Below are 64,968 nucleotides of genomic sequence, written 5' to 3'. Positions count from 1 at the left end.
AGGTTTAATGACAGACATAGCAAGAATCATTCATGTCGATGTTATATATATATATATATATATATAGGCTAGTTAATTGTAATTCTGGACACAGCCTTTGACCAAGTCAGGAATCGTGTGATAAAATATCAGGAAAAGAAAATTATGTTATTTGTGAGTTATAATTGAGGAACTTCAGAGAATCTTTCACAGTTTTTTTCTCTGCTGAGACGTATAGAAGCAAAGATCATGAGTTTCTTAACACGAATATACGTGATTAATGTAAGAAATAACTCAAATTAATTTTACATGTTTGGAAGAGAGAAGAAAAAACATCAAATCTGTGGATGGATGGATGGATCTGCTCACCAACACCCTGAGTTTGCTGCAACCATCAAAACTAAAGAGAAGCTATATATAAATAATATTGTTACTGTTTATATCCTTAATTTAGAATATTTAGTAGATTATTATTAAATAAATTACACACACTTGGTAATTTCTTAGACGTCTTCATCATCGTACGTGGTTTGATATGATATATCTCTTGTCAATGATCTGTTCTTGCCGCTACAATAACCAAACCCTAATCCTGAAGACCCGAATTTCAAATCTATACGTAAGGCTAGCTAAAGCAGCTTGTAATTACTGATTCTATGCGATGCTTTAATTATTAATTCCCAACTATAAAATATATATCTACCAGTTCTGTGGGATTTCTTTTTGCAGTTCTTGACAGGTACACCTTACAACCTATCGATCCTTTTTTCTCAACAAACAAACAAGGAACAAAAAGAAACTCTCTAATCTGGTTAAGGGCGAAATCAAATTTGTTTTTAAAAACGGGCCAAATCTAATAAATAAAAAATAATAATAATAATATCACTTCTCCTTGCAAGAACCTGCATCATATTTTGCAGTTCGGTTGTTTAGAGCTCTTTAGAAACAACTAATAATAATAATGCAGATAATATCAAGGAAATATTTTTCATTAGAACTCAAAACCAGACTCGAAAATAATCGAATGATTGTTAGTTGAAGCCTCCCACCACTTCAAAAGTTGTTTATTATGAACCTTTTTTTTTGTTTGTTTAAGAAATAAACAGAAATAGTTAGCATTTTTATGATTTAACTGGCACTGATTTTTTTTGGCCCAAAGATTTTTAATTAATAGGTGATGGTGTGAAAAAGAGAGAGAGAGAGAGAGAGAGAGTTTAACTGAATTTTCAATTCAAAGATGAGTAGATTGCCCTTATTACAACAAAAGCGTGAATTTCTTTTCTGTATTTTGGCTGTTTATTGATTTTTATTTTATTTTTAACTTAGTTCTTATGTTTTGTGTTTATTAGTATTTAAAATTGATAATTCATTTTACTTTTCTTTTTATATAATTATCGCAATATTAAAAAAATATCTTGACACTAAGTTAATATTAATTAAAAAAATATTTTAGCATTGCAATATCATTTATTTTATTTCATGTTTATTGAAAGTTTATTGAAATAGATAATGGTTTTTTAAAACCAAGTTATTAAACTTTGTGAAGTTAATGCCTCATATTGCAACTTTGGCAGGGTAATCCAAGTTGCACTGGTTCATCGATCGTAATACTTCATCCATATATTTAATTTGGGTGAATGACCTTTCAAATCAAAGAACCCACAATACATTATAACTAGATAACAAATTATGACCATAACACTCATCGAAAGACCAGATTCAGGTGGTCTAGAGTTATCAATTCATTATTTTTTTTCAATTTCTAAATTTTGCTTGTACTTTAAATTAAATCTATGAAAAATATATAAACTCACTTTCAATGGCTTCATATCATTTTAAGACTTCATTAGTAAAGGACTCACTCTTTAAAAGTGATTGAAAATAAAAAACAAATCATAAAAATCCTAATATCTAAATCTTTCTCAATAACCCTAACAAGCATACAAAAACTCAATTAAAAGGTAAAGATAGAAAACACACACTTAAATTGATAAAAGAAGAAAAAGATTTTGATCCTAGATCAAATCTCCTCCTCGTCTTCCTCTTCATCTCTTTGTTGATTTAGGTTTTGATTGTCTACAAAATAGAACATAACTTACTATAGAATTTTATTTTCATTTTATTCTTTAAATTATTATACAAGTGCTAATATACTCACTATTACTTATCATACCCTTAATTAATAAAACCAATATAATTAATAATATACCTACTATTACTTATAATACATTTAATTAATAAAAAGATATAATAAAAGAACTAATTAATTATATTATTCTATTTATAATTACTATTTGTTTCTTTCACACATGCAATAATGTTAACTTGATTATCAAAGTTTAATAGTAATTTTACTTTTTCTTAAAATTATAGTTCCACCATAAAAATAAACACTGTATTAATCCCATCGGAACTATGGTGGGACCGGCTAGGTATTTTATTTTATTTTTATGTTGATGTTATTTTGACCTTTAAGGGTTTTCGTGTAAAAAAGGTAAGGGATGGTTTTTGTTTTTTTTTTTTAATGAAAGAAAGCAAGCATTCCATCTATTGCTATCGGGTGATTTAACAACAAGGGCCATATTGAAATGTACGGGAATGTATGAGGTGAGCATTTGTAGATTTTAATTTATGGGGCCCATCGCAAAATGCCCAAAAGAAAAATATACAATCTCCTCTTATTCGGCATATCTCTCACATTGATCCACATAAATTACAATATTATAATGGCAGCTTCAAACTTTCAGGGTTGTTGCAATTTCAGCCATAATCTGAGAATTTATTTTTTACCAAATTACGACAAATGAAGTGCCTAACTAACAATATTTCAGTAAAGTAAAAGGCTATCAGGACAAGAATTTGACACTCGACATTTCATATTTGCAAAAAAATAAAAATAAATTAGAAGATAGATTTGATACGCAACAAGTTGAAAAATCTAGGTAATATTGGGGCATTTTCACAAATATATAAAACCACGTTGCAAATATCACTCTCAAATCACTTACCTAATTATGTCTAATATATGTAACTTGCACTTACAAGACACATATAAGCTTTACTCAGTTTTAACTGTCTGATCTTAGCCAACTATGAAAAAAATAAAAAAGTTACGTTATTTATCAAAATGTGGATGATAGGACGGACCCATCATTTTCATTCCACCTCTGCCTTACACACCATAAGTTTTATGGTGTGATTCACATTATTTTTTGAAAGTATTTAAAAATTATTTTGATGTACCAGTGTTAAAAATAATTTTTATTTAAAAAAATATTATTTTAATATATTTTAAAATAAAAAACATTTTAAAAAACCAAACCAAATAACACTCTTAAATAGACTCGTACTCGGATCTCGACCGCTAATTCGGTAAGGATTTTTTTTGCTTTGATGGCTGATTCGAGTGTCAATAATTTCATGATCATAATTAAATTAAAAGATATCCTTAAAAAAAAAAAAAGCCTAAATAAGAGTAATTGCAAGAGGATCCCTTACAAAACTCTCGATTTTTTTGGGCGTGGTACATCCTGCATCCCATCCATCACATCCTGCCAGTTGTTGGGAATTCGCTAATATTTATTTTATAAATTATTTTGTCTGCGATTTAGGGTATCATCATTAGCGTGCGCTATGCAACGGATGATTAGCTGGAATCATATGAATTTTTTCTTATAATAAGGTGTTGTTTGGTATTTTAACTACAGGTGAGGTTCACTCACAATCATAAATATTATTATTTAGTAATGTTTTTATCACAATTTTGCATTGATAGATCCCACCATTAACTGTAGCACAGCCACAAGTTTATAAGAAGCAGCTCGTTGCTGTTTCTTATGATGAGAAAACTCATGAACTAGTCCGGTTCAATGCTAAAAATGCATTGAACCAGGTCATACCCCATAAAATAAAAAATATATATTTTTTATTTATAATTATGTTTTATTCGAAAAACTAGTGTTAAACATTATTCAATTACTACATAAATTAGACGAAGATCGCTTGATGACGCCGCATTTATAGAATTTGATCGCAATCTCAATTTTGTTCCTGATTATATTTTACTTGATGTTGTTGCGCTCTTAAGAAATTTGTGAAAACTGTAGTCCTTGTCGGATGTATTTCATACGTGATGAAATTGTAGATAGTTTAATGGAACAATAAAAAATATTTTATATAAAATATTATTTATTTCATGATGTAATAGCAATAGTTAAATCTACAATATTTAAATTAAAAATCATCAATATTAATATATATATTTTTAAATTATTTTATAACCTTAATTTCAAAAGCATTCTTAACCAAACACATTAAACTACTTTTTGTTCAACCTCAATTTCAATCATAGTTTTAACCAAATATCTATTTTTTCAAACCAACCTCAACTAAAAGTACTTTTTATAAAATAATTTTTTTCAAACCACAACTACAACAATTACCGCACTACCAAACACACAATGTTCTTTTACTATAAAATTAAAACTTAAGAAAATATAAAGACATTATGAAGTTAAAAATATGATGTATACGGACAAAAACACTTTTAAAATACTAAAAAATTGATATATTAGATAACATATTATTTTTTAAAAAAACTATTAAAATAGCGACACACTGAATCAACTCGGGCAAATCATGGTTAAGTTGTAAGACCTGCAATTTGAGATATGAGAACATGAAACCATATACCAAAATAAATCAAAAAGATCAATTGTGATGAACCAAATATTAAAAGTCAAAAATAAAGAAAAAAAACACTAAATCTAAAAGAAAAGGGGGGGACGACTTGAGTAAATCTAGATTGGTGGTTGGTACCGCACCAAATTTGCAACGCGTGATATTGTATACTGGGTTCAATAAAAAAGCTTAATTTCTAATAAATTCAATACTGAATGATGAAATTGTTAAAAAAATATTCATAAATATTGCCAAAGCAAAAATAAAAACCAACAATAAAAAGAATAAGGATCTAACTTGACAGGGAAAAATTGTAAAGGATGAAATTGCAACAAAAAAATCAATTTAGAAAACCATCTCAAACAAAAAAACAAGAATAAAAAGAATGAGGATCAAATTCAAGAGATGAAAAAATTAAAGGAGGATGAATTTGAAAATAATTTTCAATTTGAAATAATTCATTGAAATAAAAGAATTGCAATTAAAATAAGATGAGCTAAATCTCTAGAAAAAATAAATTAAAGGGCTGTTATGATTTGTTGCAAGTGCGACATATCAATCAACGTGGAGAGAGGAAAAATAAAATCCAAATAGTGTCAAACTAGCTTGAATGAAAATACATGCGTTGCCATATAGATAGTCATTGCCAAGATGAATCGGAAAATACAATGGAAGGCCATTTTTGGCCACTGTAAGCTGGAATGCGGCGAAGTGGCTGACACGCTGGTGTGTGCCACCCTTTTTTTTATAATTCAAAAAAAATACAAATGTGCCTCTAATATCACATGACAGCCATGAAAAACCAAGAGGAAAGTATTAATAAGCCCCTAAGGCCTAAAGATAATGCTAATTTTTTTTAAAATTCCGAGGGCTATATAGTCATTATAGTGTGTTAATAAAAAGTCCAATAAACCCCTAGATTTAAACTGACAAATCTTTTTCTTTTAAGAACATTTAAATAATTTTATCGTGCCATTATATAAAAAAAATCAAGTCACCCCCAATTAAATCAATAATAACCTATGGAACCATGAAAAGAATTACCCATCATAGAAAGCCTTAACATAAAGTGGTTAGAAGGGCAATGTTGTCCCTCAACTATTCCAATGAATAGTAATTTCTCTTTTGTGCTCCAAGACTTTACTCACATCCTTTCATTTTTGTTAAATTAAAATAATAATAATATGAGAGTTGATTTAATGTAACCCGGTTAACTTAATGAGTCTAGAGATAACTCGAATGACTAGTAAAAATATAGTCTGAAATAAATAAATTTTAAGATAATATATTTTTTAAAAATAATATTAAGATGACAACAAATTGGATCAATTCGGGTCAACCCAAAATAACTTGACCAAATTCACAACAAAAACTCATAAGGCTGTCACATTTCTATAGAAAATAAATTAAAATAAATTATGAAATATAATTCTCAGTTAACCCAATATTTAAAGAATAAATTTAAAAAAATCAATAAAAAATAAAAAAATGACTCGAGTAAACAAAAGTTAACCTATCAAACTCACAACCCAAGTTATAAGATCAAGATAACCTTATAGAAAGAAAATCAAAATAAATTATAAAGTCCAATTCTCAATCAACCCGATGTTGAAGGATTAAATGTAAAAAAAACAATTAAAAATTATTAAAAAAATAACCAAAATCAAACTGAGTCATGAAATCGAGATAATCTTATATAAAGAAAATCAAAATAATTTATGAAATTTAATTCCGAATAAACCTAATATTAAATTAAAAATTAAAAAACAAAATCAAGAGAACAACAAAAGAAAATTGAAAGTAAACGTGAATGTGTGGCAATGATCAAATAAGAAATGCTTTTATAAATTTTCAAGAGTAAATAATGATAGTTAACATTATTTCATATAAGAGAGATAGATATAAGAAAAAAACGATAGGGGAGAGAATTAAAAAAAAATGATGAAATTAAAAAAAAAGAAAAGAGAATGAATAATCTTGTGGAATGTGAATGGACATGGATTAAGGAGTATGTGTTAAACTTGTAGAATGATAGAAAATAAGGTACAGGAAGAACTATTATAATTCCAGAGTTGGGGGGTAGATTGAGCTTTATTTGATTATCATTTCATAATAAAAAAGACAAACAATTGCGATACAGAGGTCGAGACAAAATAAAATATAAAAAATATTAGTTTCATCAAGATATATATTATCATCAAACTTGACATAAATTATTAATTCATTAATATTCTTATTTTTAATATAAATTTAAAAGAAATATTATTTATGTAATAAATTGTAATTTAGTTCGGTTAATCCATTTTTTTATTGATATAAATGAAGAAAAAAATTATAATCTTCATTAGTTGGTTAATTTTATTCAATTTTTATTTGAAAGTCTCTTTTATCAAAGAAATGAAAAAAAAGAAAAGAAAAGGGCTAAAATCTTTTACCCATATATAAAAATCTCCTTCTCCTAAAAACAAATATTTGAAAACCTTCTAGAAATGAACAAATATCAAATCCTCCCTGTAAATCCTCTCTTCCGTAGCAGGATAAAAAGAAAAAAAAAGTGTTTTTAGACTCCTTTAAATTATTTTCAAGAGTATTTTTGGAAATTTGTTTTAAAATCCTAACTAGGCAAACAAGTTAAATTGAAGTCTAAACTGATTTGAGTTAAAAAAAAAATAGAAAAGAAAAAAACCTGGCTAACACAACAACCCAATCAACCCGGAGCTAACTTGATCAAAACTCAACCATTAACCTATTTTGTTTTTTCAACATGCAGGAGCAAGCACACTTTTTACAGGTTTCCTTGTATAGATATAGACTAAGGTTTTTTTTTTTTAAGGAATATTAATTAGTTTTTCATGTAAATGCCCGTGACTTGTGATTAGTGTTTTAAAACCCGGACCGGCCTGGCGGGTCGACCCGGGCCTGGAACCGGTCCGGATGGAGGCAAAAACTCGCTTGGAAATTAGCCCGGGAAAACCCGGTCGAGCCGGCGGGTCGACCCGGGACCCGGTCCACCCGGTCAAACCCGGGTGAGACCTGGTCAATTTTTTTCATGCCGCTGCCTCTTCTCTTCCTTCGACCTCCGCGTCCCGGCCTATTGCACATGCTGCCTAAGGAGCAAAACCCGAGTTGGAGGAGTTCCATTGAAATTCACACTCTTTACCTTTTTCTCACTAGCATTCACTATAACCCCAGCTCTCCTATCAGTCTTCTTCGCCATCAATGGCGTCATAATCCCTTGCTCCTGTTTCCACAATCCTTGCCCTTCTTTCCACCCCATCTTCGCCATCATCCTCTGTGCCGCAGTCATTTGTCCACCAGCACCAACTCCCAACCCTACCGTCCCTGACGTCCCAATACTAAACCCATCCCCATTCCTGGGTGGCGAAGAACTCCTCGGAACACCTCCACTCATGGCAGCACGCCTTCTCCACGCTTCCTCCCCATAAATATTCACATCCCTAACCCTATTCTTCTCCCTCTCCCTCTCCTCCTCCTCCTCTTGCCTCCTCCTCTCAATCTCCCTCAACCTCTCCGCTTCCATCGCCTTCCTTTTTTTCTCCCTCCTATAATCTTCATAATCATTCGGCCTGGCCGGATCATACTCCTCAACAACCACTGAATTCACCCCTACCAGTTCCGGTTGCGGAGCCACCTCATCGGGTAGCACAGTCGCCGCTGCCACGAATGGAGAAACTAAAGATTTGGAAGCAGAGATTTGGGGTTTAGGTTTGTTAGGGTTTTTTAAAATAGTTAGTGGTGATGTGAGAAGAAAAAATTAATGTGTTGTAACTAGTTTTTTTTTTTGGGTTGACCCGGGTTAACCCGGGTCAACCCATCTGACCCGTAACCCGATCACTTGACCGGATCGATGACCAGATCGGGTTTCAAAACTATACTTGTGATAAATTGAGCGTTTGTTTGACGTGCTAGTAAGAGATTCTGATTAATATTCACATAAACAAAGTACCAATAAAAATTATTCTGTTTAATGTTTCGCGCGGCGAGCTATTTTGGTCCCCTTCCCTGCAGAGCAGAGGTAGCCTTGTCCTTCAGAGTTTAGAATCTGCTTTTATTTTTATATTTTAAATGTATTTTTAAAAAAAAATAAAATTTTTTATTTTTTTTACTTTAAAATAATATTTTTTTAGTGTTTTAAAATTATTTTAATATGTTAATATTAAAAATAATTTTTTAAAAATAAAAAAATATGATTTTAATATATTTTTAAATAAAAAATATTTTTAAAAATAAGTATAAGAGATTGATATCCATTTTTCTGCGTATGACCACTTCACCTTCGTTGCTGGGGGTGTAGGGGCACATAGTAACATGCTTCCAAACAGTTGAATTCGATGGGGAGCAGAGCGCTTCTTCGGTTTGAGGTTTTGACTGTTTTTGCCGACTAATCATGGTTTTGAAAAATTTTATTTTTTTATTTTAAATTATTTTGATATAATATGAAAAATAACTTTTAAAAAATAAAAAATATATTATTTTAATACATTTCCAAATAAAAAAATATTTAAAAAAATAATCTCTATCACAATCTCAAACACTGCCATTATCGTAGGCTTGTTGGTGAGTAATATACATGTATTTGATTAATTTTATTTATTAATTCACAAAAAAAATTAAAAGATTAGGTGATTTTATTGTACCTCTTCTCATGAAATACTATTCACTATAATAGTATTTTGTTTTCTTCCTTTAGGTTTTTTTTTAATCTGTCTTTTTTTTCTCATTTTTAATTACATCATTTAATATTAGATTTATTAAATATTGAGTTTCATAATTTTTTTCAATTTATTTTTTATGAGGTTATCACAATATCATGACCTGGACCGCGTGTTTAACAAGTTGACTCGAGTTATTTTTCCTTTTTCTTATTGATTTTTTTCTCAAATTCATCCTTCAACATTGGACTAATTGAGGATTATGCTTCATGATTTGTTTCAATTTTATTTTTATGAGATTATTTCAGTCTCATAACTCAAGTCACGTGTTTGACTGGTTAATACAGGTTGACTCGAGTTGTTTTTATATTCTTTTTTATCAATTTTTTATGTCATTAGAATTCGGTATTTATTTCAATTTGTTTTCTATTGGGTATCTTGGTTTCATGAATCAGGCTGCGAGTTTGATAAGTAAACTTGGATTTATTCGAGTCAACTTTTTTCTTTTTATTAATTGATTTTTTTAAAAAAAATTTGTCGTACAAACATTGGGTTTATTGAAAATTGAGTTTCATAATTTGTTTTGATTTACTTTTTATAAGGTTATTATGGTCTTGTGACTTAGCATGCTGATTGAAAGGTTAATCTGGATTGATTCAAATCGATTCAATATATTTGTTTTGTCTCAATATTTATAAAGAATTCCATCTTGAATAATTATTTTGAATTAAATTATATTTTTATCGATCATTCGGGTTATCTTCAAACTCTTCAAATCAAATGAACTATATTAGATGAATTCTCATATAGTCTAAATATTTTTTTTAACTAGAAAAAACATTAACAATGAATGACTGGATACTGTTTTCTTACATTAAGTTTTTTTATCTGATTAATAATATAGCACTGGCCAAAAGCCAAAAATCTAATAGTACTCTAAAATATAGTCATAATATAATTACAAGTATAAAAAAATATAATATCCTGTATTAAATATTTGTGCGGACTCTCTGTACCTTGTAAAAGAAATAATACAGAAGCATTAAATGTTAGCATAGCAGTACACTGGAATGAAGACAGATTTCTGTCTTCATGTCGAAAGATAAATGAGAACCAAGAAAAAACAAGTAGATGAGGCAAGAGGTGTTCTTATTCTTACTAAAAACTAAAAATCAACTAGTGTACGAGTTACTTTCTTCACTGTTCATCAACGAAAACCAAAAACAAGTACAAGGTTGGTCACTGTGTTCATATAACCAGTGAATCTCCTATTTTTTTTCAATTGAATTTTCTTACGTTCTAAAATTAAATTTTAATAGCTCAACTCCTATAATAGTTTTTATTTTGATTAAAAAATTTATTTTATTTATTTTTTAATATTAAAGTTAGAAAGGAAAAATAATTAGTTACCACGATATCAACAATAAAAATAATCAAAATTGATGAATTTCATCCGACAATGAAAGTTTAACGGTGGTAACTTTTTGATAAGGCCTTTATACATTGGGCAACCCAAGCCTCTGCACTTGGGTTGGCATGTTTTTTTATTAAGAAAATCTCCGCATTGGATTTTTTATGAATTTTTTTAATATTAAATTATTTTTTATTTTTTATTATAAAAATAAAATATTATTAAACTAATTGAAATTTATAATTTAGATCTTTGACAAATTAATTTGAATTAATCATAATTGATCATAAAAGTTTCCATGAATATAGTCTGGTCAGAATTGTTTTTTTTTTGAATTTTCATTGAGCTCTGTTTGGACCGCACTCATAAAAAAAAAAAGAAGCTTCGTCTCATAATAAAATTTAATCCTGTTCATCTAAGAAAAAGATATTGTATCTAAAACAAAATACATTAGTACATTAATTATGGTTTTTGTTACAGTGATTTAGCCGAAAACTCTAGTGTTTTGTTAATTAATGTTAATAATGAATTAATGGTAGAATCTCTCTCTCTCTCTCTCTCTCTCTCTCTCTGTTTTTCTTCTTCTTCTTTGAATTTTATATTGCAACACAGCTGTGACGAGCTGTGTATGCAGTTACAGCGATGCATTACATTCTCGTTCTCCAGTTATATTCCCTAAATCAGAATTTGTCCATTACCACTTTACGAATATCTTCTCCTGTCCTTGTTGACTTCTTCTTCTTCTTCTTCTTCTTCTTCTCTCTCTCTCTCTCTCTCTCTCTCTCTCTCTCATTTCCAGGACCAATTTACACCAGCCATCTAGAATACAAATAACCAAAAAGATATATTTTGAATTATACCACTTCAATATTAGCTGTATCTGTAACCCCACAAGAGATAAAAAGGAACTTCTCAAGAAATCTAAACATAAAATATTGTGAACTCAAAACACGCATGGAATCATATTTTCTATTTTCTAGTCGAAATTCTAATACATATGGAATCATATACACAGAGAGAGAGACGCATTTTATTTTGTTCCATAAAAAATATGCTTGTTGGACCCAAGAAAATCAGAAGGGGATGAAAATGACATATTCTTGAGAATACTCTTTCCAGGGAAAAAAATATTTGCAGAGAAGAAGATAATATCATAAAAATCCTGAAATTGCATCTGAATTAATTTCAATATCATACTTTACCTAACCCCAATAAGGCGACTGAGTTTTACATTGCTTACATTACATGTATGATTAGACACCACTTTGATCCCTCTTCTAACTCTCCTTTTTAAATAGTATAATCCTTGCTAGAATATCTGATGATTTCATCATATTTTTTAGAGGTCAACTGCGTAGCAGGTTAACCTGATTTACCATGTCCTTGTTGAACACCACCACCACCAATATATATTGTATATATAAAAGCTGATAGCCTTGTGTGTCTATAATACTGATTTCTGATTGAATTTAGATAAAATAATAAGAAAACTTATTAAACCCAAATTTAATACTCAATAATCGGAGGTATTTTGCCGGTGCTGTCTTCTTACTGACCCTCTCTTCTCTCTAATTAATGAGCCATCATCCTACACATAACCCAGTCAATTTTACTTGTCATGTAATGTTGCTTATTGACAGAAAGTAGCTCCAAGCCTGGGCCCACCCACAGGAAGAAAGGAACCGCACACCAAATTTCTCCCGCACTTCACAGCATAGTTGTGAACCGGACTCGAGTTTGATTTTATAAAACGGTCGGGTCACTGTGTAATCTAGCCAATTCACGGATCACCAAATCAATTCCGTCAATTATGTTTCTTCTTTCTCAAACAAATTTTTTTTGTTTTTTTTTTTAAATATTTGGTTTTCATGTATATATTGCATCAGGTTATCTTAGATTTAACAGAATTAATATTAAAACTTGTTTAAATTAAAATTTAAATCGTTTTCAATTACATGTTTGAAAGATTAGCCCAACAAGAGGAATGGGTTTTGATAAACATGCTTCACACGAGGAAATTCCTAGGGTTTGAACAGTAATACTAAGAGCTCCTCATGACTGGATGCCTGCCGTGTTCTGGACATGAAAATTGATCAATTGATACGATAAATATGAAAGCAATGTTAGAGCTAGATATTCTTCAACCTAACAGTAACAGCAGTCTTGTCAATTTTGAGTAGGAATATAATTGACACCTACCAAAACAAATTGACCATTCCTTTTTGTTTCTCATCATGCAAGTATTAGTCGAAATAATCAGACAGCTCCAAGCCCAACTCCATCTACAACCCAAATTTTTGCTGACAAATTCTAACAATCTAACTTTTTTTTTTTTGTTTTTTTCCCTTTGAGTTGCATCAAATTGCCCACATATATATACTCTTTCCATTCCATATCAGCATAGCTTCCAAATGTAAATTATATATCACGAGTCAGTTTAGTTTTAAAGTAACAATTTAGAGTTTTAGTTGAGTCGTCCATGTTTGAAGATTCAAAATGGAGGAGCGGTGGGTTTGGGTCAAACATCACAAAAGTCCATAAAGATGGTGCTGGTCAAATGGTCCCATTGATGTTCTTTGTTGGAGCTTTGTGTGCCATAAGTTGTGCTTTCGTTCGAGGAGTTGTAACCTTTGACAGTTGAATTGTCTTTCGCCCGCAAGTCTCCAGCACTGGATCCTAGGCACTGACCTCTTGATCTTCTAGCAAATTTGCTGACAAAAATGTGGTCAACGACACAGACATGGGACAACAAAGCCTTGTCATTTGCTGAAGGCACAGGCTTGCAGGCCGCAGCAGCAATCTGTTTCCACCATTACGAGGCTAAAGCCCATACTAGCTAAACACCATAATCGTTGATCCCTAGTCAATGCAGGCCCAAGAGTCTTGACACTCATGACTCAACCCATAGTGTTAACTCTTACGAAACCTTGAAGGTCTAGTCTCCTGTACAAAGCCCGAGAGAAATCCAAAGCTTTCTTTCTCTGATTTTTTAGATATTTTTCAGACTCGAACTAAACTTATCCGTAGCTAATATGAAATCTGCTAATCAGAGGTGTAACCAGAAATTGTAGATTGAAAGGAAAAATAAGAAAGTAATTGATTTTTGAAGATGGAAAACATGTAAAATTGAAAAATATAACTAAAAATTTAATATTACAATTGAAAAATGTGTTTTCAAACAATTTTTTTTTTTATTATTTGTTTCTCTTATGGTTTAAGGACGAAATTGTTGAAATCTTAAACAGTTATTAATTTTCCGGTGAAAAGTCAAACTATCAAAGATCGTTCCGTGGCAAGATAATTAAAAGTATATTTGTTTTTATATTTTAAAAATATTTTTTAAAAAATATAAATTTTATTTTATTTTATTTTAAATTAATATTTTTTTAGTATTTTCAAATCGTTTAGATATATTGATATCAAAAATAATTTTTTAAAAAATAAAAAAAATATTATTTTGATATATTTTCAAACAAAAAATATTTTAAAAAATAATCGTTACCACATTTTCAATCACCTACATTCCCACACGTTTCAAAAAAATACAACCACGTGTCTCTATCTCTAGGTATGAAAAGAAAAAAAAAAACACAAAAACTTCAAGCTAGCAACCTTATTCGATCGGTTGTAATTTATTTGACAGACAGAGAGATGTCGAAGAGCAGCTGCTTACGCAATGGCTACAGCAAGGTAGCCCGTGTGCTCGGCAAGGGAGACCCCAAGAAGCAAGACCTTCCAATGGTAGAAGACCACCCTGCGGGACAACAACATGCACAAGAAACCGTGGAGACGTATGGTACAGTAACAAATAACATAAAAAGGCTAATCAAGGAGTTCAGAATTTCCCTACCAGAAACCCTATCTCCATTCTTACTTCATAGACCTATCCAAATGCGGTGGTACATTTACACACCTTTTCTTCCTTCTAATTTCCTCTTAATCAATTTTGTTGGAAATTCTCGAGTCTCTTCTGGGGTGTATTTTGATAGCACCTGGTTTAGCAGTTGAAAATGATTATCGTTATGTTGGTGTGTATAAGGTGTTGGATGTGTTACAGAAGATAAAAGCAGAGGATGATTCAACTCTGGTCATGCAGGGAAGGGATATGTGGAATTGTGGATCATGTGCCATGAATGTTGATGGCACTAACACTGTGGCCTGCCTTAAGCCCGTTCATGCAGCCACTAGCGAGGCGATCAGAGATCTTGTTGTCGATCTCACCATCTTCTACATGCAGTACAAGTAAGGATAACACCATCTTTTCTGCCTTGACATTCCCCCATTTCTTTATTTTACAAGTCTTTAATTTCTAAGTTCACTAATGCTAGCCTTTCCTCGTATCATCGTCAGCTGTAGTGCTTGTTGCAGTGTATCCTTCCTAGACAACGAAGGCACCTGAGTGTATCCTTTGTGCTTGTTGCAGTGCTTCATGCCTGTCGTATTGGTGGAACCCCGAGGAATTCCTTGGACCTGCTCCTTTGCTCCAAGCTTATCGATGGATCTGTGACAGGTAACTTGTTACTCTTGCATCCCTTCGCATCAAATGCTATCTATATACGCGTTCAAGATCATTAATTTGATTTTCACCTTTTCATTTAAATCATCTGATGCAAATGGGCTCCTTCGATTTTACTAAAACATTATGATATTATAAAAAAAAATAATTCTGCGTAACAGTAGGAATGAATTTGCGGATGAAAGGTTGCAAGCATTAACGGAAGATCACATGAGATTATACAGATGCAGAACTATGAAGAATTGCACTGCTATCTGCCCCCAAAAGCCTAAATCCTGCCGATGCTATTCACAAGATGAAGATTAGGCATTTACTTTCTGTGCGAACGGAGGAAGTGGAAACCGATAACAGTGTCAAAGTAGGCTAAACTCAGACAAGTGAATTCAAATTCACTCGAGATGTCTATTTATGTTTTTCTTTCTAATTTATTTTTTTAATATTAAATTGATAAAAAATTAAATTTCATAAATTATTTTAATTAAATTATTATGATCTTAAGATATGGATCATGAGTTTGACAAGTTAAATTGAGTTGACTAAAAATCAATTTTTTTATATTCTTTAAAAAATTTAAAATAATTAAAACAATTTTATTTTAATAAAAAATAATTTCAAAAAAAGTTAATAAGTCTTTAACCCTTGTTTTATCTCGAGTTGACCCGAGTCAAGCTGAATCAATCCTTTCTCTATTGCTTCTTAAAATCGAACAAGTTCAAACTATAAATTAGCCCGGTTTCGGATCAACTTGTCTAGTTAATCATTGTTTTATAATTAAAAATATTATATTATTATTGATTTCAACACTTAATATAAAATAAAATAAACAAAATAATATCTAATTATTTTTTTAAATATATAAGTTTGATAGATGGCATTAATACATTTTATATATAAAATAAATTTTTTTATATTTTTTTATATTTTATTTTATCTATTATAACCAAATAAGATATAAAAACTATTATTTTATTTATATACCATTATCAAATATAATTTTATCTCTATTTTATTACTATTTGTATTATTGTTTTTAGAATAATAATCAAAAGCTATCAAATTCACTAATTAACCTGAACAAATAAGTTAGAGCGCCAAAATTGCTTTGTATTACTCGCTCATCGACATCTCGTTATTCTCAAGGAAGGAAAAAAAAAGGTAATAAGGCCAGGCAGATAAAGGGCCTTAACCCAAAACTTTAAGTTTGGCTTTGATTAGCAATATTAGAATCTAGAAAAAGAATTACTACAAAACCAAATCACCATGGATGATTTCTGGGCTTAAGGCTTAAGCCTCATTGGCGCAGAATTAGAAAGCTGAGAGGAGGTGAGGTCAACAAGGCTTCTTTTTTTAAGAAAAGAAAAAAAAACAATCGAGCTCGATCTTTTCTTGGTAAGAAATCCACATGTCCTTTTTCAATTTTAAGCTCAACAAGAAAAGAAACCAGAAACCAATTCCTGTAATAAAATAAATAAATAATTATGCCCATTTCTCGCTTTCTTTCCTTTTCCTCCAAATACCGCCCAAGACAGGCTCTCAATCTACTTGAAAGGTCCCTCTCTCTTAAACTCCTTAAACCTTTTTTTTTCCTTCTATTTTTGTTATTTTTCTCTGGATAATCAAGAAGCTTTGTTATGCAGCAATTACCAGTTCCTGGCGTAGTAGAAACTCTTCTTTTTTTTTTTCTTTCTTTTGATGTTTAAGCAAATGGGTTTTCTTGGAAGGGTTTAGGGCTTAGATTACAGGAATGCATTTTAGTTTTTATATATGTACTTATGGAATTGAACTCTGTGTAGTTCTGTTTACTGTTCATTCGTTAAAGATTGTTGGGTTTTTCTTATGATGGTGTCTAGTTTAGCATTATTTAGTAAAAGTCTTTTCTTTACATTTAAAGGATGATTTCAAAGACAATTGTTAGTGAATTTTTTCTCTGAATTTTGTGATGTTATTAGTTTTCCTGTTTATTTTGGGGGCATTTTGATTATATGTGAATCATTGGTGTAGGCTTGGTCCATCTAAGAGGGTTCAATCGAGTAATCTTTCAAAATCAACAAGACAGAATAACGGGAAGCTGGATGTTCGTCTTGTAGAACAAGTACAAGTCGAACCACGGGTTCCTCGCTCCTATGCCATTGTATGCTGCCTAGCCCCTTCATTATCGCTAATTGATATGTGTTGGTTCTCCATTTGATGTGCCATTTTTAGAATATGGTAGATTTTGATTGTTTGTTTATTTATTTATTAAAAGGAGGTGGATTCTGTAGTCGAAACTATAATTGTTTTTTAAATGTGTAATCTTGCAGCCAGCTGCTATACTCGGATTTGCTGGATTGGCAGCTTTTGTGCATTATAATGATGAGAGGCGAGCAGTTCCAAAAGGTACATTCTATGTTTTACTATTATCAACCGACTGTTTGTAATGGATCTGGAATTTTATTTGCAAGAAAATATTTGTCACTTCAACATTTTGTGCTTGTTGGTTCAAACATAGGCTGATTTCTTCTTGGTTTCTTAGATGGAGATAATTAATGTTTTGGTTCTTTGTCATGCATGTCAAAGGGGAAAATTCTGTGATCATTTATGATTAATATGAGCCAATCCTGGATAGTAATTACTTAACATTTCCTTGTTCAGCAGTATCTTATTACAGTGGTTTGAAGGGCTTTTTTTTTTATATATATAATAGTATTTGCATTTATGTAATATTTGCTGAACTTTCTTTGTTATTGAAATTTACCTTGAGCACATTTTGCTGGACTGGAACTGTCTATCAACCTATAAACTCACTTGTGCTCTTTGTTATCAAGATGCCATTAAAATAGGTGCAGCCTTTTAGGGGAACACAGTGCTTTCAATTGGGTCTAGTTCTATTGAATCTTAAGAAAGAAGAGTTGCTGCGCTACACCATCAGGATTAACAAAGAAAAGTCATATCAATCCTCTTGGTGGCCGCATCCTTTTTCTTTTTTTCTTTTTTTGAGGTTCACACATTGTGCTTTGGCATTATATTTATTGATTGCTTAAACCAATTGATCACTTTTGAATTCATATTATTCTTGGTTCCGTTGCTTTCACCGAGTTCTTAAGAAACTTGAACATGAAACAAGTAAAACACTTCACCAAATTGCATTTCACCTCACATTTTTCAAAGAAATAATCTAGCAAAAGAATTATGGGATACATGTTAGGCTGCTGATATGCAAAACAAGTGGTTCCTTATCATGTTTTTTCGCGTCAAAATGAGGTACCCAAACTTCATCACAACAAACATAAATGGGTTGCAAGACCCACTGAGATCATCCATAAGCAAAAAAATATACCTAGTGGTGGCCCAAATAAATGTTTTACACTCTAAAGAGTGTCACTGACATTCTCCTTCTAACTTTCTGAGTAATCGTCACTGTCCAGGCTCTCTGAGTTGTGTGACTCAAAATGTTGCACTATGTAACCTTACACTGTTACACCTATTGTCTGGTTGGCTTCATCTTGGAATGGAATGTATGTAGGATGGAATACTGAACCTGTGCTCTGTCATCTCTATGACTAGTGATTTGTTCACCATATTGTTAACTACTGTATGGTAGTCATCAAAATAAAGGCTATTGTTGGGGTAACAGTCATGTTTACTAAACACTGAGCTTCTGCTTCTGGAAGATCAATTGGTGCTTGATTATCTTCTTTCTGAAAAGAAATGGTGAACATAACCAAAAGTGGTGTGGCCACCACTTAGCTGCCATGTGGTGGTAACACCAGGTGCAAAGCAGCTTGTTTAGGACTTCTTTTAACCTTGTTCTCCCACATTTTTAATTGTATTTTTTTTGTATATTGGTCAGGTCAAGGCAGTGATCGTGGCAATGTCAAGGGTCCGACTATTGGTGGTCCGTTCACCCTAATTAACACAGAGGATAAAGTAGTTACTGGGAAAGACTTTCTAGGAAGTTGGGTCTTGCTGTACTTTGGCTATACATCCTCCCCTGATGTTGGGCCTGAGCAACTGAAAGTGATGGCCAAGGCCATAAACACATTAGGTCTGATGCATTAATCAGCATTTTTTTTCCCTCTTCCTTTTTGTTTATTTTGGGTGGGGGGATTGTATATCTGACATCTGTATCTTATATGGATCTAGAGTCTAAAGCGAATCTCAAGGTTTTGCCAGTGTTTGTCACACTTGATCCTCAGCGTGACAATCCCTCTCATCTTCGTGCTTACCTTAAAGGTCAGTCATATACTTGCTACTGCACATGTTTCATACAATCCATTAGTTGTGTTGTAATAACTGGCTGTGGTTAACGTATACTAATGAACTTTGAATGACTGCAGAGTTTGAACCAAGAATAGTAGGATTAACAGGATCTGTGGGTGCTATAAGGCAGATGGCACAAGAGTACCGTGTTTATTTCAGGAAAATTGAAGAGGAAGGAGAAGATTATCTTGTTGAGTCTTCTCATGACATGTAAGCCCCAAGCTCAACTACTGCTTTCTTTTCTTCTCATTTTTTAGTTTCTTCTTCCTCTTTGGCTTGATCACGAAGTGGATTTTATGAATTTTAAAACATGCAGGTATTTCATCAATCCAAACATGGAGGTGGTAAGATGCTTTGGCGTCGAGTATAATGCAGAGGAGCTATCAGAAGCAATACAAAAGGAATTGAAGAGAACCTCGGCTTGATTGTTTTGAAAATTTTGATGTGCTCGTAGTCTTCGGGGAATTTTGTATTTTTCAAGGCGTCTAACTCACATTCCTATTCTTTTCTTCTATTTTCTCAAAATATAGTTGTAGCGTCAGGAATGAACATTTCCAAATCCATGACTTTTTAAAGAATGTAATGATTTTTTGCTATTCGAAACAGTTAGAAAATGAGATAGCATTTGATAGTCTCCGGCAGAATGTAAATCTTTGATTATTCTCTTAAACTAACCCAACATTCCTTGAGGAAGTATATTTAACTATATTCAAACTATGAATTTCAACGTCTAAGACAACCTTCTCGTGACGGTTTGTACTGGAGAATGGTCCATTCAATCGAGAAATAAGGGTAAGACTTTGCTGTATGTGCCTTTTTAGACTGATTTTCTACTTCCATTCAAAGGACACGTGATGCCGAACAAAAAAACTGAAGAAAATTAAAAGCAGAGAAGGAAAGAAGGAAACCAAGAATTAAAAGCAGAGAAAAAAAAATAGGAAGAAGAGAATTTAGAAGAGGAATGGTATGTTATTTTATCAATTCAACAAAATTATCTTATAAAATGAAAAAAAAATATAAATAGCATGATTTTAAAACATTGGCTGACTTTTCATGACCAACTTATAGTTTTGCACTAAAGTATAAACTTTGTTAAAGGTAGATACACTTCCAAGTACAACCTCTCTTCTAAGATTATCATTCAAGCTTTTTCAAAATCTATTTAGAGTCATTGTCTCATCCTTCCTAACCATACACCTCATTCTATATTCATCAAATCGTGTCACATACTCATAAGTATGTTTATTTCCTTGCCTCGAGTTATTCCACTAATCTAAAAGATTTTCTTTATAAGAACGAGGTAGGTATCTTTTTTGTAACTTAGTTTTTATCTTAACCTAATCAATAATAAGGGGTTGACTTCTCTTTGCCAAAGACTTTTACACACTTTCCCAATAGAGCGAAGCGGTACCACTAAGTTTTATTTTTGCAAATTTCACCCTCCTAGTCTTAGACAAATTATACTGGTAAAAAAAATGATCTATGTCACAAATCCACCTATCAAAGATCTATGGGTCAAGTTAACCCTTAAAAGTTAAGGCTTCTAACTTGATATGTCTCATGAGTCAATTATCAGGGTCATCATAGTCATGATGATTATGATTGTGGTTGTACTAGCAATTCCTAGGGTGAATTGGCCTCTAAATGTAATTGTTTCAATGTTTACTATCTTCAGGGTCATTAAAGTCATAGTGACCCTAACGGTGTTCATGTTGGCAGTTTCTACAGGGAATTGGCCTTTGATGGTGCCAATGGTTATCATTAGAATGCGTAAAGTTTTTATGATTATCTGAGTGGACATGTTATTCATATCAGCTCGCATGAGCTGTAATTGCTTTTGAATATCCCTAAAAACATTACTATAACTCGAATCCATAGTAATTGTGAGTTCTGGATTGTGTACTAGACGACTACTTCATAAATGCATACACTACTAATCATAGGATGAGACTGAGATCACAAACAACAATTGTAATTAAAACACAATATAAAATTAAAGTTAATATTTAATTTGTTTATCTTAGAGACTAAACAATAACATATTAAACCAAGAAAAATTGCAAGTAAGCAATGTTAGTCTTCTAAATGCAAACAACTAGTGCAAACACAATGTTTAAATTTTCACACAAATTTAGCCAAGCTCTATAATTAATTAAAAAAACTAGATATTTAATATAAATGAATAAATAAGCCAAAAAAATTAAGGGCGTGCTATATTTTTATGTGCAAGCACAAAAAAAAAATATTAATGTTAAGTCTTGCCCAACAAACCAAAATATATTACTAATAATGATATTCAATGGTTATTTATTTTTTTATTTTTTTTGTAGAGGTTTACAAACCAGATTGTAATGGAATATGCTGGAAGATACTACTGCTGACGTGGCAAAGACTAATGATACGACGAAGACTACTTGTATGGCACTGACATGTCAATGCTAGCCGATGTGGTGCTGTCATGGCAGTTCTGGCCAACGTGACAGTATATGCTGATATGGTGATGACGCTGGATAAGTCAACTACTCTGCCTTGAGAGACTGGGACCATGGTCTTGATCTGCTGCTATTGGTATGAACTGGCTGCCATGATGGCACCAATCTTGATCATTGTCAATATGTTGTGTTGGTTGCACCAGGTGGAGGGACTGATGTTTGTTGCCAAAATAAAGGGAGAAAGGCTGTTGGTGTGTTGCGGCCATTGTCGTTAGTGGAGAAGATCTGAAGTGTTGGAGGTGGTGGCTAGAGAATTGTTGTGGAGACACTACTGGAGAAGCCCGATCTGCTTTTTGGTGGCTGTGCGAGGATAACGTCCTCTACGATTGATAGTTGATCTTTAACAGTTGTGATGGCGGTAGACTAGTCTGTGTTTGTTGCGGCTGGTGGATGGTGGCTACTTGGTTGGGAATTTGCGGTAATGGTTGCGCTTCAAAGTGTTTTTTATTTAGAAATGCATCAAGATGAAATTTTTTTATTTTTTTAAAATTATTTTTGATATCAGCACATCAAAACGATCTAAAATATTAAAAAACATATTAATTTTAAGTAAAAAAAATTTAAATTTTTTAGAAATGTGAGTTGAACAGCGTTTCTAAACGGGTAAGGTATTGTGCCTATGTTAGAAAATGAACCATATTTTTTTTAAAATCAATTGTTCATGATAATTCTACAAAATTTCTAAGTTTTGAAAACTGTGTTGAATTTTGAGGATTTACACAAGTCCTAAGAGATTGATTAACCGCTAGAACAATTAAAAGCATGTGTCATAATACTAAAGTTGATGTGGAAAAAAAAAGGTAAAAAAAAACTAAAAGCAGATAAAAAAATAAAAAAGTCAAAAATTAAAAGCAGGCAAAGAAAAATTAGGAAAAAAAGAAAATTTAAAGTATGAATAGTATGTTAATTTATTAATTCATCAAAACTGTCTCACAAAATAAAAACCAAAAACATATAAATAACATAATTCTAAAACATCTAACTATTAAGTCCAGTACATCAATTAAAACTATCTAATATTAATAACTCAAATAAATAAAATAAAAACAATAAAATAAATCTACATTAACTCAATTTCCTAACTAAAAAGTAACATGCCAGGCAACTCTTAGGGTATATTAGAGATTGTGGTAGAGGTTATAATTTAAAGTGTTTTTCGCTTAAAAATACATCAAAATAATATTTTTTATTTTTTAAAAATTATTTTTAAAATCAGCACATCAAACCAATCTAAAAACATAAAATAAATAATTTTTTTAAAAAAATTAAAATTTAAAAGAACACGGTAACCGCAATCCCTGTAGGAATGGTTTTCATCCATATAGTCATGTAATTTACTGTGTGTATGTCAGGTGTCCCACGAACACATAGCTATGCTGTTAGGAAACGACCTTCCTATTATTTTTTATATATATACATATTTAACAAAGATTTATTCTAGTTGTTGCAGGCGCTTGAACCCTTGACATGGACTTCAGAATGAAGGTTTCCAGAGGTTAGTTGGTTGGAAGTGAATATATATATATATATGTATATATATATATATATATATATAGACCCGAATCTTAATATTCTATGTCGGTCGATTTCTTTTCCCTTTAGAATTGAGTATTAATTAATTAGCACATAAATTACTAGGAGGTTGGTCTACAAAATGTAGCTTCTATGATACGTGCAATGCTCAAAGCCTCAAATATGCCAACGTGCCCACCTCTACTTCTCTTCATCGGCAGCACGCCTTCATTGGCTGTAAAGAAAAAGAGAAGGCTCTTGGAAACTATGCTTTCTCTTTCCCATAATCCCAATTCTTTATTGGTTTTTTTTTGTGATTATGTAATGTTACTGGATGGCTGGCAATGCACCTTGATTTACGTCCGTGATGTCCAGTAATCATCTGATTTTTTAGGTTTGATTTTTATTAAAAAAAAATAATTAAATTAAATTTTTTTAAAAAAACTGAAATTGATTCAAACCGATCAGTTTCGATTCGATTTGGTTTTTTTAAACAAACACCGGTTCAATTGAAAATATAAATTAATTTAAAATAAAAAATTTAAATTCTTTTAAAAATATAAGAGTATTTTAAGAATATTCATGCCAAATGTAGGGCAAAGGCAAGGAAATACACTTCTTTTCTTTGCTAAAAATTTAGAGATCCACGTTTGGTAAAAGACCGGGTCTCTTGGTTCCCCCCTTTTCCACCACACACGAAACATGAAATAAAAGAGAACAAAAAATTGAACAATCAAGACCATCTTCCCCCTTTTAAAGTTTAATAAAACTATACCAACTGTAAATTAGTGTGCTCCTTTTGCTAAAGAAATTTACAAATTTTCCCCCCACATTCATCATGCCATTTCATGTCTTGTCTGTAACAGAAAGAGAGCGAAATCAAAGAGATTCTATGTCCTTGCAGCCACTTCAGGGGCCCTTCCAATCCATCTCCTGGAGCTAGCTAGCTATTTTCAAACCCCACGTCCATTCATTCTCTCTTTCTTTTTTCCTGGATTTAGGCAGGGTTCAATCTTCCTGACTGGCAAAGCCCATGATATATATGTATTTATACTTCGAATCTCTCATTTCTGATGGATAATTTGTGTTCAATGTCTCTCCATCATAATGTTTCAATATTGTTTTCATAGCTAAATAGCTAGCAATGTTCTGTGTCTTTGTTGGTTTAAAAATGTGCCAACCTTCTCTACCATAAAAGCTGCATTACCTGTAAGACTCGAGGAGAGAGGCTCAAAGGTCATCACAGAATATGGGAGACTTGTCGCCCGAAAAGAAATCTGCAGGTTGCGGCCTATTTTCAGCGGTTTTTGGTCAAAGAGTTTTTTGGCCAAGAAGATCAACATCCACAGGTTCAATTAGTACAATGAATGCAGCCAATTTCACCAAAACACCTAGCACGCCGAAGAGGCGAAGGAGTGGCTCAGATGAGGCTGCATTTCTAGGCAATCCGTCTAGCATAGCAGAAGAGCAGCGAAAATCTATCACAAAAGCTCCCATGCATCCCAAGATCCCTCCTTCAAAGAACCAAAACTACGGTAGAAAACTTCCCGAGGACGCAACCAAAATATCATCTGATCAAGGTCATGCCAATCAAAATCAAGGTTACGGTAATCAAAATGCTTATGTTAAACATGGTAGGAGGGTTCCTAAGGAGGCAGTTGGTCTTTCAGGTGAGCTCGAAAGCTATATCTCTGATCATCAGAAATCTAAAGGAAGCAGCACGCTTGTTCGTGCTTCATCCAGCAATGTGATGCTCCTTGGCAATTTAGGTAACTTGAGGCAGGGAGGGGGTGGAGGAAATACGACTTCTCGTGATGTTCTTGATTACCTTCCTAAGACCGCAAGAGAAGAGGTTGCAACTCCTAATGGGAAATACCCTAATAGTGTAATGGGAAATGTAGTGAAGAAACAGAATGAAGAGAAACCAAACGTAGGTGCGCAGCCTGCTGCAGGGTCTTTATGCAGGGCTCTCTCTACTAGAATGGACCCTGAGCAACTTAAAATTATGGGTAATGAGGATTACAAGAATGGGAATTTTGCAGAGGCATTGGCTTTGTATGATGCAGCAATCTCGATTGATCCTAACAAGGCTTCTTATCGGAGCAACAGAAGTGCGGCATTAACAGCTCTAGGTAAACTTCTGGAGGCAGTCTTCGAGTGCAGAGAAGCCATTCGAATCGAACCCCATTATCATAGAGCTCATCATCGTTTAGCAAACTTGCATCTCAGGTAAAAAAAAAAAAATACCATTAATTGCCCGGAGATTCTAATTCAATTTAGTGCCATGTGCTAATTTTATACGGTGTTTCTTCTTTCCATTGGTGAAAATTTTATGTGTTCATAGATTAGGCGAGGCAGAAAAGGCTATATATCACTACAAACGCGCAGGGCCAGAAGCTGATCATGCTGACATTTCAAACGCTCAAGCTCTTCAAGCCCATCTCAGCAAGTGCACTGATGCTCGTAGACATCGAGATTGGAACACCTTGATCAAGGAGACTGCGGCTACCATATCTGCTGGGTCAGATTCAGCACTGCAAGTAATCCACCTAGTTTTCATTGAACACGTTCAAATATTAAATACCGCCGTGCTTGCTAAACTAGTTGTGTGTCTAATATAGATATATGCATTGCAAGCTGAGGCCTTGATAAAGCTTCATAGGCACCAAGAGGCCGACGAAGCATTGCAAAAGGGTCCAAATTTTGATGTGGATGCCTGTACACAATTTTTTGGTCCAATTGGCAATGCAAATTTGTTGATGGTACGAGCTCAGGTTGACATGGCTATTGGCAGGTTAGTGATCTGTGTTACATAGTCACACATTATTAGAATTGCATTGGCAATGCAAATTTGTTGATGGTACGAGCTCAGGTTGACATGGCTATTGGCAGGTTAGTGATCTGTGTTACATAGTCACACATTATTAGAATTGCATTAGAGGTGAATCTGCATGAGAGCGTAGTATATGATTGCATAGGCTCATAAATAATTAAAAGAAAGGAACGACTGTAATCTGGTGTTGAGGAACAGCTCAAAAGGCATATTTTTGCTGGTAAAAAGTGGAACCAAAATACATACAAAGTCAAGGAAAAATCTGACCACTTACCCACCAGTCACCAACTTGCTCAACTATTCCCTAATGATTGTTTGGGTTAAATGCTTTGATTTTGAACCTAAGCTTTTATGGTAAAAGCAGGGTTTTTTTTTTTATATATAACAAAAGACATGCTTTTCTCTGGTATTTTCGCTTATTAGTATAGAAAATTAAAAATTAGCAAAATAAAACTGATGTAAAAAGTATTTACGAAATAACACAGCTTTTTTCAAAAATCTTCTTATAGATTGTTAATGATATGCTGAACACTTCTCACGTGAACTTGACAGGTTTCTATTGTTGACTACTATTAATGGGGTTCACGTTCGAGCCAAAACATATATTTGACTATAACTGAGCCTGTCTAATTGAAATAATTAATGCCAGCTTTTATTCGCTAACCATTTAATTTAGTCCAATATAATTGAAGGAATGCATCGGTTAATTGTCCTTATTGTTTATCGAGTTAATAAAGCTTTTAACCTCTGGATTAACAGATTTGATGATGCTCTGGCCACGGCACAACGAGCAACAAGGCTTGATTCTAACAACAAGGAAGCATATACGGTGCTGAAAAAGGCTAAAGCTGTAGCTGCAGCTCGATCACATGGCAATCAGCTTTTTAAGGCAGCAAAATTTTATGAGGCATGTAATGCATATAGTGAGGGACTTGAGCATGATCCCTTCAACTCAGTGTTGTTGTGCAATCGAGCTGCCTGCCGGTCCAAGCTTGGCCAGTATGAAAAAGCGGTGGAGGATTGCAACGCTGCCCTTACTGTGCGCCCAGGTTACGCAAAGGCCAGACTAAGAAGAGCTGATTGCTATGCAAAGGTGACTATATTTAGTTTGTGCAGCATGTTTTGAAATGTGATGTAGCTTTTTATTTTTTACAGAAATTTAGATGATGTCAAATTTGGTTTGATCATGTCTAATGTTTGCTTCATTGAAATAGTTGGGAAAATGGGAAGTTTCAATCAAAGATTATGAGATGTTGCAAAACGAAGCCCCGGAGGATGAAGAACTGGGCAGGGCCTTGATGGAGGCCAAGGAACAGCTCAAGAAGCAGAAAGGACTGGACGCTGCAGCTTGAAGATCGAGGCCAAGTAGTGTAACGTAGAAAGAAATCGCTAGAGCAGCTATCACTCTATCAGAACCAATGAGGCCAAGAACCAAAAACGAGAGACTAGTTATGGCTAGCGTTGACCGTGATGCAGCAGATGGAACACACAAGGTTGAGATCAGAAACAAGAAACTGCTATGATTAAGGGAAGAAATCTCACTGATTGGGCATCATGGTTTAGAACATGGTGTAAAGGACTTGGTTTTTTTAGGTATAGATTGATGCTTGTGTGAAATTTTTTGAAAAGATGTATGACACTGAAGCTACTTCTAAGAGTGCAAAATCACACCAAGAAAGGATGATGTAAAAAGCTTCATTTTCTGTCGAGAATCAATGTTGTAAACATGAGTTACAGATTGCTAGTTAACATAGTTTATAGGGTTCGGCCTGTCTATGACGGGCTTGTTATGAATTTGTTGGGCTTGTTATCAATTTGTTTAAGAGTGTGGTAATTTATATTTATAAATATCTTTTTAAATATATTTATCTTGAAAAATATTAAATTATTGTATTTTTAGTGTTTTTTTTATAATTTTAATGTGATGATATCAAAAAATTTAAAAAATTATTTTAATATATTTTCAAACGAAAATAATTTTAAAAAACACCACACAATGTTGGTATTTGATATATCATTGAGATTTTCAAATTCAATAATTGTTTGTCCATTCATTAAAGTTTTTAAAATATAAAAATATTAAATACATTTTTTTATACATATAGAACAACCAACAAAATCACCGAAACAATAGTGACACATTTGATTTTAAAGAAAACTAGGGTTTATTTTATTCAATCAATAATACATTTTAATCTCAATGTATACATAAAGTGTTTATTTATAGATATCCAAGCATATAAAATAAAATAAAAAATTAATAAAAATACTAATTTGATATTGAAACAAAAACTCCTCATTTAACTTCTAAGTAATAAATACTTGTACTAGAAACTCTGTAAAGATATCTATAATGTAAATCAACGAGTAAAACATAGTAAAAATAAAGAAAAGTAGGGAAGTCAGAGAGAGAAGGTCAAGAATAAAGAAAATAAGTAATCACTTTGATCAAATTTCAAAGCAATTTCTTGATTAATGTTATGAGATAAATTTAAAAGAAAAACATAAAGAGTTAAATCTGGGTGAATCAAAGCTGCTCGGAAAACTTCATTCAGAAAACGAGGTAAATCTATGTTAAAAATAAATTATGTTGCTTATGTTTTTGAGTTTATCTGCAGTGGAAGACCTATTCTATAGAAAATACCTATTCTATAGGAGTTCAATCCACGTTCTAGGTAGTGGAGATATTATTGTTATTCTGTTGCTATTTCTTGGTTACTGAACAACCTCTTGCTGTTTATTCATTCTACACACTAAGAGTATTTGATCTTCTATTTCTTTATCATTTCATAACAGTGGTATCAAAGCCACAAATAGAAGAGAAAGTGTGAGAGTCTTAAAACAGTGTCCACCAAATAGTCCACAATAGCAACAACTTTCTTTTTATTAATTGTTCTCTATTTTGCAGAAATAAAAATACGATGGCTTCAGAGACAAATTTTATGCAGGCAACAATCCCTCGTTTTGATGGTCACTATAATCATTGGAGCATGCTAATGAAGAATTTCTTACGATCAAAAGAGTACTGACAGGTGGTCGATTCTGGGATAGCAGAACCATAAAATGGGATCATTTTAATAGAAGCACAACTACTGAGTTGAGCGGCTTGAAATTAAAAGATTTGAAGGCAAATAATTATTTATTTCAGGCCATTGATCGTTCTATCTTGGAAACAATTCTTAGGAAAGATACTTCCAAGCAAATATTGGATTCCATGAAGAAGAAATATCAAGGCTCTTCAAGGGTGAAACGTTCACAATTGCAAGCTCTCATGAGAGATTTTGAGACTTTACAAATGAAGGATGGAGAATCAGACACCGAATATTGTGCAAAGACCATGGGGATATCAAACAAAATGCGATTTCATGATGAAAAAATGGACGATACTATAATTGTTAAAAAGATTGTACATTCCTTATCGTCAAAGTATGATTATGTTGTTTGCTCAATCGAAGAATCTAAAGATATAAAAGCTCTTTCTCTTGATGAACTTCAGAGCTCATTGTTAGTACATAAGCAGAAGATGAGATGAAGCACCATCATAGAGGAGCATGCTTTAAAGGCTTCTACCTTTACTGAATCCTCACACATGAGAGGAAGAGGTAGAGGCAGAGGTCGAGGCAGAGGAAATCGAGACAATAAAGATGGAGGTAGAGGAAGAGGACGTGAACAACCATTTGGCAGAACTAATGTGGAGTGCTATAGATGTCACAAACTTGGTCATTATCAATCTGAATGCTATACCAAATTGCCTCATAACAAAGAGAAGTGGCAAAAATCGAACTTTGCAGAGAACAAAGAAGAAGAAACTTTATTGATGGCGTTCCATACGAAGGATCACAATTGTGAGCAAGATGTTTGGTACTTAGATACCGGCTGCAGTAATCACATGTGTGGTAGTAAGTCTTTATTTTCTCATCTAAATGAAGACTTTCATACTACTGTGAGTTTTGGTGATCATTCTAAAGTTAATGTTATGGGCAAGGGTGATATTCAAATCAAAACTAAAAAAGATACAATTGAGACTATCTCAAATGTTTTTTATTTTCTTGATTTGAAAAGCAATTTACTAAGCTTGGGACAACTACAAGAGAAGAGATACGTGACAACAATAAAGAATGGTGCTTGTGAAGTTTATGATCCTACAAGGGGTCTGGTTGCTCATGCTAAAATGACACTAAACAGATTGTTTCCGCTGCAAATTTAGACTCTTTAATATTGCTTTATGGCTAGGGAAATTGATTCAACATGGTTGTGTCACTATCGCTATGGCCATTTCAATGTCAATGGCTTAAAGATATTTTATCAGAAAAACATGGTGATTGGTCTTCCTAATATTATTCATTTCAACAAGGTGTGTGAAAATTGTGTTGTTGGCAAACAACATCGTAAAGAATTTCCATAAAGAAAATCATGGAGAGCAAATAAGATCTTGGAGCTAGTACATTTTGATCTTTGTTGACCAATAAACCTATCATCAAATGGAGGTGAACGATACTTCATCACCTTCATCGATGACTGCAGTTGAAAAACATGGGTTTATTTTTTACAGGATAAGTTTGAAGCTTTTAATGCATTCAAAAACTTCAAGACACATGTTGAGAATGAAGTAGAGAGAACCATTTTAAATTCTTCGTACAAATCGTGGTTGAGAATTTTGTTCAAAAGAGTTTCAAGATTTTTGTGATGAACATGAAATTCAAAGACACTTGACTGCAGCATACACACCACAACAAAATGGAATATCGAAGAGAAAAAATCAAACCATTCTGAATATGGTGAGATGCATATTGACAAATATGAGAGTTCCGAAGAATTTCTAGCCAGAAGCTGTGAAATGGAGCATTCATATTTTGAATCGCAGTCCTACATTTGTTGTTCAAAACATGACACCTGAAGAAGCCTGGAATGGACGAAAGCCATCAATTGATCACTTTAAAATGTTTGGATGCATTGCGTATGCACATGTTCTAGATGAGAAGAGAAAAAAGCTAGATGACAAAGGCAAAAAATGTGTACTCCTTGGAATCAACGAACACTTGAAAGCCTACAAATTGTTCAATCCTATCACAAAAAGGATTGTCATCAGTCGAGATGTTGTGTTTAAGGAGGATAGCACTTGGAATTAGACAAAACAAAGTGCAAATACTAGTATTGTTTGATGAAAAAGAAGCATAAGTACGTGAACAATCAGACTAATAACCGCAACACCAGCAACACCTACAAAGCCTGCAATCAAACCAGGAATTACAACAGCTGAGCCTTAATGAAGATCAACTAGCTCAAGAGGGTTCACGATCTCAACGAGGCAGAAGAAGGCCAGCTTGGATGGAAGATTATGAGGTGAGTGGTGTTGTTCAATCTGGTGAACAATCCGATGATTTTTTTCCTATTATGTATTTTTATCAGATTGTGATCTTATCACATTAAAAAAAGCTGCTAAAGAGTCAAAATGACAAAAAGCCATGGACGAAGAGATCATGTCAATTGAAAAAAACAACTGTTTGGAATTGATCAAACTTCCCGAAGGACAAAAATCCATTGGTGTTAAATGGATTTACAAAACCAAGCTAAGAAAGATGGCAATGTAGACAAGTACAAAGCCCGACTCATTGCGAAGGGGTACAAACAAGAATTTGGTATTGATTACAAAGAGGTGTTTACACCAGTTGCAAGAATGGACACTATTTGCTTGGTGTTATCAATTGTTGTTTAGAACTCATGGCCTATTTATCAACTTGATGTAAAGTCAGTGTTCTTTCATGGAACATTGGAAGATGAGGTGTACATTGATCAACCTCCTGGATATGTGAAACAAGGTCATGCGGATCAGGTATACAAATTAAAGAAAGCATTATATGGACTGAAATAAGCACCAAGAGCTTTGTACAGCTGTATAGATGTTTACTTTAATAAGAAAGGTTTTTTTTAAATGTCCTTATGAGCACACCCTATATGTTAAATCTGGAGTTGATAAGAAGATGTTAGTTATGTGCTTATATGTTGATGATCTCATTTATATGGGTAATGATAGATCCATGTTTAATGAGTTTAAAAAATCTATGATGAAGGAATTTGATATGACAGATTTGGGGTTGATGCATTATTTTTTAGGCATTGAAGTAGTGCAATCATCTGATGGTATATTTATCTCACATAAAAAATATGCTCTGGAGATTTTAGACATGTTCAAAATGAAGAATTGTAATTCTGTTTCCACCCCAACTGATCTCAGCTTGAAACTCATCAAAGATGACGCGAGAAAGAAAGTGAATGCTACTTTTTATAAGCAAACAATTGGGAGTCTTATGTATTTAACATCAACCAGGCCAGATATCATGTATGTTGTTAGCTTAATCAGCAGATACATGGAGTGTCCAACTGAAGCTCACCTCTTGGCTGCAAAAAGAATTTTTCGATGCTTGAAAGGCACTGCAGACTATGGAATCCTGAATAAAAGGGATAGAAACTCAAGCTTGATTGGTTTTTCAGATAGTGATTATGCTGGAGACCTTGATGATAGAAAGAGTACTTCCAGATTGGTGTTCATGTTAAATTCTAGAGTTGTTTCATGGTCATAAAAAAAACAACAAATAGTAGCTTTGTCAACTACTGAAGCTAAATTTGTTGCTGCAGCATCAACTTCGAGTCAAGCAATTTGGTTACGCAGGCTACTTGACTTCTTACAAAACAACCAGCAACAAGGTTTAACCTTAATCTACTGTGATAACATGTCCACCATAAAGCTTTCAAAAAATCCAGTACTATATAGAAGGAGCAAACACATTGACGTTAGGTTTCACTTCTTACGTGATCTATATATGGAGGGTGTTAATGATTTGGTGTTCTGCAAGGGTGAAGATCAGATTGCAGATATATTAACTAAGCCTCTTAAGCCTGCAATTTTTGTCAAGCTTCGAAATCTAGTTAGACTTTACTCTTCAAAAGATGTCATCAGAGAAGGAGTAGCAGCTGTTAATTCCTAAACTAATATCTACAGATATTAGTTTAAGGGAAGGTGTTAAAAATAAATTATGTTGCTTATGTTTTTGAGTTTATCTGCAATAAGTAGTGGAAGACCTATTCCATAGGAAATACCTATTTTATAGGAGTTCAATCCACGTTTTAGGTAGTGGAGATATTATTGTTATTCTGTTGCTATTTCTTGGTTACTGTACAACCTATTTAAAGGTTTCCTGTTTCTTCATTCTACACACTGAGAGTATTTGATCTTCTATTTCTTTATCATTTCGTAACAATCTAGGTGATCCACTTCACTGTTGTTTAAATGACATTTTGACATGGCATGAACGGTCCAGATCTAACAAAAACATTCTTAGATTCTTATACATAGTTTTGATTTGGATTAAACTAGAGTAGATTTTGATTTTAGTTAAATCAATTTCATTCCGAGAACAGAGAAATTTGATCTGTCATATGGTACAATCTCATATATATATATATTGATTTGAAATTTTGAATATTTGAATTAAACTATAATTTTTAGAACAATAGAGATAAAGAAAAAAAATATCAAACTATAAGATGTTTAGTGTTTTTTTTTTAATATTAAGATATTGTTTAATTATTATTTTATGATAGAAAAGATAAAAAAAATTAAAGAAAAATAAACAAGATAGAATAAGAAATATAATAGTATTTAGCAGTGATGTATAAGATATAATGTATCTTACTTTTAATAGTGACCAAGACAAAATAAGTTATAAAAAAGTATGTTTTATTCTTAATATATATAATTATCAAACTTATATTTTTTTTAAAAAAAGATATATATATTTTTTTCTTTAATTTATATTAAGTGTTCAGATTAATAATAATATAATAAACATAGATATAAAACCTAGACCAGCCTAGCTGGTCACCTAGGACTCAACTAACTCAAGGTTTGGATCAATCGAAATTAAAAAAAAAGATTAATTTGGCTTGATATGGAAAAAGATCTTGATCGATCCAAGATAAAACCTTAATAAAAAATTCATTGAATTTTTTAAGAGGCCAAACAGTATTGTTTTAATTATTAAAAACAAAAATTAACCCTTTTAAATTATAACCCAGAATCAAACTAGGACTCAAACCTTGTTTTAGATCCATCCTTGTTGGGGTTTTAAAATAATATTAATAATTATCTATATGTAGTCAATTAACCTGTCATCGATTGCAGGTAAGAAAAAATAATAATCTTTTTAAACTTATTTTTATTTATATCTTTTCAATCAATTATATTTATGTATTTCATGTGTCACGGGTTATTTAAAATTTGATTTTTAACTTCAGATCAAACAAAACGTAACGCCTGAGAGATAAGATCATGAGATTAGATTAAATCTTTTGTGTGGAAACAAGCTCATCATCTATCACTGTCAAATTGAGAATTCGAGGAATAGTTTTTATGGGTTCCTCATTGTTGTCTTCTTATCCTGTTCCATGAGATAAGATCATCATTTCATACCTGTACGATTACACACCTTTCTTCAGTGCCAGATAAGGCCCCTTAATACCCATATTATGACAATTAATGCATACCACGACAAATTGACCTCACCATTCATTAGATCCAATCTTACCGACAATAATAATTAAAAAACAAAAAACAAAAAACAAAAAAACAGCTCCACATTCTCTGCATCTAACTAGTTGCCCCTCGGAACAATATTCAAAAGCCTAAACTATCATCATCTTCTTAATCCATCATAATTCACAACGATTAATCTCAAAACAAGCTTCATTAGCATTATAAATCCTCGTATAATTAAAAGAACAATGCTTTGGACAACTTTAATACATATATATATAATGTCGAGCAAGACAAGATCTCCTCACTTCCATGTTATTGAATATATATATATAATCAAGAACATTTGTCCAGATTATTTTCCTCATCAAAAGATGATGATCACAGATCGTCAAAGCTTGATCGATCCAACACAACCATCTACCAGACACACACACACACACACACAATTAACCTTGAAGTTAAGATCTCTATTACATAGAAGAGCTTCCGGCGGATTTCTTAACATCAAGATAATCACAATAATCCCTAAAAGCAATTAAGCTATAAGGCGAAGTATCAAGGGCCAGCCATTGCTCAATCTCGAACTTCTTTTGTGCACAAGCCGCATGGACCCCTGTTGTCGTCACCTCCACGTAGTTAACGTACCAACCATGGCCTGAACCTGACCCATCAGAGGTCAAGTTCAAGGCGCACACAGGTGCATTCAAACATGGTCCTCTCCCACTGAAAATGTCCAAATTGCCCCTCTCGAAGTAGTTGTGGCCTGGCTCCATTAGCCCTCCCCATCTCTCAAGATCTGGGACCTCCACGCCATAACCATAAGTGTCGTACAGTGTCGCGCTTATGATGGAGTCCGTGCCTCCTTTGATAATGGATCCTGTTCTTACGTACATTGTGTATACGCAGTCTTCATCCTGCAAAAGCATAAAAAAGAGGAAAAGACAAGAAAAGGGTAAGTGAATGAAGAATTATATTGATACCAGTGATCAACAGATGAAAAAGGATTTTGAGGGTGTAATGGGAGTTTAAGAGATCAGTAACTTACAGAAAATACTATAGAGGAGAAGGAAAGGAGGAGGAGGAGAGGGAGGAGGAGAGGGCGGAATGACATTTTTTCCCCTTCTTTTGAGTTTGTAAGAATGTGAAAGCTATGATTGGTTGGAAGTGGGCTATATAGAGCATGTGAGCATGGAACTAGGGTATCAATTTTAACCAAAGTGCACGAATTTTTTTATTTTTTTTTATCGTGTAATTGCTTCAAAATTCTGTCAATTTAAATTAATTTTTTTTTATTTTAGAAAGAGTTCCTTCCAAAATAATGTCATAATTGATAAATCCAGTATTTTTAAAATTAAAAGGAATTACTTTATTTGATAAGAAACAAAGAACAATTTTTAAAACAATTGTTTTTTTTACCAAATAAAAATACTTTTTTTTTTGCATTTACTATATACAATTAAAATTATTATTTCTAATCCAAATATTCGATTGGGACAAGTAAGAAATTGGTGCAGCTTATCCTATTACTGTGGATGGCCGGTGTGTTATTTAATTATTTATTGTATTAATTGTAGGGTTAATGAGCCAGTGAGTTCTTGTAATTATTTATTGTATTAATTGTGTTTAATTTTTTTTAAAAAATAAAGGATAATGTTTTTGGGATAATTAAGGAGAGAGATGCGAGAAGCAAAACTTGGTTTGATGGGACCCACAGCATCCAAACAAATTCAGACACGCATATGTGTAAATGACATTATGTCTGATTAGTAATTATTAGTTTTACTGTACAGATTTCTACGTGGGTTCGATTAAAAGTTTTTATAACATTTTAAAAAAAAAATTTCATTGAGTTTTTGGATTGTGGTTCGCTCGTGATTTTAAAATTTTTTTAAAATTATTTTTAGTTTTAAATTAATTTTTTTATTGTTTGAATGTATTGATATCAAAAATAAATTTTTAAAATAAAAAATATATTATTTTAATGCATTTTCAATAAAAAAATACTTTAAATAACAACATTTACCACACTTTTAAATAGGCACTTAGAATGCTATTTTTTTTAGCATTATCATTAAAATCAATATAATAGTTCAAACCTAGAAAATCCCGACTTATCTCTTTGATTGACGTGTGAGAGTTGCGCAACATGACATTGTTGACTAGGGAGGTCGAAAGAAAAAAAAAAAGGGCAGGTTCACCTTAGTTAACTTGTCAAACTCGTGACCTGAGTTATGAACTCCACTAGATTGAATTAATTTTTTATTATTTCATTGTATGATAAAAATTATAAATGATAAAAAATACAAAAATTAATTCATAATCAATTCAATACTGAATGATAAAATTCAATAAAACCCAACATGGAATGACGAATTGAAAAAAACAAGATCAAAAGATAAAAAAATAAAAATAAAAAAAACAAATGATCACTGAAAAAAGCCATGGAATATATATATATAAAAAAAAACCAAGCACATAGCCCAAAAACAAGCCCTCACACTTAGACTTTTTTTCTTTTTTTTAGGGGACATGCAACTAAAACAAATTGTTGCATGGTAGACAACATGTCATCTATTATATAACAGAAAATATTGCATGTGTTAAGACTCGAACATGCAACCTTCAATATGTAATCTTTATGTGCTAGTCAAGTGAGCCATGGAATAATTTTATTAAAAAATAATTAAAATAATATACTAACTTGATTAATTGTTTATATAAACAATTAAATCGACACACAATTTTTAATTGTAATAATAATAGATGGAAGGAGTAATGATATTAACAGTGTTTGTGAATATGTTTTGTAACCAATCAGTTGATTATATGTATCATTAATTTTACCTTGAAATCACTTTCAAAAATAAAAATCAACCGAATAAAAAAACTCAATTGAACGCCGATCTACTTTTCTCAGAATGTTTATAAAGAAACAACACATTCATTGAGCTGTTATCGAGAATAAGAACCTATTGACATAAAAATCATCTTTTTTTATGGGTGGAATGTGTCAAGCTGACAACTCTCTTTCCTTCATCGTTTTCCAACGAGTTTCTCTCTTGTGTCTCAAACTAGGAACTGATAAATGAATAATATAAATTTTTAAACCAAAATAACTTCTCGTGTAAATTTAAAATTGGCCACGGGAACTTCCAATGGTTTTGCATTTTGGTCTTTATTTCTTTAAGTTTTGTTTTTTTTTTTTTTACAAATTTAAACCATAATTTATTAAATTAACCACAAATAGATGCTCGAAAAAAATTTAAAACATGAAAATGAAAAACAAATTGGGGCATTGTTTATATGAACAATATTAACACCCTAGATTTTAATATATTCCCAAATCTTTTAGTATATTTAACAAGCTAGATGACCAATTAAATGTTGAAGGATGAAATCAATTAATTTTATTTATTAAAAAAATATAATTGCTTTTAAAAAAACTAAATTTAACAAAGAGAAAAAAAAATAATTTAGAGGCAACCTGTGTTATTTTTCACAATGATTGAAAAATCTCCTAAAAAGCAAATAAAAAAACAACAAAATGCTGGAGGATGAAACTGAAAAAAATAAGTTTAAAGAAAGGGAAATAAAAAATCAAGCAAGTCTAAGTAAACCTAATCTCTCAAACCCATATTCTTTTAGATCCGAACTTAACCAAAATGCTAAACATTCAATCAGTTAAGTATTGAAGGATGACGTTGTTAATAAATCAATTTTTTTAAAAATTTAATATAAAAAAATGAAATAAAAAAAGGATCAGGTTGGATAGAAAATAAAATCAAGGATAAAATTATAAAAAAGCAGTCAATTTCAAAAACAATCTTAAATAAAAACAAATAGCAATCAAACAAACGGAAACCAAATCTAATAAAAAAAAATCAACAAGGGATGAAATTGAAAACAACTTCTAATTTTATAAATTATCTCAAATAAAAAAATATAATTACAAGAATAGAGACCAAACTTTAAAGGAAAATAAAATTGAATGATTGCTTTGAAATTTTAGAAGTCTAGCATGAAAATTGAGGAACGAGGACAAAAAAAAAAAAAGCCACACACGACAACTAGTCGTTGAAAGGATGTCAAGGCGTTGTGACTATTGTTCATGTGCCTCTAGTTTTTTTTTTTAATTTTTTATTTAACAATTGACACAAACATCCTTAATGAAAACTAATAATTACAAAATAATCAAATATAAAAGATAAAAACATTCTTAAATTGAAAGGGTAATATTATTTAATTTGAAGGATAATGAATAATTTAACTTTATTTAAATTAAGTCAAATATCAAAAAGCCATGGAATGCTATTATTTTTTTCTGTGAAGATTAAATTAGTAATTATACGGTTTAAAAGATAAAAAAAGATGATTAAGCCCTTAGTTCAAGGCTTAGAGAAGTTTACCTGTAAGAACAATGAAGTGATTTTAGACCTTATTGTCCCGTCGAATTCTTAAATAACTTTTTGACTATTTTGTAAAAAACTATATTCTATCCCCAAAACAAGTAAATGATAAAATAATAATTTCATTATTGAAAATCCATAATAAATCCTCTCTTAGTTGACAGTAAAAACTTAGCCTTCATAGTTTTTTTTTTTTTTTGTAATCTTAATTTAATTTAATGACAGTACTAGTAAAATAATGATCCCTGTGATATATATCGCAAGAGATCTACGGTCAAAAACTCTCTACACCTCATAAGAAAACTAAAAATTATATCAGTAGTCGACAATGAATATAATTTATGCAGATATACATAACTTTCCAAATTATTTTTATATATGTAGCCTAAAACTATATATTAAGTCGGCCATTACCCTCGTAGAAGTCTAGCATAATATCAACATCAATATTTATAAATGCAAAACTATTAATTAATTCAAATAAAAATAATTAACCAGTAAAACAATTATCAAATTCAAATCCAATTATCTAATAAACATCGGCAAATGTCAGATGCCAACATTGTAACAACATCTTTATTATCATAGGAAATTTTGATCCAATTCCACATCTACCACTTACAAACTAACAGACACCCGGCCTCTTAATAGCAATATATCATAATAATAATAATTAAAAAAAAAAAAACTAAGAAGAACTTAAACCAGCAGATGTTTTAGCTCGATCATCCGCATGATAATCACAATAATTCCTAATAGCAGTTAACTCATAAGGTGAAGTATCAAGAGCCAGCCACTGCTCAATAGTAAATTTCATCTGTGAACAAGTCGCATGGACTCCTGTTTTAGTCACCTCCACGTAGTTAACATACCACCCATGACCTGACCCTGTCCCATCGGAGGTCAAGTTCAGGGCACACACCGGTGAACTCAAGCACGGCGCTCTCCCACTGAAAATGTCCAAATCGCCCCTCTCGAAGTAGTCGTGACCAGGCTCCATCAACCCTCCCCATGCTTCAATATTGGAGATCCCCACGGAGTCACCATACTTGTCGTAGAACCTCACGCTTATGATCGAGTCCGTGCCACCTTTGATGATGGACCCTGTTCTTATGTAGAGTGTGTACACACAGTCTTCATCCTGCAAGAGATCAGAAAAAACATGAAGAAGAAACTGTTTAGAGATAAAATAATTGAAGGGATGTAGATGGTATTATGTGGTTTTAAGAGGGCAACTTACAGAAAGGGCGATGACGGAAAAGGAGAAGAGGAGGAGGAGACAGAGGAGGAAAGTGTTTAGGGACATTTTTTTTTACTTCTTTTTGGCAGGGTGTGGAAATGAGTAGGCTTGATTGGGTAGGTATATAGTGATGCGTGGCTGGTATTGTCTATTTATTATTTCTGTCTAATTTTGCGGTGTGTTGCTCTGTAGTTGTCTCGTCAGATGTGAATATTATTATTATTAAATTTTACTGAGCTTTTTCTCATAAAATATTATTTATTAAAATAATATTTTATTTTTTAAAACCATTTTTTTTCAATTAGATTTTTTTGTTAATTAATTTTTTTTAATATTTAATTGATTAATATTTTCTTTTTAAATAGGAAATGTTTATTTTATATTATGTTTATGACTTAAAAGATTAATCTAAGTAAACTTATGTTATTTTTTAGGTTTTATTTTTAATAGTGTTTTTTTTTTAAATTTTATTATTTAACATTTGTTGAGAAATAAATTGAAAACCCGAGTTTGAGTATGTGTGTGTATATATATGGAATTTCTTAATTTTTTTCATGTGAAATAATTATATATAGCTTATATTTATATGAAATATTTTTTAATTTTTTTTGTATGAATTATTAAAATTTTAATTTTTTTTTAAAATTAACTCGAATTAATCAGTTTAACTCAAATTAAAAAATATCTATCTCTAGACCTGTCCCCGTTTAATAAACATGATCCAGATGATTAATTAGTTACAAGAATGTTTACCATAATTCTCTTTTAATTCATATAATACAGTAATATATGTGATCATAAATAACAATTAATTTTTTTCACAAAATCAGAAGGGGTAGGGAAGAATATTTTAAGTATAAAAAACTATAATTGCACACATATTATCATCAACATCAAAATCTTCCAAATAATAGGCGTGGGAAACGTTTTACATCATCTAACAAGCCATCTGTCCCCTCCGCTCTGTCAAAGTCAAGTAGTCTGCTCATTTGAAATTACTAGATTAGCCTTGCCAAGTGTCTATCAGAACAACGATGAAAAGTAACTCCTGTTATTATTGTTTTGTGATTTGACAGAGAAGAGTGGCAAATTGGTAGGAAAATGGTGCTAAGTGAAAGAAACAAGACCTTAATTTAAGCTAATTGGTGGCAAATTGGTCACTATCACACCGCCTCTTGATCCTTAATTTAAGCTAATGGATGGAGAATTATATGATTTCATCAAGACCGTTTGTATTAAAATTAATAAAAAAAAATACATATATATTATGTCAAAACTTGAAATTTATATGTTAAGAAATTATTCAGTATTTTTTATATATATATATATATTCTTCCTGCACTAAAATTATAAATTATCAAAGGAAAACCCAAGAAGCTCCAACTTCTTGGCTTTTGACATTAGGGTGTGGCCGTGTATCTCCTCCACACGCCAACTGTTCGAGACGTTGCAGCTACAAGGACCCCAAACGAAACTTAAAACTCATTTGTAGATTAGGTCAATAAAAAGATTAATCTTTATATCATTTTGCTTGCTTAAATTATATTGTTATTCTATTAGTTTTATTTTTAAAATCATTTTTAATATGTAAAATAAAAACCAAAAGGTTTATAGCCGTCCCTTGTAACTTTTTTTTTTGAAGAACAAGAATAAAAAAAGAACTTTCGAAAGAGTCAAGGTGTTTCAGGGCCCTCATCGACGTGCGTGAGAGTAAGAGATGATTAGATGCCCAAACTAGGTCTTCTGATATCAAATTTAGATGGGCTAGATCGTAACTGAAATGAGATTAATCTGTAATCTTGCACAAATAAAAACTATTGGGTCAAAAACAAATCTGCTGGTCATGTAGATCTAGGTCTGGCCTGGCTTCTCTGCTCAGCTAAACCTCCACATTTTGTGCTGGGTGACAAAATTTGCCACGGGAAGAATGAATTTAATTCAAAAAATCATCTCTCCTTAGTAGTTTAAGTTCTTACATAAACTTATAAGATATGATTTATATTATTCTATAACATATCCCCTCAAGTAAAAGCTATTTGAGCTTGAAACTTGTACAGACTCATATTACTTTGTGCTTAATTTTAATCAAATAAACGAGGATGATAAGATTCACACTCGTAACAGTTTGGTCATCAATACTTTGACATATCGCTTTCTTTTTACCCCTAAAGTTCCTCTCTTCACCGTTGTGAATGTTATTGTAAAAAATCCACCTTCTACTCGAAACAAAACAAATCCTGGGAACCAAATCACATTCGAAATAAAGAACCCGAATGGAAGAATGGGTATTTCTTATGGTAGCAAAGGAGATGCTACATTAGCATACAAGAATCACAAGATTGGAACAGGCAAATTCCCAACTAGTTTGAAAAACTTTAAGTTAGGTTTAAAGGACACAAAGAAAGCATTACCTGAAGATGTTGAAATGAGCATTGATCAGGACATAAAGGGAAAAAAACATGTCTCTTTATCAATAAAAATTGATATTCCTATCAAAATGAACGTTCTTGGGGGTTTAAGTTATGGAGTAAGGAAATCAATGTTGTTTGTACTTTCAAGGTAAGCTCCTTGGGAGCAGGTAAGGCTGTTCTATCTCAAAAATGTCAGTCCAAATTCAAGTAGATGGTGCAATCATGAATGATGATGATTGTAATTGCGTATGTGACCATCAATAAAATGTAAATGGTCTGCGGTTTTTTCTTTCATTTGAATGTTATTATATGTGGATTATAATATCAATTGCTTTATGCCTCCCTTCCAAGTCTCAACGAAACTTTGACATCACTTGTTGATTTGGTTCAGGGCAAAAATAATTGCACTAATCTTTGTACCAATTTAGCTGTGATGTTACAGTTGATTTTAGATCCATAGTACATATCAGAGGTCACAAATATTTAGTTTTTATATATAGCTCGTATTTTATATAATTGGGGTTAAGATGTAATAAGGATAAAAAAAGAAAAAAACTAGCATGCATATTATGCTTATATGGAAAGTTATAAGGAATTAGGAACTCAATATCTCTCTATGTAGGACCTGAACTTAAACTATAAAATAGAGGGGAAAAGGCAAAAGAAGCTGAGAAGACTGGTAGAAAAAAAAAGGCAAATGAGTTGTTGTTGGTTGTAGAGAAAACTCCCATTCAACCCATATTTATACTGATTCTTGGAACAAAAAATGATGTAGAATTAATCACTGTCATTTTTCCTTAATTATATGCCATAAAAAAACAAAATTTTCTTAATTACCCGCCATAAAAAAGAATAAAAACATGATAGTTTTTTTGTCTTAAAAACCAAATGTTTTCCTTTAAAAATAAATTGTTTTGGGGGAAGAATATTCAACCTTTTTATTCATAGTTATCGCAACCTGGCATCGCAACAACCTAAAAAGAAGAACATGTTATCTAGTTTTTAAGGTCTAGTTATGTTAAAAGAAATGTGCTACTACCCCTAAAGCATTCTATGTAAGGTAAGTTGTATTGCTGGTCTTATTTTAATTTGTTAATGATTTGTTGTGTTATAATAGTGGTCTATTTATAAGGTGATAATGAGTTTTGTTGTTATCTATTTTTTCTGAGGTCCCACATAAACAAAAACATAAAAAAGGGATAGAGAAAATACAAAAAAAAAAAATTCAGAAAAAAGTTCGAAGAGAATAAAAAAAATATATCAGTAAGAAGAGTATACCAAAACGTCTAGAAAATCATCGAAGATTGGTTGAGGAAGATCAAATATACAAGATTGAAAAATTTGACAGAGTATTTTCGACTGATGAAGGCCCTATTGGCAAAGAAAATTTAATTTGAGGAGAGAAATTCAAAATTTGATGTTTAAGGACTCAATTAGAATTTTTCAAGGTTTAATTGAATTTATCAAGGGCTCAATTGCAAGAAACATTGATTTTTAAAGTCAATTTAGGCTTTAATTGAAAGAAATTAAAGTCTAGGAGTCAAATTCTATTTTTTAAGAGTTAATTTGGTCAAATTAGGGGCTTAATTGCATAATATTGAAGTTTGATGGACAAAAATGACTTGATTGAAGAGATCAAAAATCAAGGACCAAACTGGAAAAGATGTGTGAATGTAGGGGTTGAAATTGACCAATTCAGAGGCCAAATTAAAGAAATTGGAAGTTTTTTTTTTTTTTTATCAATTGAGGGTTAAAATGCACAAATTCACAATCAATGACCAAAATAAAAAAGACGGCCAACTTAGGGATTGACAATTAAGTTTAGCGGGGGTGAAATTGCAAGAAATTAAAAGTTTAGAGGCAATTGTGTTTGTGCCACAATTGGAAGAACAAGGACTTAATTGAAATTTACTAAATCCCAAATTAAAAACCCTAATCCCACTTAGACGACGCGTCGTTCAATACTTAAAGAAGAGAATATGAATGACATGTCGTTCGGTCGACTTGGCCTCTGTTTTTGGCAGTTTTGGCTGATTAAGGTGACAACTTCAAACGAATGAATGTGAAGCTACAGACCTCCAAATTGAGCAAGGTTGAATTCAAATGAAAGATATGCATCCTCTCTACCAACTGCAGGTGGTTTCAGGTGACGTTGACGTCAGAATTACTCTTACAAGGTCTCAAAATTAGGCAACCCAGTTAGCTCTGATAGTTTTGGATGATCGAGTTGACAATTTCAAACGAATAAATGTGAAGCTACAAACCTGCAAATTGAGCAACTTTAGATTCAAATAAAAGGTGTACACCCCGTTTATGTCTACCAACTTTAGGTGGTCTTAAGCGACAATAACATCAGAATTGCTCTAACGAAACTTTAAAATTGAGCAACTCAGTCAACTAGGACTAAAACACAATTATGTGAAAAAACCAATTTTCTTTTCGTGAGTTCACCCTCGAAGACAAATAAAATTGAAACCAACCTTGTTAAAAACCCAAATCTAAGAAAGAAAGTATACATTACATAGTCCTAGCAAGACGTGAAAAACTTGTATTGATTGATAAGAATACAATAACAGTGTCGTGGATATGGATTCAAAGAAATTTCACCATGTTTCTGCTATAACCTCAGGCCAATCAACATGCGATGTTGTCATAACATAGCAACTGTGAAACTAGAATCATACCTCGAAAATCAGGTTGTACTGATCTCCTGATGCCTTCCCTACTAAACCTTTCCTTTGCTACTACTCTCAAACTTGCTAAGTTTTTGTTTTTCAGCTTGAAAGTTTTCCCTAATTCTTTTTGCTCTGTCCTCTTCTGTTTCCTTCCCCCCCGCCCCTCCATTTATAGGTAAAACCAGGTTTGAATCTCCTTCCAAAAATACTGTCAATCTTGAAAAATTAACTCTTGAAGATTGGGGTGGACCTGGGCTTGAAATTGGGTAAGGCGCTGGCCACTAATATTTTGATGGACTGATGGATAATGGATGGGCTACCCATAATTTGCAAGCCCAATCTAAAATCTTAAATTTTGAAAGAACAAACATCTCCGCTCCAATCACTGTTTAAATTAAAGAAAACAATTTAAGAGTTGGTTAAAGCAATGAATAAACCTACAGAGAACATGAGGGCTGAAAATTAGTTTTTTTTTTAATTAGAAAGTGGTTTTTAAGGAAAGTAAATTCATAAAAAGTATATTATTTTCTGATATTTAATAGTGTTATGGAAAATGAGTTTAATAACGCATTCCAGTGTTTGGTTATGTTATGAAAAATAATCTGAAAAATAACTTATTAATTTTTTTTAAGTTTATTTAAAGAATAAGAATTAAAACTGACATATAAAAAATTTGAAAAAGGATGAAATTAAATATTTTTTTAAATTTTATAAATTATTTTAAATAAAAAAATAACAATCAAAATAATAGAGACAAAAAAATGAAGGATAAAAAAGTTAAAGGAAGGTAAAATTGAAAAAAAAATATAATTTCATAAATTATTTTAAATAAAATGAATAGTAATCAAAAGAACGAGAATCAAATTTGACAGATAAAAAAGTTGAAAGATGATAAAATTGAAATAAAAATTAATTTCATAAATTATTTCAAATAAAATAAATAACAATCAAAAGAATGAGGCCAAATCTAATAAATTTAAAAAATTACAATTAAAAACCAATTAGAGAAAAACAAATAACAATAATAAAATGAGGACCAATGTTGATAAAAAAATTAATTTAAATCAAATTCTAAGGGACATAATTGAACAAAAAAAAAGGATTCAAAATAAAATATATACTAATTAAAAGACTGATGATCAAATTTGAAATAATTAACAAATAATATGATATTTTTGAATTTTTTACAAATTTTAAAATGTATAATCTACCCAATATAAAAACATTCCTGAAAACAAATTATATATTTTTAATTAGAAAATGTTTTTATTAATCATTTTTTAATGTAAATAAACCAGAAAGTTTGGAAAATTCTGTAGTTTTTTTATCAAAAAAAGCCAAATACGATCACATGAAAACATCTTTTAAATAGTAGAATTAATATACGCTGATTCGGATATTCATGTTAATTTTTTTTTAAAAAACTCTTAAATAGTAGAATCATGTAGTTGTACGCTGACCTTAAACACATGAAATAATAAGAATCTGAGGCTTCTGCAACTTCAACGACTTGAAGTGGAGGTAATTTTATTTATCTTTTATAAACCTTCAAAATTAATAGTCAGATTTGAGACGAAGGATAAAAAGATTAGATTGACACAAAGATACACCACACCACTACGGTTCATTTTAGGGCAAGGAAGGGCCCATTTGGAAGCCCATGGGTTCAGACTGTAGTTTTGACACATCCGCATTCCAACAGCCCAGATCTATACACGAAACAAAAAAGAAAGAAAAAAAAATCAAGGCCTCCATAAACAACGGCCGTTTATCGATTTAGTTCCCAAAGGAAAACAATTTTCTGATTGGGTTTTCCATCTTCCCGGCATGAACCGACGTTAAAATTGTAAAGGGAAAAACAAAGAGCATGATGTGCATGTATTGTAGAGATAACGATATTTAAAATTTATACATTCTGAGATTTATGAATAAGATTATATGGGATTTAATAATTTTAAATGAACAATGAATTGATAAATAAATGGTCCATGCATAGCATAGAGTGCACCTATCATTGTTCCTATTTTCTTTCATGAGAGTCAATTTCTCACAAATTGATCTTCCTACATATGTAGCAATAACATTTCTGAATCGAGATTATTGAAAATAATATGGGTAAAAAGGATAAAAAAATTCTTGTTTTTTATTAGTAAAAAAGAAGGAATGAAAGTCGTCACCTAATATTTTGGTTATTAGAAACCTTAACTGGTCTCAAAGTTTGGGTAATGAGACTAATTGCATAAAGGGTAGATTTAACATCCTTAATATGCCTTACCTGAGGTAAGTTGTATTATTTATTTGTTTGATCTAAACTAAGATAATGTTGTTAATACGCCTTACCTGAGGTAAGTTGTATTATTTATTTGTTTGATCTAAACTAAGATAATGTTGTGTTTTCTAAGTGTTGATCTATCTATAGTTTAAGAAAAGTCCTTCGTAATAAGAAACTTCTTATCTTATCAGGTTAAAACCTAACCATTCTAATACAAAAAAACATAAAAAATAAAATGAATTGTCTTTTTTTATTTAATATCAGGAATACGTTTTATGTATAAGTTCATAATCTCATATATTAAAAGAAACAAAATAATTTTTTTTGGTATTTTTGAAACGTGGGCCAAGTTCTAACGAATAATCATAAACTAGTTTTGATACCCTTTGAATGATTCTTGTATTTTTTTTAAAAGCATGATAAAAATGTAATTTTTTTTATATATAAAAAATAAAATATGCATGAAAATTTTAGAATTTGGCCATTTGTAAGGAAAAAAAGAAGAAATATATATATATATATATATATATATATATATATATATATATATATATATTATATTTTATTATTTTTTAGACTTTGTTTGGCAAAAAACCCATTTCTGCTAATAATAAAATTACCAAAATAGGCTTAAGGGGTGTTTGCTAAACACACTATTAAACAAAAACATGGCAAACCAAACAAGATCTTAAACTTTTGACCCATTTTTAACCTGATCGAGTTGACCTGACTCTTTTGGTTCGACCATAAACCGAACAAAAAATCATGGTTTGAGTAAAAAAACAACCCAAAAAACAAAACCAAAGTAAAAAAAATAAATTAAATACCAAAGAAACACAAAAACAAAAAAAAATTATTGAACAAAATATATCAAATACAAAATAAAAATAAAAATGAAGAACACGAAAAATATCGAAACCCAACCCAGCAACGTAAAACCTAAATAAGACTAGATACAGTCAAACCAAAGGTATATACATTTGAAAATCATGCAAGGATTAATAATCTAGCACCCATTCACTTCGATTATCTTTTAAACATCATAATTTTGTAAAAATAGGTTTCGCTTTAACCAAAATTCTAGGATTAAAATCCATCAAAAACTTGTTATTGATGCAAATAAGCTCTAGATTATTTACTAATCAAGCATAAAAAAGGATTATGTGGAAAGAAATGGACCAAAACTAGTTTGAATCAAGAGTTTAAGGTAATGTTCTTTCCAAGAACATGCCCAGACCCAACCCTGCAATATGAAACCCAAATCAGACTAGATACGGTCAAATAACGAACACATATATGTTGAAAATTATGCAAGGATCAATAATTTAACATCTATTCACTTCAATTATCAAAGAATAAACACGATTTTGTCAAAATGAATTTCAGATTATAATCCATCAAAAACTTGTTATTGATGCAAATAAGTCCTAGCTTATTTACTAATCAAGCATAAAGAAGTGTTATGTGCAAATAAATAGACCAAAACTAGTTCGAATCAAGGGTCTAATATAATGTTCTTTCCAACAACACGAAGAATATGCCAAGAAACCCAACAAAAACCCAGCTACTGCCCAACATTTCGAAGCCCAGAAATGAGTATTTTTAGCTTCTAAAACATGCTTTCTTTATCACAACATGTTACACTACCATATATAAACATGTTTGAATCTAAAAAACTAACAAATAACATCAAAACATAAAAATCATGCATGAGGTAACAAATCCAAAAACTACAAACTTAAATAGACTAAATGTTCATGTAATATGGATTCAAAATTAGTTTTTCTAAACTCATTTTGGTCATGAACAAACCTAACACAACCAGGAAAAACATCCTTTCTTAAACATGCACTGCTTAAGTTAAACAAAAACTAAACACTATATATCAGTTAAACAATAACATTATTATATCAAAAACATTAGAAAACTTAATAAAAACTTTAGTAAAAAACAAATGCATTAAAAAGGTGAATAAAACATCATTTATTGAGCATTTCAAACTTCTTTTCCATGCTTGTAAACATAAATAAAAAAAACAATAAAAAAAACACTTCAAGCAGGCCACAAGGACCTAATTTTGAATAAAAAAAATACTTAGAACACCTATTCTTTATTTTGCTTTTCTTTAGAAAGTTTTGCCTCTCTCCAACTTACTATCATTTCAAAGCTTGAGAAATCTTTTATGTTAAGTTTCTGGATCTTTACACTTAGATTTCTTATGAATATTTTCCTTCGTCTTCACTTTTTTCTCTCTCATCTTTCTCTTTTTTCAACTCTTTTTTTAAAGCGATATTTATAGGGTTTTGGGAGGTCCTGAATCCATTTTTGACCTCTTGATCTTGATATAAATGTTGTAAACCCTTGATAAGAACCTATCAAGGAGCCTTTATGTATAAATACATAAAAAGAAGGTCGGTTCTTGCACAATTGTGCTTTAGTCATGACTGACTGAGATGCTCTTTTTTAAAGTCTTGTCGGAGTAATTCTGATGTGATTGTCACCTAAGACTCAACAATGAAGAAACTTTAAACCAAGGATTTTTTTTCCTTGTTTCCTGCTACGTGATAAGTATAGATATCCTAAGACAAGTTAAGAATTCTATATACAAGGTTAGCTAGTTTTCCTCTAAGCATGGATGTTATTTGATTCCATGTGCCCAGCTACATGTAATAAGATCTTAAATTCAGTATTGAGTCATATTCCTTCAAAAGATTATAGTTAACAGCAAAAAGAAATCGCCGAAGTAGACAATTATTGTGCCCTGTACAGGATATTTCACTTTTTTTAGTAAAGCAAGTAGCTTAAAGGAAGTGGTACTTCGAAGAAAGTGCTTGATTAAAGCAAGGAAACTTTAAAAGAGCATTAGCTATGTAGACAATGCAAGCTTTTGAGCAGGCTTGTTCCTCTTTTTCTCTTCACAAAACGCTTTACAACTTGGTAATTATGAAATATTGGAAAGAAGGGTTTCCCCAACCTTTTTCTTGCCCGCACTTGCTCATGGTTGGTTGGAAAATATGCTCCTTCTTTATTGGGATCAATGTCTAATTATATTTTGTCATTTATACACGTTGCTCTCTCTCTCTCTCTCTCTCTCTCTCTCTCTCTCTCAATGACCATTACTAGTCTCTCAAGATAAAAGTCAAGCTAAACAAATAAATTAAGACTCCTTTTGACAAAAACTTGTGCAAAATAATAATAATTATTTTAATTCCTCTCATTTCTAGGTACAATATAATCCCCCTCTCTCTCAATGAGCAATAAGCACAGTACTCTCCATATTTTCGACCTTCTCTTAAAATTAATTGGAACAATATGCATGAACACACCTCAAGAATAATGAACACAACCTGCATTAATTTATTCTCTTCTCCATATTCAATGTTCTTGAGGCATCCTTAAAACTCATAAATTTGGTGATGAACCATGCACACACAGGCACTTTTCATTTGTTCCCCGAAACAAGGGCATCTTAGACACATGTGAATCCATGTGACCATTGGCTTTTGGCACATCCGACCAATAACTGCTTCGAACAAGTTCTTGCAAAAATATTTTTGATAACTGCTGTTTCTTTTTTATATATAAAAAACATAAACATGTGGTCATGCCGTTCTAGGACAAACTACACAAGTGTTCCCTTGCTGTGGCTCGATCCTCAAGGCGGGGACCTGTTCAGCTATTCTATACAATGTCACACGTGTTAAAGATCTGTTTCTTGTATCGCAAGTACGGGACCATTCCGTAGACAGCTTAACCTGTGGCAGTGGCACCACCACAGTACTAAAGGGGCGTTGCTTCTTGATAAATCTAGCTACATGCATGCCAAATGAATATAGAAAGCACATTATTGGGAAAGATCTTGTTTATTATAACTGTTGCATAATTTTGGTGTCATTTTTTTCCTTCTCCATGTTCGATTCTACTTTATCTAACCGACTCCTTTACATGTCCAGTCCTTTAAACCAAATGAATTGGTTAAGTGATTGGATCACAAATTTTTTAATTGGTTGCTATGGAATTTTTTATTTATTAATTCATATCATTTTTTTGTTTTCCAGATTTACTCAATTTTTTAATTAATTATTTGTGGATACTTTGAAAATCACATATATTAATATTCTAAACTACTTCATCAGCAATAATAGGTTGAATAAAAATAAAATTCGTAATATAATTTAAAATTCAGTTAAACTTAAATTAATGCAGGACAATTGGTTATTATATAAAAAATATTATCAATGAATTTTTTTTCGATATACATAACATCAAGATTATGATGAATTAAATTTGTAAGTCAATATGAAAGCTCTTATAAATGCTCTCATTCACTCAATTGTGTTTAACACTAAAGCCATGGACTTTGTCATTATGTGAAGAACTTCTAATATGTCTCTCAGTTAACTTGAACACTTCGTATAACATTTCCAAACCAAATCAACAAGGTAAAGGAGAGAGCTTTTCAATTAATCATTTCAAAACTTATTTGATTGATACTATATAGATGATTCATGGGCAAGAATCATCGATGACAATAAAAGAGAGAGTAGATTTTCCTCTATGTATTAATATAAAGACCTTGTTATGCTCTGTACAATAAGGATAAAACAACTTGCCATGAGTACTCTAACATGAGAACATGCTATAAGTTGAAAAATCACTAATAATCCACATTAAAAATGCCTTTAATTGAAAATTATCCTTCCTATATATATAATAGGTTTTAACACCAACATATCACAACTTATTCAACTCATCAATCAAAGATTTAAGAAAAATATTAAGATTTTTCCCGAGATTTTTGGGCTCAAGAATCACCATTGCCAAAAACATGAATGGTTAGGTAATGCACCTATAAGAAGGCAAATTATAAATAGTTATAATTATTGGCCATCAAAAGTATGCATTTGAAGATATGCCAAATGTATTAAATCGATTGTTAAATAACCTTAATTGAATATTTTATAGATCAAATAAAATCCGGGTGGACATTATTAAATTCCTTCCATGCCTCCTTATCAGATGGGTGTATCATAAACCTATCATTTGACTTATGAAAATGATGCCATGTTATATTTTTGGCATGATGTGGAGACATGAATATTATAATAACCTCATATTGAAAAATCTAATTCAACAAATTATCATGAATAAATTATGAAAAAAAAACCAGGGTTATATATATATTCGATAGAGTTTTCTATATATTTATAACATCTCAAGTTATCGACTTAATATATTACACTTCATTTTTTTTCAATTACCTGATTCAATCATTCTGGATCACAATCATAACAACCATCACACAAACAATGACTTTTTAAGCACATTGATATTTCTTTTTAACAATATGTGTTTATCTATATCATTTCCAAATTTTTAAAAATTTGAACATTAACATTCATGCGTTAAGGTAGTTTCTAGATAATTTTATTAGTAATACTAAATTCAACACCATCTAAGAAATTTATGGAACAATGGTAAAAGAATACATAGTAAGGATTAATTGAAATACTTTTAACCAAAAAATATAGAGTAAATACAAGATAATTACATTAACTTTTAATAGAGGACATTAGTTAATAATTACATTTAAAGTTCATTTTAGACAAAGTTCTACCTAATTTATACCAAAATGAGTACAACTCTAACTACAATGTTACTCTTGTCTTAGGTGAGATAAACTTGTAAATAAACATTTTCAATGAGGTTCACATATCAAATTTATCCTTTTCAATCATAACAATAAAAGGTACAAATCATTATTTCTTATTAAACCAAATCAATAATATTATTTCTTTTCATTAACTCTTTGTATATAAATTTAATTTTTCTACATTAGACACTTTGATGTCCTTCTTCACCGATAAATGCCAATATCAATTCCAAATTAATATCATTAGTCATTATCACAAGGACAACTAATCAAGGATATGCTGATATTATTTATCTCGGTATCATTAGCTCCCATGTCTTGGATAGCTAATCAATTTTTCAAGTAATGTCGACACTAGTGTAACCCTACTGACATCATTAGCCTTTATAATCTGAAACACCTAGTCAAGTCTATGATAATATCGATACCAAGACAATCCTGTTGATATCATTAGCCCCTATAATCTAGAAGGCTAATCAAGTCCATTCAATGTTATTTCTTTCCATCTTTTAGGTTAAATTTCAACATCAATAAAACCTTATTGACATCATTAGCTATCAAAATCTTGGATCGACTAATCAAGTTCTTGTCCATAATACTTCCTTAAAAAATGTTGGTATTAGTCTAGCGGATATCATTAACCTCTGCTTAATGAACAATAATTCAATTCATACTTTATTTTTTCTCTTCCCTTAACTTCGTGATACTATATATATATTTTATGGAATTTAAGGAATTTAATACCACAACGTAATATTGCTAAATTCTTCTCTTTTTTTTAGCATTTGAATGGAATACCAACTAGCCTGACATGCTGATTCTAATCCTTTTACGCCTTGAGGTCTGGTCGTCGTAATATCCCCTGTCAAAAACATGATTATTGCATTACCACAATTTTTTACAAATAACCTCTCTAGATCACCCAAACACTCCTTTTAATCCTTTAACCTAAGTATTTTCTTGTGATTTTTGGAGAATTTTTTAAGAAAATAGGAAAATTTCCCTTCCCCTTTCTAAATTAATATGGTCGGCTACACTTGGATTCCTCAAGAAGTCAAGTGAGCTATTTATATTAATTTCAAGGTCCTTACAATTACTACAATGCCACTATAATTTAATTCAGGTGTTTTTCGTTTAATTATACATCATATCTCGGTCTAATTTAATGATTAACTATATTTAAAAAAAATTTCCTTTAAAACTTCAATTTTAATTATTTTCCAGTACCCTAATTATTTATTTATTACTTATTAATATTTATCATTTTTTATAATAAGGGGTTTACAAATAGCCTTTAAAGTCTTGGTACCAAATTTTTATCATCAGGCATGCAATTGTTTGTAAAATCAGTAAATTTATTAAAGGTAGTCCGAGTCAAATTTAAAAATAATTTCATATTAAGAAATTGCATACAAGTATATAATTTGGATTGTTTGGTATACCCATTTCATAAAGACTCCTCTATAACTTTCAAAAGTTTTTAAAAACTAGCTGCCTCTAGATTAAGAAGTTTTTCTATTACCACAAGATAAGAAACCCTATCATTAAAGACTACTCTAATGTATCACCAACCCCCATTGCATTTAGAACCATATTCCTATATGAATTTTCTAGAAAAATAGCATTCACAACCCAACTAATCCTAACTAATGATGGCCCAACCAACATAAATATTAATAAATTAAATTAAATTAATAGACACTTAAAATATAACTCTAATTTATTAATGTACCATATTAACATAAGTATTTTTTTCATTTATTATTATATTAAATTAGTAAATAATTCCAATTTATTGATGTACTATTTTTACCTAAATATCTTTTTCATCAACAATTTAATTAAATCAAATTAAATAAATAAACATTGGAACTAAAATTAACTTCCTAATGTATTATATTAACACACTAAATATTATTTCCATCAATAATTGAACCAAATTACTACACAATTATAATTAATTCAGTTTATGAACATATAATAATAATCTTAATATTTTTTTATAAACAATTAAACAAAATTTATGCACATTATAATAAACTCAATTTATTATTGCACTTTATTAACCTAAATATTTATTTTCACCAAATTAATGTACATTTAAATGAAGCTAAATTCTTAAAACCCTAATTAATTGCAAAACAATTTGCACTTGGTCATTTAAATTTCAAAAAATTGAATTCTTTTATGTATACATATCAAATATAATTATTTAATTAAAAAATACAAAAACATTAATAATAAAATATTCAACCCATTAATAAATATGTAAATAAATAAAATTAATAGACATTCATAGCAAATAATACTTCATCAATGAATGATATTCAACCTATATCATTAATTAATTAATAATTAACAAGCATAATAGATTTAATACCCACAGCTAAAAAATAATGATACAATTATAAACCCATTCTCTCTATAAATTATCCTACATTAAACATAATAAATTCAAACCAAAACAAGGAAAAAAAGGTAGGAAAAATAAAGAAAATATTTACATACCTTGATATTTTGTATGAAATCAAACTTCGGTCTTCTTCTCCTCCATCCTCTACCTACTCCATCGCTTTGCCACCTATGGTGGCTGGAATTAGCCAAAAAAAAAATCATCACATATTTTTTTTTACCATTTATAAATTTACTTTAATAATACAACAAAATAAACACAAGAGAAAAGAGTGACTAGAAAGTTGTTAATGTGTTCATATTTACTTAAGAAAATGAAGGGTCTATCATGTGGGTTTTGAAGAAAAAAGCAAGGGGATGACAAAAAACAAAGATCGACCACAACTATAAAATTGGTAAATACAAATAAAAACACCAATAAAATTTTTTCGTTGGTATATTGCGATGACATTTACCAACATAATTTTTCATCTATGTATCCATCGGTAAACACCAATAGAAAAATTCTCTTGGTATATACCAAGGGAATTACAGTGGGAAAATAAGAAATGAAAAAAAAAAGTCAAATAGTATGATGACATGTAACTTTTACAAACGATATTACCGACATAAAAATTTTCTCAGTATATATTGAGGGAATTATGGAGGGTATTATAGTGGGATTCAAAAAACGTAAATCGTACGATGACATGATATTTTTACCGACATATTACTAATGGAATAATTACATTGGTAATGTCATCGAAAATATTTAATTTATAACCTAATAATCAACCCTCCTCTCCCCTTCCCCATTTATCCTTCTTCCTTATGCATTTTTTTCTACAACAAGCAACCAACCCCTTCTCCCCAATCTCAACACAATTCCACTTCTCACAGCAAATTTAGCCACTACAACACTTAATTTTTTAGTATCTGTGTTCGGATTCAAATTTTATTGAGGATTCTCTGCTTTAACTAAGCAAATCTACCATTTTTTTTTTATTTGAACTCAATTTTAAAATGTTAATTGTTTTTGCATATTTATGTAGTATATGTATTTTATTTGGGTGTTTACTTATTTTATAGTTTTTTCTCATACAAATTTATTGTATGGATTTATGATTTATACATTTTAGAGTTTGTTTTATATTTTGTAAAATTGTATTTTTTTTTGTAAATTGATGAAAATTATGTTGAATTTTTTACTTAGGTTTTTTGTTATAAAATAAATAATGGCTTATTTAACGGGTCCGTTTTATATTTTGTCAATTTTATTACCGAGTTGAAATTTTTGATATATGTGTAAAAATTTAAATTTATGTAGATAATTGATAATAAATTAAGAGTACTATTAAAATATATTGAATAAGTTTGAGCTAAATCAATATTTATTCAAATTTATTCAATTAATATAGTTAATTAATACATGTTGTCATCCTTATTTTATATAGGTTTGATATAAGTAATGGATAATTATTCATGGATATATAGAGATTTACCCCAAGAGTTATGGAGAATTGATTATTGTAGTGAAGTTTAGAGTTTTATTAATTACGCATTATCTAATTCGAGAAATATTAGTGGAGAAGGTATTACATGTCCATGTAAAAAGTGTAAAAATAAAAAGTTTTTCGATATAGATGTTATAACGATGCATCTTCTATAAAAAGAGTTTATGAAAAAATAAATGTGTTGGTATGCACACAGAGAACCATATGTTCTTTATGACACCATGGTAGAAAGGATGATTGAGTTAACTTCTAATTCTAGTGTTATGCATGGAGTTGTAGATGACAATAGTAATCCTTATAAGAATATGGTTATGGATGCGATGAGAATAAGTCAGGGTAATGCCGGTCAATATCCAATCGTGGATGAAGAACCTAATTTAGACGCGACCAAGTTTTTTGATGTTTTAAAAGATTTTGACGAACCATTATTGGATGGTTGCATAAATCATAGTAAATTATTAACTGTTACACAAGTGTTCACCATCAAGTTAGATTTTGGGTTGAGTAAGACCAGTTATGATAGAATTATCGTATAGGTGAGAAATATTTTACCTAAAGGGAACATACTGAAAGAGAACTTCTATACTGCTAAATCCATGATGAAACCCCTCGATCTAAGATACCAGAAAATTAACATGTGTCAAAACTTAGAATAACTTAATACAAATAAACAATGTCAATATCAAGAAAAAAAAAACATTACTTACATGATGTGATCGACCTTTCATTCTGCAATAATCTTGCCAGAACAATCATATCTAGAAGATGAGATTCTAGCTCTACGACCTGTATTAGACAAGCCTAGGTTGGTAGGTGTCTCTTTATGATCGACATTTAAATGAACAGTAGGCTCTCCAAAACTACTTTTTGATGAAGCAGTAGCGCTCTTGTTTGACTTCAAACTTTTTCTCGACATCTCCAAAACAAAAGCCAAAACCCTAACCTCATTAGATAATGACATAAAGCATAAAATATAATGTTTCAAAAATCCCATCCATAACACGTATGAAAATGGATGCTTAAGTTTAAAAAAACATTTAAAAGAAACCTAATTGGTTTATACATAAACTTGCAACACTGGATTCGAGTCTAAAGTAATAAACACAAGCTATAATTATAAAATTGCATTTTATTAAAAAAGACACGTTGTTCTCTACTAGAACAAAATTGATACCTAAAATATCATAACCCACAAACTAGTATGCAAAAGATATCATTTGTAAAGAACTTGTTTTGCCAATTTCATGTTGATTAAGTATTTAAGCCAAAACCTTAATCTCATTAGATAAAAAAAAGAGACCTATTATGTAAAAACACAATCTCAATAATGAATTGAAGACGTTGCAAAAACTAATGATTTTCTCACTTCATCTAACTTACATTCATCATGTACACCATAATATATAACATCTATCATTACCACCACCACCACTACTATCATGATTAATTATTGATGAACACAAATTTTTCACTATAATAAACTAACATCAACCATACCTATACTACCACATATAATATAAAACGATCTACAACACTTCCAACACCAACACCATTATAAAAATTAATTATTGAATATAGTTTTCATCTAACAATGCCTACTAGTCAAAATTCAAGTAGTATAAACAAATTAACATAATTATTATAAAAATTCAAAAATCCGAGTGAAAAAAACATATAAAAAAAGAATGCAAATTCATCCAAATTATATTAAATATACTACAAATCATGTAAAAAAAATTATTACATTAATAAATTTAAAAGAACTAGAGAAAAAAATCAAACTAACCTATATTTACACACACAGACACACACAAAGAGAGATAGATTGGAAAAAACACAAAAACCTACAACATTATCAATACAAATATCAATTATTCAACATAATTTTTAAAAAACAACACCTAATAGTTAAAACCCAAGTGGGAAAATACAAACTAACCTGACCATTTTAAAAATTTAGAAACTCAAGTAAAACAAGATGAAGAAAAAAGGACCTATAATTACAACTAAAAATCATAGTTTCTCAGTGCAACTAAAACCCATAAAAGCTCAAAATCATCAAACCCAAAAGACCATAAACCCTAATGAGAATTAAAAAAAAAAGGACCCACAATAAAAGAAGTAAATAAAGGATGAAGAAACCTTATAAATTCTACCTAAAAGGAGAAGAGGTTTTGAGCAAAAGCAAGTGAGTAAAGGAAATTTTGAATGAAAATAGGGGCAAATTAGGGATTTGAAATAGATGAAAAAGAAATAGGGAAGGAGAGGAATTGCAGTGTGTTATTTTTATTTAAATTGCCGATGAAATTTTTACTGGCATTGCCATTGATAATTTGACACGTCATCCAATGCTGGTGGAAATGTCGATGGATTTTTTTAAAATTTGTATTCTATTAGCGATTTCATCACTAATAATAACCTTACTTTCTGATAGACTGTTGTATCAGCTATTATGTAAAAAATACCAAACTTTTCTATAACTTTCCAATAATATTTGCATGTCTGTTGACAATTTCATTTGAAATTCCTAATCATTCTGTAACTTTCCGATGAAATTGTATTTTTGTCGTCAATTCCATCGGGAATGCTATATTCATCGACTGACCCATCAATGTTTCACTATATTTCATTTGGTTTATTTGTTAGAATCTCTTATCCAACCTAAATATACAACAATACAAAGCATATTCAAACCAATAATTGCTCACATTAAAACCACTACTACAACAATAAACACTTGAAAAATATAAAAAATATAATGCATTAATATAAAGCACCAATAAATATCTTAATCACACAATGTCAATTTTATTACACTATGATATTTCACATCTAAATTAATTCAACACCTTTTTAATCAAAATCACCATCTTTATTTTTATCATTGTTATGTCCATCATCATTTTCGTTGTTGAATTCTAGGTCAATCTCATTATTTTCATTTACTTTACTGTGTTCATTGTTATTTAATATTACATTTAATTAATCAATATCAACATTAATATAAGTATTTTAAGTGACATAAAAATTTCAATTTTCTAACTTGGTTGATGTAGCAACTTGATATAGATCAACTAGTTTATCATTTGAAATACACCATCTCTCTTAGTTACTTCATTGTTATCATCTTCAACAACTTGAACATGAATTTTAGGTTAGGTTTTCACAATGAATAACCAATCAACTCAATTATGATCCCTTCTAAAAAAAGAAATGTATATATAATACACTTGTTTGCATTATTTGAAAAAAAAAAACATCATTGATGTTGCAAAGTCTACCTTTATTTATTTATTTTGACCATACCATGGTGATGATCTACTTTAATTCCTCTTTCAATATTATACTGATAACATATGAATAAAAATAATGTATCTTACTAACTATAATATCACAATTCAATAACCTCTTATAACTTGCCATAATAATCAATTTTAAACTCAATAGAAATTGAACCCATTACATAAACCTCAATATTATGTCTTTCTACCCTTACCTTACTCTCTAGTATGAAAGACATATCTATTGAATAAATACTTATTATGACATTGTACTTTTGTTTTAGAACCCAAAGATGAGAATTTCAATCTACGAGCATTGCCTCACATGTAGAAAACCTGGTTAAAATTAAAACCATTAATGATAAAATAAAAAAAATATAAATAAGTCTATTATTAAGAGTTTCGAGTTATTATATACTTACATGTATTTTAAATCACGTGATAAATTATTCCTCTTATAATTAAAAAAATATGAGCTTCAGTAACATTTGGATTTTTGGATAACAATAATTGATGATGTTGCCTATAAGAAAGTTACTAAATTGAGTCTATATGAGAATATAAGAGAAAATAGTTTGAAACTATATAATGATAAAAATTAACTTACCGAGCAAAAGGTTTCAATTTATCACAGTTGAATAACATATAAATATATGCTTGTATGAATTCAATTTCATTTAAATATCTTCTCTTTATTGTATTATTTGATAATGGTTGTTCAAGATGGCAAAATAAATTCCCACTTGAAGGTAGTTCGCCACCATCATCATGTATTGAAAGGCAATTGATTTTTGTTGCAAAGGTGAGGCTCAAAATAATATGAGATAAAAATTAAATCTCTTAAACAATATAAACCTCACATATTAAAGTCTCAACATGCGCTTTAGTTTTTTTATATTTCTCTTAAGGTTGAATAAATATCTGCATACAAGTAATTAAAGATGAATAACTGAATGTTTACAAAAAGACAATGAACAATTACTTAGGATGCTTGTAATCCTTAACATGTTGAAAAGATACATTCATCTATATTGCACATGCCCTCCAACGTTTTCCTCACATATTAAATGAATAGGTAGATGATTTATTGAGTCAAAGAAAAATAAAGGAAAGATAATTTTAAGTTTGTAAATTATCTTAATGATGTTCAATCAAGTTGCTGTATATATTGGGAATGTAACTTGTTGAATAAATATCTTTAAACAATGACTAATTTTTATGAGTGCATACCGTATCCTTTTTGGTAATAAATTCCTATAAGCAATTGGAATGAGTGTTTGCATAAATGACAATCATAATTATTCATTCCAAACAATCATTTGTTTTTACTTTCACATCCATGATCATATTAAAAATATTATCATACACATTCTTGTTGATATGCATGACATCTAGATTATGATGGATGCCATTAGTCTTCTAATAAAGAAGCTTCCAAAAAGTACTCCACTTTACCCAATTATGGGTCACATCAAAAGCAAAAAACTTGTGCTTACCATAATAAAAACCAAATACAATACCTTTATACTATGAAACTACATCATATAATTCTTCATCTGATATTATTGACGATGCAACATCCCTTTTAACTTTACATTTCAAGATGTCTTTGTTTTTTTTTTTTATATCAATGATGACTTGACAAGAACCTTTGGTGGCAATTAAAAAAAGAAGCTTTACCATCATTTATTAAGATAAAGACCTCATTATTTTCTATACGTTATGGATAAGCTAATTTCTCATTTGTGCTCCAACCCAATACCATCTCATACATAGGATGATTATTTATAGTCCTTATCAAAGTTGTCTTCATTTAAAAATTTGTTTTCTTGAGATATCATATGTTAGAGCACCAACTGACCATAACTTATTCAACTCATCAATCAAAAGTCAAAGATAAACATCTATATTCCAATATGGACTATAAGAACCTCGTATGATTATAAATTAAAAAAATAAATTTTAAATACATACTTTTCTCTGGGGGTAAGTTGTATTATTAGTATAATTGGCCAACAAGAATACGGTGTAACAAAGAACCTAAATGGATTAAATCTATTTGTATATAAGATAAGATATACGTTCTATGATTCCATTAAAAATGAAGGTTACACCCTATTAAACTACTTTCAAACTTCACCATCAGAAGGATGCACTATGATTCCATCCACCTTATCACGTGAATGATGTCATATTACGTGCTCAATAATTTTTTGAGACATAAATAACTTTTGCAGCCTAAAAGTGATTGAGAAGTATCTTGATTTTTTATATGTGACAACTGTCCTACCTTTACCAGTATTTAATTTATACTAAGCATGCTAATATGTTTTACACTTGATAAAATTTACATATTCCTAGTAGTACAACATGTGAAAGTTTGGATACATCAATTTTTTTGGTATCCTAGGCCAAGAGGTTTTGTGATGGATTTTGCAGCATAAAAATTTTCTTTCAACCTATTCCTTTTAGGTAACATGCTTTTAGCCCATTCAATGATGCTATTATAACCGAACTCATTAAATCCATAATCTGATTTGATGGTAAACACTCATGCAATGGTCGATAATTTTCTATGAGTTGTGAACCCATCCCATAATGGTTCATCAGAATCTTTAAAAGTTAAAAAAACCTAGCTATATTTACAATGAATCTTTATCTAAAAGGATGTTACATGAACCTTCACCTAAATAACCCTGATTCTTTCCCGTTATATTAATCATAATAATCTTATAAGGATTACTATTATCATCCATAAATCCATATATATTGCTAGAACTAGAAATTAAGCCAACTATCATTTCTAATATGGTTTTGTAAGGAACATAAGATTCTCCGTGTGCAAACCAATAAATATTTCTCGATGAACCCTTTTTAAGTAGATGCATCATCACAACATCTTTATGGTGAAACTTTTTATTTTTAAATTCACACATAGACATCTAATTTCACATGCTCTAATATTCTTTAGATTATAAAGTATGAAATTAATAAAATCCCCAACCCCTTAAAGATAATCTTACCTATACAACCCTTGGGGTGAATCTTAATACATCTAAGAATGATACTCCATTACTTATAAATCTATATAGAATATTGATGATAACATTTATTAATAATGTAATCATTCAATTCAAAAATAAACTTTTTATTAAAAATAAATTCACAATCCAATAACTAATTATCATCTATAAACAATTACAATGTATCGTTAAAATTAATGGGAACTAAACAATCAAATTAACAACAAATAATTGGTACCAAACTAATTATTCATTATTTATTCAATTCAAACTTATTCAGTCTAAATTAATATCCTTTAATTATTATAAATTCAATAAAAAAATCAAATTTCTATAATTTTCCCCAAATCTCCAACTTAACAATAAAATTGACAAAATATGATTGTCACCCATTAGATAACTCATCACTTCTTCAATTATAACACATCTAAATTACAAAATCAAACTCAATTTCATCACATAACAAATAAATTCACTTTCTCTCAAATCCCAAACAAACCCTAACATACAAATTATACATTTATACAATAAAATTCTATAGAAAAAACCTGTAAAAAAACTTAAATATAAACCTAAACTACAAATAGTTAAATTTGTTTCAAGAAATTAACCTAAACCATTAATGGGATGCAAAAAGAATGGTTAAATTTGCTTAATTAGTGTAGTGAAGCTTCATAAGAAATTAAACCAAGAGTGGGATATGGTGACACTTCTGATAAATGTAGGTTGTCTGATCTAGTGGGTTGAGTGGCTAGATTTGTGAGAATAAAGGCCAAATTTTTCAGGATTGTTGTGTTTTTGGCAAGAAGAAGAAGAAGAAGAAATGGAGGGGGGGAACTATTGTAAATTATTTACGAAACATATTCCGTCCGTATTTTTATTGAAAATATTCTACATAAATATTTCATAGCTATTTCATTGTACATTACCAAAGAAATAATTTTCGTTTTAGTAGTGTTTGTATATATATCAAAGTGCCAATAATCTTATTTCCTACAAAAAATAAGAAGAAAAGAAACCTAATATTATATTAATAACAAACACTCAAGTGTATGTGATCCAAAACAGGTATCTCTTTCCAAGGACAAAGAGGAGATGGTGATTTTACTAGTGAGAGTTGTAGCATTGGGGGCAGGCGCCTGTGCTTCCTTCCCTATCAATAATTGAAGCTTAAAAGACTTGGTTTATTTCAGTTAAGGCACCAATGATGAATGTGGAACCTAGTGGACTC

At 30.7% G+C, this 64,968-nt stretch overlaps 6 protein-coding genes across 7 annotated transcripts; 3 read left to right on the top strand and 3 right to left on the bottom strand.

Annotated features, from left to right (window-relative positions):
- Window positions 1–7,750: 7,750 nt before the first annotated feature.
- Window positions 7,751–9,069, bottom strand: LOC18100947 (DNA-damage-repair/toleration protein DRT111, chloroplastic). The gene is made up of 2 exons (XM_006380364.3): window positions 8,955–9,069; window positions 7,751–8,334 (listed from the first exon to the last, which is right to left on the bottom strand). Exons 1-2 carry the CDS (start codon window positions 9,067–9,069, stop codon window positions 7,751–7,753), a joined length of 699 nt encoding a protein of 232 aa, XP_006380426.3.
- A 5,325-nt stretch (window positions 9,070–14,394) lies between these two features.
- On the top strand, window positions 14,395–15,626 carry LOC18100948 (succinate dehydrogenase [ubiquinone] iron-sulfur subunit 3, mitochondrial-like). Its single transcript, XM_052454621.1, is given in 6 exon segments — window positions 14,395–14,585; window positions 14,587–14,642; window positions 14,745–14,950; window positions 15,126–15,253; window positions 15,421–15,517; window positions 15,519–15,626. Coding segments are annotated over 6 exon segments (786 nt in total).
- A 1,013-nt stretch (window positions 15,627–16,639) lies between these two features.
- Window positions 16,640–20,132, top strand: LOC7456915 (protein SCO1 homolog 2, mitochondrial). 2 transcript variants are annotated; one of them, XM_002309946.4, is made up of 7 exons: window positions 16,640–16,808; window positions 17,261–17,390; window positions 17,560–17,635; window positions 19,089–19,283; window positions 19,382–19,471; window positions 19,576–19,708; window positions 19,815–20,132. In XM_002309946.4, exons 1-7 carry the CDS (start codon window positions 16,738–16,740, stop codon window positions 19,921–19,923), a joined length of 804 nt encoding a protein of 267 aa, XP_002309982.2. In that variant the 5' UTR covers window positions 16,640–16,737; the 3' UTR covers window positions 19,924–20,132. The 2 variants fall into 2 exon arrangements, with proteins under 2 accessions (XP_002309982.2, XP_052310446.1); XM_052454486.1 differs by lacking the exon at window positions 19,089–19,283 and having other exon boundaries at window positions 16,655–16,808.
- A 4,120-nt stretch (window positions 20,133–24,252) lies between these two features.
- LOC7456916 (inactive TPR repeat-containing thioredoxin TTL3) lies at window positions 24,253–28,197 on the top strand. Its single transcript, XM_002309947.4, has 5 exons — window positions 24,253–25,731; window positions 25,847–26,042; window positions 26,124–26,296; window positions 27,095–27,428; window positions 27,550–28,197. Exons 1-5 carry the CDS (start codon window positions 24,752–24,754, stop codon window positions 27,685–27,687), a joined length of 1,821 nt encoding a protein of 606 aa, XP_002309983.3. The 5' UTR covers window positions 24,253–24,751; the 3' UTR covers window positions 27,688–28,197.
- Window positions 28,198–35,060: 6,863 nt separating this feature from the next.
- LOC7456917 (PLAT domain-containing protein 3) lies at window positions 35,061–36,082 on the bottom strand. Its single transcript, XM_002310535.4, has 2 exons — window positions 35,917–36,082; window positions 35,061–35,785 (listed from the first exon to the last, which is right to left on the bottom strand). The coding sequence occupies exons 1-2, from the start codon at window positions 35,980–35,982 to the stop codon at window positions 35,342–35,344; spliced, it is 510 nt and encodes a 169-aa protein (XP_002310571.1). The 5' UTR covers window positions 35,983–36,082; the 3' UTR covers window positions 35,061–35,341.
- Window positions 36,083–39,783: 3,701 nt separating this feature from the next.
- On the bottom strand, window positions 39,784–40,686 carry LOC7490221 (PLAT domain-containing protein 2). The gene is made up of 2 exons (XM_002310536.4): window positions 40,518–40,686; window positions 39,784–40,418 (listed from the first exon to the last, which is right to left on the bottom strand). Exons 1-2 carry the CDS (start codon window positions 40,581–40,583, stop codon window positions 39,966–39,968), a joined length of 519 nt encoding a protein of 172 aa, XP_002310572.2. The 5' UTR covers window positions 40,584–40,686; the 3' UTR covers window positions 39,784–39,965.
- Between the last annotated feature and the right edge of the window lie 24,282 nt (window positions 40,687–64,968).

Source organism: Populus trichocarpa, chromosome 7, assembly GCF_000002775.5.
Source record: "Populus trichocarpa isolate Nisqually-1 chromosome 7, P.trichocarpa_v4.1, whole genome shotgun sequence".
Classification (NCBI taxonomy): Eukaryota; Viridiplantae; Streptophyta; class Magnoliopsida; order Malpighiales; family Salicaceae; genus Populus; species Populus trichocarpa.
Note: the sequence above shows the minus strand (reverse complement) of the source record. Positions and strands in the feature narration are given on the sequence as shown.

Bases quoted from the DNA above. Each gene is read 5' to 3' on its own strand.
- LOC18100947 (XM_006380364.3), bottom strand. From the start codon at position 9,069: ATGATTAGTCGGCAAAAACAGTCAAAACCTCAAACCGAAGAAGCGCTC. The intron at 8,335-8,954 runs GTGAAGTGGTCA...CATTCGTGGCAG, and splicing joins CTACACCCCCAGCAACGAAG to CGGCGACTGTGCTACCCGAT.
- LOC7456915 (XM_002309946.4), top strand. From the start codon at position 16,738: ATGCCCATTTCTCGCTTTCTTTCCTTTTCCTCCAAATACCGCCCAAGA. The intron at 19,472-19,575 runs GTCAGTCATATA...GAATGACTGCAG, and splicing joins TCTTCGTGCTTACCTTAAAG to AGTTTGAACCAAGAATAGTA. The intron at 19,709-19,814 runs GTAAGCCCCAAG...TAAAACATGCAG, and splicing joins GTTGAGTCTTCTCATGACAT to GTATTTCATCAATCCAAACA.
- LOC7456916 (XM_002309947.4), top strand. From the start codon at position 24,752: ATGGGAGACTTGTCGCCCGAAAAGAAATCTGCAGGTTGCGGCCTATTT. The intron at 25,732-25,846 runs GTAAAAAAAAAA...ATGTGTTCATAG, and splicing joins TTAGCAAACTTGCATCTCAG to ATTAGGCGAGGCAGAAAAGG. The intron at 26,297-27,094 runs GTTAGTGATCTG...CTGGATTAACAG, and splicing joins GTTGACATGGCTATTGGCAG to ATTTGATGATGCTCTGGCCA.
- LOC7456917 (XM_002310535.4), bottom strand. From the start codon at position 35,982: ATGTCATTCCGCCCTCTCCTCCTCCCTCTCCTCCTCCTCCTTTCCTTC. The intron at 35,786-35,916 runs GTAAGTTACTGA...ATGCTTTTGCAG, and splicing joins TCTCCTCTATAGTATTTTCT to GATGAAGACTGCGTATACAC.
- LOC7490221 (XM_002310536.4), bottom strand. From the start codon at position 40,583: ATGTCCCTAAACACTTTCCTCCTCTGTCTCCTCCTCCTCTTCTCCTTT. The intron at 40,419-40,517 runs GTAAGTTGCCCT...GATCTCTTGCAG, and splicing joins TTTCCGTCATCGCCCTTTCT to GATGAAGACTGTGTGTACAC.